Source organism: Arachis stenosperma, chromosome 2 (genome assembly GCF_014773155.1).
Source record: "Arachis stenosperma cultivar V10309 chromosome 2, arast.V10309.gnm1.PFL2, whole genome shotgun sequence".
Taxonomy (NCBI): domain Eukaryota; kingdom Viridiplantae; phylum Streptophyta; class Magnoliopsida; order Fabales; family Fabaceae; genus Arachis; species Arachis stenosperma.
The window spans coordinates 7,172,286-7,230,380 of record NC_080378.1 but is presented as its reverse complement, the minus strand read 5'-3'; the positions used below and the strand labels follow the sequence as shown (position 1 = coordinate 7,230,380).

Sequence of the window (58,095 nt, the reverse complement as noted above, 5' to 3'; positions counted from 1 at the left end):
AAAAACAAATCTTTTTCAGAATATAAAGGATTTAGGAATAATTTTCTATTAACTACTACAAAAATTATTTTTAGCGGTTATTTATTTTATTTTTAGCCACAATAAAAATATACTACAAAAAAACATTGAATATTATCGAATTTAGTATCAGACGTTAGCGTCAGGTTTACCAACAAATTTATCGCAAATTTAGCTTTCTAACGCTAAATCCGACGGTAATAATTGGAGAAAAAAAAATTGGCGCGATCATTACTGGCAGATTTATTCGCTGATAAAGCTCAGTTAATGGAACGCTGCATTTTAGTCACGCACAATACATTACCATCGAATTTATATGCCGGTAAATCCGATGGTAATTTTGTTCTAAATTAGAATCGCACCCTCTCTCTCCTCATTTTGAAAGATCCTCTCTCTCTTTCTCTCTCTCTCTGCATCTCTCTCTTGCAAACCACGCCTCCGGCAGTCCCCTGATCTCTGCCAGTGCTGGTACCACCAATAGCCTCCAAAGAATTTCCTCTTCAGTCCCACTCATCGTAACGCTGAAACACCACCACTCCCACTTTTGCAACGCCGAATCTCCTCTCACTTTCTTAGTCTCTAACAACGACGAAGCTCCTCCCTCTTTTCTGTTGTCTACGTCGCCTCACAATATCTTGACTCGCATTCTGCGGTGGCATGACCTTTTAGTTTCCTCTCCCTCCCCCATCTTCGAAGCGCTTCTCTCTCCGTCCTCCTCCACGGCGCCACGCACCAGTAGCTGCCATCATCTTCCACACACCAACAGCCATCATTGTCCTCCACGCACAACAGTAGCACGTACCAGACGGTATCCAATTCAGAGTTTTTTAATTTTGTTTTGATTTAGGAGTTTTTAATTTTATTTCGATTTATGATTTTTTTAATTTAAATTTTTTTATGATTTTATTTTTTGTTATTGGATTGTTTGATTTAAGAGTTGTTATATTTTGAAACTTTTACTATTTAGGCTTTCTTTATTCTTCTGCGATGGCTGTATTGGTTTTTGGAAAAAATGTGCTTGCAGGCACTCAAGTGAAGAGTGATTTTAGAGAATTCTATCTAATTTGTATAAGCAAATATTATAGAAATAATTGAATTGTGTGAGGTTCTCGTCAAAATATGTGTAATAGTCCAGACCACCCGCTAGCACGATATTGTCCGCTTTGGCACACAAGGTCTCACGGTTTTGCCTTTGACGATAGGGATGCTAGCCGAAACTCCCCACACTCACTCGTCAAAACGCGTCACGCTAGGGAGAGGTATCCACACCCTTATAAGGCATGCTCTGTTCCCCTCTCCAACTGATGTGGGACCTTACAATCCACCTCCCTAAGGGAGCCCAGCGCCCTCGCTGGCACATCGATCCGGGTTCTGACTCTGATACAATCTGTAACAGCCTAGACCACCCGCTAGCATGATATTGTCCGCTTTGACACACAAGGCCTCACGGTTTTGCCTTTGACGATAGGGATGCTAGCCGAAACTCCAACACTCACTCGTCAAAACGCATTATGCTAGGGAGAGGTATCCACACCCTTATAAGGTATGCTTCGTTCCCCTCTCCAACCGATGTGGGACCTTACAAGATGCGTGCTACGACCTCCTGTTTTACATGTTTTTTTAATTATTTTTAAAGAAAAGCAATTGCAAGTGAAATTAGATTTTTGCTTTGGAAAAATTGTTCTATCTTTTCTATACTTAAAATTTTAGTATAGATTTCATTTAGTGATCAAATTACATTCTTATTTGATTATACATGAAATCTTTATGTATAAAGTATTTTGTATAATCAATTACCTTTTGCGACTGATTCAATTACCTTTATATGATCGTTTTATTGTATAGATCCATCAAAAGTAAGAAGTTTATTGTGAACATGATAAAGATTCTAGTGTTTCACAAGGATAAAACACTTATGAAAGATCGAACTGATTAAGTTTTGCATAAATATCGAATTACCGACTTTAAAATAAGGACCTTACTGATAAGAATGTTCATTAAATAATTACTAATTTTTCATTTATGAAAATTAAGTGTATTTTTATTTTGTTGAGACTAAAGAAATATATACTAAAATATATATACTGCTAATTATTGTTATTTATTATTAATCCGCCCATAGAGTGTAATGGATTTACATAGATTTTGTTGAACGTAAACCGATATAAAGTATAACAATTTATGTGTAATCTATTATAGGATGTAACGGTTTATATAAATATAAATTTGCACATGTATGTAAAATATTTTCAATTGTTGTAAGTAGATAAATTTAACCTCTATTTATTTTATTATGTAAATTGTCCTAAAAATTATTAAAAAAAGTTATAATAACTAGTTATAGAGAGACAACTTTATATGTCCTGGCTATTTTAATATCAAGTGATGAAGTATATTAAAGGTAGTTATGGGTCATTAATTATATCAATAAAAATTAAAGAAGCCTCACTGGCTAAACCAACCTGAATTTAATCATCTTCCTATGTTATTCTCTTGTACAATTTCCCCCATCCCCACTTCAGTACTTTCTCATAAATTAACCATTTACTTAGGTGCATCATCAATTTTGTTAGGTTGACAATTTAATTTGGGTAAAATTTAAACCTATTCTCAACAGATCCTTTATTCTCTCTATCAATAACTATATACTTTTCAAGTCTTCTATTTATAGGTCTTATGTATCTAGCTTTGCAAGTCATATAAAAGGTCTAGTTTTATGTTGTGTTTCCTTTATATATCACATATAAAAGTTTCTTTCTTCATTTGTCTTCATATTAAGGTGGGAAGGGGTTAGTAGTATTTCTAATTCACATTTATGGTTCCTTCTTTTATATATATATAAAAGTCAAAGTAAGTTAACCTTATTTTCATGAAGAAAAATATTTTAATATATTTCATCCTATCAAAAAACATTACATAACCAACAAAATTTATTATTTTAGACCAATATTTAGCCATTAAATATATTTGTATATGTAATATCTAAAAAAATACAATGTTAATTAAATTTTAAATTTTAAGTCTTAAATTTTAATAATATGAAATAAGATACTGATCCAAAGTGTTAGTTAATATTAATAAAAAGTGCAAATTTTTTAATATTTCTCAAAAACAAAAAGAAAAATTATAGTTACTTTATCAAAAATAGAAAAGCTACCGATTCAATAAACATAAACACTAATTAAATAACTATGGTATTCCTAATAATCTCATATATATCAAAACAATAAGTGCGATCCATAATAAAACGTGTACTTTTTTACATATATATAACACTTTAACACTTCCTAATGCTAATGCTAGGTCTAGGGTAACTAATTTGTGAGGGAAAATGCGTACTAAGATATCATAATTAATGAGTAGGATACATTTGCATGGAAAGTGTTATAATAGCCTACAAAGAACCTAATTAACAAAACTTAAATTTTAGCTCCCTAGCACTAATTATTCAACTCCACCCACATGGCGGTCCAACATCCTTTTTAGGTGTGTTTACACATCTCTCTCTCTCTCTCTCTCTCTCTCTCTCTCTCTCTCTCTCTCTCTCTCTCTCTCTCTCTCTCTCTCTCTCTCTCTCTCTCTCTCTCTCTCTCTCTCTCTCTCATTTTATTTTTCCTTTCTTTTTCAGGTACTGAAATTAGTCCAATAAAAACTAATAAATTTATTAATAAACCTACATGAGGTAATAGCTATAATAATTAATAGCACCCCTTCTTAAACACAAATTTATGACAAGTCGGTGACATATATATGGAAAATATTTTAGTATGATTATATTACGATAATTACGGTAATTATTATAGTATTTTAAAAATATTGTTAAAATTAAAGTAATATTTTTATTGTTAAATAATATTTTAAATAAATGTTAATTAAAAAAAATGTTACCAAAATATATAAAAAGTATAATTTTAATTTTAACGCTATTTATATAATTATCACAGTTACCGTAATATAGTCATATTAAAATTCATATATATATATATATAGATGTAATATTAAAATTTTATTAAAAAATTTAAAATTGAATTTTTATTGAAATATAAAAAGAATTTTAGTATAAATAAATAATAAAACATTTATAAAAAATTCACAGAGGGGTGTATAAAATATATTTAACATATTATTATAATAATAAACCTACACAAATGAAAAGTACTGTTCAACTAAGGTTTGTATCTAGAAAATGACAAAATCTTTCAATATATTCATATTTAATTAATAACACTTCATATTAACACAATTATAATTAAACTGATAGCTACGAAAGAATAAGTATGTCTTACATAGAGTTACTGAAACATGAGTCTTATTATTATGAATTTGCTAAGTAGTATAAAATATTGTTGCATTTGCATCAATTATTCATGACGACTCAGTCACTTTAAATTCTCAATCAAATAGAAAAAATTGACTTCAGGTAAGATACTATTATTTCATTATATATATATATATATATATATATATATATATATATATATATATATATATATATATATATATATACCTTCAATATAGGGGATGATATATATAATGAGTTAGGTATAAGTAAGTAGAAAAATTATTTGTTTTGCTATTTAAATTCTTCTTCTGAACAACTTTTTTAATTATTATTAAATGAAGAAATAATATGTTATTTTTAAGTATTATATATATATATATATATATATATATATATATATATATATATATATATCTTTTACTTAATCTAATATTTAAAAAAAAAATTAAAGTCACAAATTTTGTAACAATTCAACTCACTCCCTTGAATATTGTCTATTTAAACACTCTTGGCCTTATGATCTTATTATAAAATAGAGAGACAAGTAAGATGTCTCTTCATTATTTTAAGTGTTAGAATTATAAAATTATTGGTCAACTTATTTGCAAAAATTCATACTCCAGATAATCATTTTTATACGTGAAGGAGGTATATTACAAGTTTTATATTGCTCAAAGATTATATCTATAAAATGTTTATAACTATGAAGTATTTTCACTCTCTCAAATCGGTCAAAGTAACTGCTGGCAGATTTTATTTAGCAGCAGTTTCTAAAAACGGCCCTAAATATCCGTCACTATTTACCAATTTTTTTATAATGCTAATCTCAATTCTAATAACAAGACATATTTCTTTTTTCTCTCTAATTAATATCACATTTTACAAATTCAAATATAATAATAAATATTATTAAATTAAATTTTAAATAATCAAAATATATAAAATCCTACCGTATAAATTAAAACAAATTTCTTATACTGAGATCATTAACTAATTAAAAACAAAGTAAATATCACATACTTAAATATGTAAAAAAGATTATATAAATAAAAGAGTATTAAATGTGACAATATTTTGGGACAGAAGCAAATAAGTACAAGGCTACCAAAATATCCCAATAAATGAACATTAGCATAGACACATATATATAGGACAAAATGATCCCATGGGAGAGGAGTTAGTTTTTGATCAGAAGACAAAACCTCATCAATCTATCACATACTTTGCTGATCCAAAAAATCTCTGCTACCACTCAAGGGATAAAGGGGGAGACCACATCAACACTCTGTGGGACCATATGTAAGGAATGGGGACACATTACATAAATCAAACCAATTTTTTGGAAAAGGAAACTCTCTTCGGTGGTCACCAGCTTCTCCAACAATTCCATTTCAGGATTATTGTATAAATATATAATTATATTATCCATCAAATCACTTATTTTAAATAATTTACTTGATAAAACTAAAATTTATAAATAATTATATATATAAATATATATTAATCTTTTTTTAAAAAAAGCCTCTTATTTTAGATTTGAGTGAATTTTAAGTAGATATATATCTTTTTTTTTTATTTGTTTAATTTTAATTATGCTGAAATTATTTAATTTTTAAATTAACAAGAATTACATTCTAAATATTTTAATTATAATAAAAATTTTGATATTATATATATTATATAATTATTTAATCTCAAAATTAAATTAATAGTAAAAAATATGTTTAATTATTCTGTTGGTCCCTATAGTTTTGCAAAATTTTCAATTAAGTTCTTATACTTTTTTTTCTTTTAATTGGGTCCCTGCACCCTTTTTTTTCCAATTGAGTCCCTACACTTTTTTTTCCTTTTATTTGAGTTTCCGCACCAAATTTTTTTTTTAGTTAGATCCCTATACAATTAACCCAATTACTACTAAGAGAGACCAAATTGAAAAAAAAAATTGGTGCAGGGACCCAATTAAAAGAAAAAAAAGTATAGGGACCTAATTAAAAATTTTGCGTAACTATAGGGACCAACAGAGTAATTAAACCAAAAAAATACATGAAAAATTTTGGTTGTCCACATTATTTTCTAATTCGACAAGTCAAAAACTAATCCGTTATAGATCTGAGTTCTAATTAAATATCTATTGTTGGCTAATGGATTGATACGAATCTCAACACTTATTTAAACGAACGAGTGAACTGAACACTCGACCAACTTAATTAAAAAAACATAAATTATAAATATGCCAATAAGTAGCTGGAGCCTGCACCTATGTAGCTAGGGTAGCTGTGGAAGCATATGTTATTAACAGTTACTATATATGTATTTTTCAGCCTTCACAGCAAAGGCACAATTCCTTCCTTTAGCTCTTTTATCCTTCCAAAATTTATTATATCTAACATGCTTATTAGATTGAACCATTTGCTATTTACTATTCTTTTTGCTACTTATTTACTATTTACTATTAGGTCAGATCATCATAGTGAATAACAAAAATGTAAACTTTCTTTTCTCAAACCTTATTATTTTCAAAACCATATTTTATATTAATGCGTTTGTATTTTTATCGACAATGTTCTCAACTATAATAACTTGGTCAAAAGTTATATTGAACGATGGTTAAATGGTAAAGTACACGTCTTTCGTAATACGTTTTACTTCTTTATTTGTAAAACTATATATATAGTTCGTTCTCCATAAAATTTAGGGTTTATGATACAAAAAATATATATATATATTTTATAATAAAAAATGTTAGAGAATTATTAAAATTTATTATTTTGATTATTATTTAGTAAGTAATAATTTATATTTATAGGTATTTTATACATAAAAATTAATATAAATTATATTTATATTTATTATAATTTGTACACATAAATGAATACAATTTGTATTTATATTTTGTAGAAATATTTTGCACTCATATTTATAAATTTTATACACAAAAAATATATAATTTATACTTATATTTATCAAAATTTGTATGCATAAATTAATACAATTTATACTTATATTTTTTAAAATTTATACATACAAATAATAATTTAATATTTATACTGACCAAAATTATAAAAAACGAATGGCCACATGGAATTTTTCTTTTATAATATCACTCAATTTTAAGGAACGTATTATTAATTATTTAACCAAAAAATTAAGCCATTATATAAAGACAAACAAATAATAATAATAATAATAATAATAATAATAATAATAATAATAATAATAACAACTTCTTTTAGAACTTGAAAGATTAATTTTTATATATAAGCAGCCTAAAGACTAATTTATTGTATATCGAATTTTATTTAAGAATTTGTTATTAAAAAATAAATGACTATATATATAAAGTAAAATTTAAACCATCAATATTTATTTAAAAAGATAAATAAATTAATTATTTAAACAACTAATTGAATTAAAAATTAGTAAATTAGATATATACAGATACTAAAATAACATAGGGTTTTATTATAAAGCGTCATATATAAACAAGAGGAATATAATTTATTTGCTTGAAAATATCGTCTACTTTATACGTATCTTTATAGTATTCGAAAAATTAGTTATTAAGCTTTCTACTCAATAAATACCTTTATGTTTAACCAATATATATACCAAGATCAATTAATTTTTATTAGAATTATTTAACATATTTAAATATTTATTATACGATATTATATTTTTATTATTTCAATTTTTTAGTATCTATAAATATCTTTTATATTATATTATTCTATACAATTCGAATAAATATAAATCTTTTTTCTATTACTCACTCTTATCATTCTAACAATATATGAAAAAAAATTGTAATCGAAAATATGTGTATATGGTAAATAAAAAGTATTACTAGAGCGGGGTCTGAGAAAACCGTTGGGCTATGTTTCTGTTAGGTCGCTTTCTAAGGCTTGAATTACATAGCCCTCTACTAAAGGGTTAAGTAGGACACTAGCTAGCTAGATGCTATACAACTTCAATTCAATTCCCTCTTTCATTTATATGTTTATGTGATTTTAATACATAACCATAACCCATATGCATGTATGTGTTGCTTTTTTGTTTCTCTCTTTTGTTGCTTTCCATCTCACTGCAAATAATATATTTTGTAAGACTCCAATTATGATCCACTCATCTGCCAAGCTGTATTTCCCTCACTATATATCATATGCCACTATCTCCCCCTTTAATTAATTCATTCTCATTTCTTTCCCTTACAATTTCTACCTTTTCATTTAATTATTACTTTACATCATCAATCCCCTTTACTCTTTAGAAATATTGCTGTAGTTGTTGATTTTAATTATATTATAAATTTTATGAAATTATTGAAATATTGGTATTTTAGAATATTTAAATATTTCCTAATGTTATCTATACTTATTAATTAATTTGAAAGAGAAGATAGTAATATAATTGAAAGTATAAAAAGGGTGCTAGCTAGGGGGCTCAACTACAATTTTTTAAAACTTTCTAGGATTATTAATAGAACTTAAGTTGAGGTTTAGTAAAAATAAAATGTCTATTTATTTTTATTTATGTAAAATATTTTTATATCTGTATGATGTATATAGCCGTATGGGACCATTTTATTCTGTGAAGCTAGCTAGCTAATAAAAGATGTCGTTTATATGTACACTAGTAGTATGACCCGACACCTGTACTGGGCTTGATTTGGGCTTCGGCCCAATATAAAGGTTACACACCAAAATCAAGATCATATTCTATTAAAATAAACCAATTTGGGTTGGTCGAGTAGTCACTTCACTCGTTTGTTTAAGTAAGTATCAAGAGTTTGAATTTCGTCTTATGGCTATAAAAGACTATAAACACTAGGGTTTCTACTTCTGTTTTTGCTTTTATTTTTTGCTTCAGATTCTAATGCCTAAGACAGCGATAATAATAACAACGATGAGAATCATGAAGGAGACTATGAGTATGATGAGATATTTGTGTTTTGATTCTGTTTCTACGTTTGTTTCTGCTTCTGTTTTCTAGAATAGGAAGAGATATAATTGGTTTTTTAATTTTCATGGTTTTGCTTTTGTTTTCTCTTTATCATTTTGCATTTGGTTTATTGCTTCTGATGAAGAAGAAGAGAAGGATATTTTGTTTCGAACACGATTTTAAAATTATGTTAAATCTTAGGGACGATTTTGTAAGCAAAAAAAGTTGAAGACGGAAAAAAATTTTAACTCCTACCTTAGAGACTAAAATCATATTTAATCCTTTGTTAAATTAATTAAATTATATATATTTTTATTTTTTATTTTTATACAAAATAAAAATTTTCATTTATGATAAATAATTAGATAAATGACATTTAAATATGATGATAAGAAAAGAAATATATTTATAGTTAAATTGAAATTGAGTGGATCTAATTCAATTTTAAAAATTTAAATTAATAAAAAATATAAATAATTATATATATATATAACACACACTAAATAGCTAAGAAGGTCTTAATTAGCTATACTCCTATGTATAAAAAGGTATCTAGCTAGTGACAACTCATGTAATTATAAATATACACATGTAAACTTTTGAAGTACTTGAAAGTTATCTATCAAACATCATATATATGTGCCTAGCTATCTAACTTGACCGCTCCTTTAGTTTATGGTTTTGCTAAAGAAGATAACATTCAGAGATATAATGATCAAAAACTATTATGTCAGATAATGGTGGTCCAACAAAATGTGTATAATAATGTCATACACAGAATGTGACCCTAGAAATAAATTATTGCACTGTGGCATTTTATTTTTATTTTATTTTTTCAATTTTTATTTTCGGCCCAAAACGTGTGTCCTTCATTCAAGTTCATAAATAAATCGGTCATATGCGCAATTTGAAACATAACTATCTACAGCTGAGTTATATATAATTCAATTGGTTAAACTATATACTTCTTAATATATTGCAGTATTTGAGTTTAAATCTTACTGTGTGTATCAAGTGTTAAATATAAATTTTAAGTGTTGTATGGGTGTATTGTAATACCTAAAATTAGAGGTTAGTGTGTGCATTAAATGTTAAATATAAACTTTAAGTATTGTGTGGATGTGTTATAATACCTAAAATTAGAAATTATCTAATCCACTTGACAAAAAAAAAAAAAAAAAACTATCTCAAAGGAAGCATAAAATATTTAATAATTAGCTTGAATCCAAAAATATAAAAGTAAAAGCAAAAGCGTTTACACTAGCTGGCGGTTCATATATTTTTGGAGATATATGTAGATATTGATAGGCTAATCAAATTAAAAATTCAGAGTTAAAATATATTATACCTGAATTGTTCAAAATTCAGACTTTATTAGTAATGAATATTATTTACTTTTAAGTTTATTAATTTAGTAGAGGTGATGATTTAATAATTTTTTGAGTTAAATCTCAAAATATCTCTAAAATTGTAATTGAGTCTTAAATTTGTTTCTGAACTTAAAATTGTCCTAAAATTATCTTTGAATTTAACAACGATTGTCTTTAAGATATTTTCCGACGAATATTATTCGCAAAGCGAATAATGCCATGTAGAGAGAAAGTCACGGTAGAATTGAATTGAGATTATTAGTTTGATATTAATGCGTAAAATATATTTTTGTGATTTCGTAAATCTTATGAATTGAATTGAGTTGTTTTGGATGAATGAGATTATTAGTTCGATTGATTGATTGATCGATTGAGAAAGTTAGATATTCTGATTAGTTGACTGATGTTGTTAAAGTTTTTTTGAATTATTGCAAGGAATTTATTATTGGCATTTAGTTTAATTTTGGAAACGGTTTGCTTTTAGAAAAGATTTAATATTAAAATTTGATTTGATATTGAACCCGATTGATATCGGAATTTGATTTTAAAACAAATTTTGATTCATATCGAAATTTGATTTTAAAACAAATTTTGAAAGGACTTGATATTTGAAAACGGATGTTTATTGAGAATGATTTGCTATTTTGAAAATGGTTCGAAAATGGTTTGAGGAATGGTTTGGTTTGAAACTGTTTGAGAAGATTGAGAATTCTTAATTATTGATTGATGCTGTTGAATGGAGTTGGTATAAATTGCGATTTATAGAATTGGTTGATTGAATTCTGGATTTTATAATTTCCTTGGGTTGAGTGTTGTTGTTATAATAATGGTTATTGGATGTGATTTGAATGATTAACAGGCGTTTGGTTTGGTTTGGTTGGGACCTGAAAAGGGTGGCAGAATCCGAGTTTTAGAGGAGATGTTGCCGAAATTTTATAAAATTAGAAGTTTCATTTGAAGTAATTATTTAAAAAGATTTAGTTTTAAACATTATATGTTCTAAGATTGATTTATTTATCAAAGAAAGAATTATGTTTTGAATTGGGGTTGTTGATGAACGGAATGGAAAGAAGGATGATAAGGATTTTCTTTGAAATATGATTTTTGAATGAATTTGGAAATGAGATATAGATTGATGGATGATGATGATGTTGAGAATGACTCAGACATTGATAAATGTTGAGTGAATTCATATGGCTTATGAAATTGAATTATCCGAGACACGAGTTTCTCTGGGTAGATGTAAAGGCTTGCCACCACTTGCTTCAGATTGAAATTTGATACTCTATTGACCCTACAACGTAAGGGTGACCGGGCACTTATAAATTTTCGAAAATGGTACCCCCATTAAGTGAAAAAGCTATGCATAGACTCATGGAATGCGCGTCGGGAGACAGTCCAATGGTTTAGCAAATCGGACTTGTCGGGTTGGCTGTATAACCGACAGATAAGCTCATTAGCCATAGGACAGACATGCATCATACGCATTTGTATGCTTTGCTTGGATTTGAACTTGTTTTGGTTTGCCTAATTGTTAAACTGTTCTTAACTGCTACTTGAACTATTTGCTGTAACTGCTACCTAAACCTGTGTTTTTCTTGTCTGTTTTGTCTGTGTTTATTCTGGTGTGCTACTTTTGAGAATGAGATTTGATGCTGAATTGATGATTGTGTTGATTGATTGCGTAGTTGGTTTCTGATTAAGATTTTCTTATAAGAAAAGAAATGTTTTGGATTTCTAAAAGATTAAATATTATTTCTTTGAAAAGGTTTTGAATGATGAGCTATTGGTTTTTAAAAGATTCATAAGGCAATGATAATCATTGAGTTTGAAAACAGTTTTCTTATTAAATATTTTCTTATGACAATTCTGAAACTCCATAGTGAGACCGTGTGGTTAGGTTCTCATTCCCCTATAACTTTACCTTTTTAGGAATCGGATGAAGAAGCATTATGAAGAGTTTTGGTTTATATGATGTTGTATTAATTAGATTATTTTTCTTCCCTCGTCCTTGTTATTACAATTTTGTAAGAGGGATAAGAGTTGTGTGTTTTATATGTATATTATATTATAAGCTATTATGTAAGAAATCTTGTATATGATTCTATGCCTGTTTGTTTTTTTTAAAGATATAGTGTTTATTTTCAGTTTTCAAAGAAATCAACGGTACGGTGTCGAGTCACAAGCTCCTATTTTAATATTAAGTATATAAAATAGTCGCAATACTTCTTGCTATCAGAGTGGCACAGCCGGAAGCGTGACATTCTGGTAGTGAGGGTGTTACAGAAAGAGAAAGTTCATTAAATTGAGTAAGAGAGTTTTGAGGTTAGAGATAGAGATTGTTGAGAATGAGAATCTCATATCTTTGGATGACGGTGATGGTGATGGTGGTGGTGGTGGTAGTGATAATGATGATCACGGTGATGAAAACAACACCAAAGAGAATAAAAATGTTTAAATTGATAAAAGACAAGATTGAGTTAGAAAATACATGTTCAGTGTGATCTCCGTTTAATCACGTCATCAATTTGTCGCTGAAAAATATTTCAGAGACGACCGTTATTAAGTTCAGGAACAATTTTCAAATAATTTTAAATTGAAAAATAAGTTCGAGACTCGATTGTAAATTTAGAAACCACTTTAAAATTTAACTCTAATTTTTTTCGATATTTTTTATGTTTTAGCAATATGTTATTAAGGGGCGTGGGATCTCTAAGATTTCTAAGGTTCATGTGTGGTTAATGATAACATCTTGTGGAGCAAACGAGCAAGTATACATTCTTATAATAGGTATCACAAATGAAACAAGAATCTTTGCCCAATAATAACACTTACTCTCGTTAAATATATTTTCTATCATCAAGCTTTCTAAAACATTTATATACGAGAGAAAAACTAAAGTAGAACAAATAAACTCAGGAGTTTTTTTATAACGACAATGCTAGCGAACTAACATTATAGTCAATATTTTTTTGTCAATAATTATTGGGATATCCAAAAAGATCCAATAAAAAAATGTTTTGAAATTATCCATTTATCTTTTCTTATTTCTTTTTTTTTAATATATACTATAATTTTATCTATTCACCATAGTTAGCCACCGTCGTTGATCGCCGGTCACTCTCTGTCACCTTAAATAATTCTAAATTCCAAATGCTAAATCTTATATCTTAAATTTTGAATTATAAATCCTAAATTTTAAATACTAAATTATAAATTATAAATTATAAATTTATATCCTAAACTAAGTTTACTTTGTTTAACTTTCAAAATTTTTTTACTTAAATTTTAAATATTTTTATTGTTTTTAATTTTAGATATTTTTTAATGTTTAATTTTAAGTGAGAAATATACTATCACTATTAGAATTGAAAAATCACTTTTTATGTCTATTTATTTTATTTTTAGAGATAATAAAAATAACTGTTAATATATTTATTAATAATTAGATATTAATTATTTTATATTTTATTATTAAAAGATTTTAACAACAGGTCTACGAAAACTTTTTTAATAGCTAAAGAAAATATATAATTGATATTATAATATATAATAATATATAACAATAAATATATAAATATCATAAAAATATATATAAATTAAATAAGACATATAATAACGATTAAATTATAACTAAAATTTTGTCATTAAAAATAATTTTTATTATAGTGAATGCTTGTTAAGAGGCGTTAGCTCTCAAAATTTTCTCTTTCTAGAATAATGCATGAGATCAAAATTGTGGACTATATGTGATGGTTGATGAATCTTTCATCAAGTAAATTTAAATATAAAAAGGGGTAAAAGAGAAATTTCGCAAATTATTTTGCTTATCTTTTCAAGGATCATACTGATAAGTTCGACAGAACCACAGAGTGTATATCAAAAGGGCATCTAATTTCGTAAAAGGTGTAAGGTGAGATTAGAATGGATTATCGGTTAAAGACCATAGTGCGGCTTTTTGCATAATTTTATGTATATCGAATCCACTCATGGATATCGGGTATTCGAGTATTATCTGAACTCGAATCAAATCAATTAAATTAATTTTAAAATTTATGAGTTATTAGGTATAATTTAAATTGAGCTGATGATATTTTTTATTAATGAATTCGGGTAATAATTTTAGGAGTGTAAAATTTAAACTAATTCATAAATCTAAATTTTTTATTAATTAAATTAAAAAAGATATAAATTTATATATATATATATATATATATATATATATATATATATATATAACTTTTACAGATTATTAACGTAATTCTAAATTTATTGTAATTTTTTCAATTTCTATCTACACCCATTGTATTTTTCTGTAAAAAAAAAACCTAGCAAAACTTCCTCATTGCTATTCACCCTAACAAATTGGTGGTAGTTTTTTTTCTGTCAGCGTTGTTTTTGTCAGTGTTGTTTTTATCAGCAGTATCTCTATTTTCGTCAACATCATATTCTCCAACAGTGTCGTTGTCTCCGTCAGCGTCGTCTTTATCGCCGACTCTTTTTATGCTTTAATGTTTCAAAAATCTTCTTCTATTTTAGTGCTTCAACAATCTTTCTCATTTTCGATTTATTTTCTTTCATTTTTTGTGAATCAGATTGTTAAATTTTGTCAGTCTGTTGGTTTAAGGTTAACGTTCTATTCTATTATTAGTGAATTTGTTGGTTAATTTCTGTAAATTTATTGGTTTAAGATTGATATTCTGTGAATCTGGAAAAAGAATATGAGTATGAATATGATTTATTTTGATATTGTCAAAATTGGTCTGATCTGTTTTTAAATTTTGCTGTTGGAAATTTTTTTCTTTTCTTCCAATTTTTAAATTTTTTTTTCAAATTTAAGATTTAATCGGATACCGACCACCTAAACCAATCTAATTCGAAATTAATCAATTTGGATTGGTTCAGGTCTGTTCTTAAAAAATGCCTTACCTAATTAATTTAAATCAATTTGATGACAATTTAATTGGTTCAGTTCTAATTTATCTTTAAATTTAATCTAATCTGATACTTTGAACACCTTACCACTTATTAACCTCCACATAACTTTTCAATAGGGTTGTTTTGACTAAAGTCTAAAGTGATTTATAAGATTTGTTCTTTGGCATTAAAATGATTTTTGAAATTTTAATTATATAAAACATGTCTCTCAAATTAGTTAATGTGATTTACGTTAGTTTTTGAGTCACTTTTATTAATGGCTTGTTAATGTATTTTGATAACATGAATAGTTAATGATATATGAAATACTAATGTAGATGTTAATACTATGTATCATAATATTATTTATCTATCTATTAGTTTGACAGAACATGCTATAACATAGCTCGTCTATATAGTATCTAACATATTGTCACTATAAGTGTACCAAATTAATATATGACTTTGCACTAAATAATTCATTTTAATACCCGTGATATGAACTAAATTAGTCTGTGTCATTCACATGGCACCAAACTGACACTGTATCAATAGTCTGCGTCATTCACATAATACTACTATTTATATTAACATATTTCGTGCCACTAATTAATTCGTTATTATATTATTATATGTAATCAACTTATGATGTGATATGCGTCACTAAAAATTTACGTCATCAAACCATATCAGCAAGTCATTAATGATAAAGCGAGCAAGAAACTAGTATGGGTCACATTGGTCAATCTAAAAATGTATTTGGTGCAATAGAAATATATAGGACGATTTTTATTCATAAAATTAATTTTAGAGATCACTTTAGTACTTTACTTGAGTTATTTTGGATCAAAATAAAGTAGAATCAATACTCAAAATGGTCCCTAAAATTTGACCTCGATGCAATTTAGCCCTTAAACTTTTAATTGACTCAAATTATACCCTGAAATTTTGACTCGTGCCTCAATTTAGTCTTTCCGACGTTTTTCATCACCGGAAAGCTGACATGGCAATTTTAAATGACACGTGGTACTGTAACGGTTAGATGATGTGGCCAAAATTTTCAAGGCATCAATTTAACCCCACACAATTTGAATATAAAACCTAGCGCAACCTCAATTCTCCCAAATCGTAGTAGACTTTTTAAGAGTTGGAGAGCAGCAGCTAAGACTTAGGTAGTTCTAGCAGAGCTCGTTTGCATGGTGGTTGGGTGAAGAAAAAAATTTGTATAGAGAATTATATTCATTGATTTTGCTCTGTGTATATGCGTGTTGATGAATTATATTCATTATGGTACTTATTGTTTCAGATAATGGGAAGAAAAGCTAATTCTGTTGCTACTTTTTTTGATATTGAGAAATCGTATTATAAGAAGGGGAAACACATTGAGGTGGAGGAAGTTCCATTTGAAGGTTCTAAGGAAAGGAAGGCATCATTGGATGGTTTGGGTTTGGTGCGGCCTATTTTGGCTAAAGGAGCAACCTTCCAATCCAGTGATAACAAAGTTCCATTGGAGATTAAGAAACCGAGCCAACAGCAAAGTAATGCAGAGAATGTCAATTAAAGTATTTTGAAAAAGCCAACAAAGGTAAAGTGGACTTGTCTGTGCAAGTTGCACTACAGAAAAAGCTGTAAAGGTATGTGAAATTACCATTATAATTGTATATTTTTGACAATCTTATTTCGTTGTCTTATTAAAGCAATGAAAAGCGGAAGTACCTTATTTAACCTTTTTTTTGTGTGTGTGTACATGCGTGTAGCTTGAAGGGGAGTCAGCACTAATTCATCAATCAGAATTATCATGGGATGCCACTTTGAACCCAGCATCATACTTCAAGATTGGTGAGACTACTACGATTTAGGGGAATTGAGACTGTGCTAAATTTTTTGTTCAAATTGTGAGGAGTTAAATTAATGCCTTGAAAAATTTGACCATGTCATCTAACCATTACAGTATCACGTGTCATTTAAAATTACCAAGTCAGTTTTTTTGTGACTGAAAAACGTTAGAAGGGCCAAATTGAGGCACGAGTTAAGATTTCATGGTACAATTTGAGTCAATTGAAAGTTTAAGGGCTAAATTACGTCGGAGTCAAATTTTAAAGATCATTTTGAGTATTAACTCTTAAAAGTATCCTCAAATCTTCATGATATGACCAGTAAACATTGGTTACGAGTTATGAGCTCGGCAACGTATGATCCTCGGCAACCGACCTTTTTCTTAAAGGACAGCATTAATCATCGTTTGTAACGTCAGATACACAATCAATTCTCAGACGTTACAACCACATCTGTTCGGATACCCAATCAATTCTCAGACGTTATAACCTCGTCCTCATGGATATAAAGGAAGGAGGAAACAACTAAAGGTAAGCTAATCTTTTCATGAAAGCATTCGTATCACATATTACACTACTAACTTAAGCATCGGAGTGCCTTTGCAGGTACCCGACCCCCCGCTCCAGCCGACCGACGTATATTATATTCACTAAGGAGGAGCCGCCGACCTTCGTCAAAGAACCGAGTTATACCTCCACTTCATTCAGGCAAGAACAGATTGGCGCTAGAAGGAGGGCCTTTCGTGTGAAATTTCCTTCCACGAAAGCCTTGAAACCCTGACGTTTGACGATGGCCGATGTCCCTCCCCCCACCCCGGCCGAACTGCTCCGGATGGTAACTGAGCTCCAGCAGGCGAATCAACGCATGGCTGAAGCAAACCAGCGCATGACGGAAGAGAATCAAAGAATGCAACAACAGATTCAACAATTAGCTAACGCCCGACTGGAACATAACAATGATCGCCGCGAGCACCAGGAAAATGATGACCGACGCTCCGAACCGACTCATGTCTCGGAAACACCTCAAGACGACGACGCTGACAATCGGGACGAGGATGCAATACCCGAGGATGATGATGACCAGCCCGACAATTCGGCGGGGCCTTTTACGGCCGATATCATGAATTTCCAACTACCACGACAATTCACGTTACCGACAACACTGACCCCATACGATGGGCTAGGGGATCCTAAGCAGCACATCAAAAAATTTAGATCTATTATGATTGTCAATGGGGCATCCGACCCCATTTTATGTCGTTGTTTTCCTTCCTTTTTAGACGGACCCGCGCTTGACTGGTTTTGCTCTTTACCTGCAGATTCCATTTCACGCTTTCAGGAGCTAGCAAAGCAATTCGAACAACATTTTGCGGCATCGGCAATTTACTTGCATGATTCCGACTACCTGACTACAATCAAACAGGGTCCACAGGAAAGTCTGAAGGATTATATTACCCGTTTCACGAAAGTCGCCATGCAAATTCCTGATCTACACCCAGAGGTCCACTTGCATGCAATTAAAAGCGGCCTCCGACCTGGCAAATTCCAAGAAACAATTGCAGTAGCCAAGCCAAAGACCTTGGCCGAGTTTAGAGAGAAAGCTAAGGGGCAAATAGACATCGAAGAGCTTCGACAGGCCCGACGAGCAGAAAAGTCTCCCTTCCTGAAAGATGAGGATAAACCTCGGGAGAGCAAGAAGAACTTTAAGCCTGTGCCGCGATACGAGTCCTACACTCAGTTCAACGCCAAAAGGGACGACATTATCAAAGAAATTTTAAACTCCAAGCTCATCAAGCCACCCCGTAAAGCCGGCAACTACCCCGAGCCAAAGAATGTAGACAAATCGAAGTATTGCAGCTTTCACCAAAAGCATGGTCACACTACAGATGAATGTGTGATCGCCAAGGATCTATTAGAACGCTTGGCGCGGCAAGGACACCTTGATAAATTCATTGCAGGACATATGCAGAAACGTACAAGCTCCGACCAACCCGTGACAATTTCATCATCCAAAGAAAAGGACAAAGCACCGGCTCAGCCCAGAGGAATCATTAACTGTATTTCAGGAGGATATGCCGGCGGAGGAGAAACAAACTCGGCAAGAAAACGGACATACCGGGCCATGTTGGCGGTCGAACACTCTTCTGTCCAATCTCAACCAACCTCGGACATCCCTGAGATGACTTTTGGTTGTTCTGATTTTAAGTCAAACCATACGAACTATGATGATCCCGTGGTGATCTCAATTCAGTTGGGAGACCTTATTGTTCGGAAAGTGCTGCTTGATCCTGGGAGCAGCGCCGATGTACTATTCTTCACTACATTCCAGAAAATGAAGCTAAGCACCCATATCATGCAAAATTACTCAGGAGATCTAGTCGGATTTTCAGGTGAACGAGTACCTGTACTCGGATCTGTGTGGTTACAGACCACACTCGGTGAGCAACCCCTAACTAAGACACAGGATATACAGTATCTCGTGGTTAATTGCTTCAGTCCTTATAATCTCATATTAGGAAGACCCTTTTTAAACAGATTTGCTGCTATTGTTTCCACTTTTCATCTTTGTATCAAGTTTCCTGTGCAGGATAATATAATCGCCACTGTACATGGCGACCTTCACGAAGCACGGCAATGCTACAATTCCAGCCTCAAGCCAGTCAAAAGAAGCGCCCAGGCACGTGTTCACTCTATACAACCTGGGAGACCACTGCTAAACGAGCTTGATCCTAGGGCCGACTTTGAAGATCGCCCAACCCCAAACGAAGAGCTAGAAAAGGTTATCCTCAAAGAGGATCCTACAAAATTCACATTCATCGGAACATCTAGCACCGGAGAGGAAAAGCAAAACCTGATAAAATGCTTATGCCAAAATGCCGACCTATTTGCTTGGACTTCAGGAGATATGCCGGGGATAGACCCAGAAGTAATCACGCACAAACTACAAATCAACCCTACAGCTCGGCCGGTCTGCCAGAAGAAAAGAAACCTCGGAGCCGAGAAGCGATCAGCGTCCGTCGAAGAAGTCAAGAAACTCATTGATGCCGAGTTCATCAGAGAGCTCCGTTTCACGACATGGTTAGCCAACATCGTCATGGTAAAAAAGAAAAACGGTAAATGGCGCATGTGCGTCGACTTTACTGATTTAAATAAGGCCTGCCCTAAAGATGCTTATCCTCTGCCGAACATTGACACCTTGGTTGACAGTTCATGCGGTTATGGTACCTTGAGCTTCATGGATGCATACTCTGGTTATAACCAGATCCTTATGCACCCGTCAGACCAGGAAAAAACAGCATTTATAACTGAATACGGCAACTATTGTTATAATGTTATGCCTTTTGGATTAAAGAATGCAGGTGCAACTTATCAGCGGCTCATGAACAAAGTCTTTGAGGAACAAATCGGCCGGAACATTGAAGTATACGTAGATGACATGGTCGTCAAAACAAAGGACGGCTCCTCTCACATACAAGACCTCGAGGAGATATTTGCACAAGTCAGAAAGTATAACATGAGGCTGAACCCCGAGAAGTGTGCTTTCGGCGTCCGAGGAGGCAAATTCCTCGGCTTTATCCTAACAAATCGAGGCATTGAGGCAAACCCTGAAAAGTGTCAAGCAATACTTAACATGCAAAGTCCCAGGAGCATAAAAGAAGTGCAGCGTCTAACAGGCCGATTAGCAGCCCTGTCAAGATTCCTCCCAGGCTTGGCATCTAAATCACACAGCTTTTTTCAATGTCTAAAAAAAGATAACAGATTTTTTAGTTGGAACGAAGATTGTGAAAAAGCATTTGCCGATTTAAAACAAATCCTTTCAAAACCACCAATTTTGCAAAAACCCAAACTCGGCAAACCACTATATTTGTATTTATCTATTACTGACGTGGCAATTAGTTCTGTTCTCATTACAGAGGAAGATAACCAACAGAGACCGGTTTACTTTATTAGCAAGTCATTACAGGGTGCAGAACTCCGCTACCCAAGGCTCGAAAAACTCGCCCTAGCCCTGATCTTCTCCGCAAGACGACTCCGACCTTATTTTCAAAGCCACACAATCATCATCAGAACAGACTACCCGCTTCGTCAAATACTCAGCAAGCCCGAGCTAGCCGGCCGGTTAATCAAGTGGTCTATCGAACTTTCCGAGTTTGACATCTCATACCAACCACGCGGCGCCATCAAACCACAATGGTTAGCCGACTTTGTCGTAGAATTAACAAGCTCACACCCAGAACAGGTAGATCAGAAATGGACCTTGTTTGTTGATGGTGCCTCAAACACTCAGGGATCGGGAGCAGGCATACTACTGGAAAGTTCAGACGGCATAGTCCTAGAGCACTCCCTCCGCTTTTCCTTCAAAGCCAGCAACAACCAAGCGGAATACGAAGCTCTCATTGCAGGGCTAAGGTTAGCAGCCGATCTAAACATTAAAAACTTAACAACCTCTGTGACTCTTTATTAGTTGTTCAACAAGTCAACCGAACTTTCCAGGTAAAGGATCAGATTTTGCAAAAATATTTAGATGTTGTTCAACAACTCTTAGCAAACTTTCTGAACGCTACAATACATCATATACCTAGAGAACAAAATCATAGAGCAGATGTTTTGTCAAAGTTAGCAACAACACAAGCACACACTGCCAAACTATTGCAATCAACTTTAGAAAAACCAAGCATCGATGCAGTGAGCATTTTAACCACTTTAAACAAAGATAGCTGGCAAAATGCTTATCTCCATTACCTCAGACATGGATCTGTTCCCGATGAAATCCAAGACAAGAAAAAGTTTAAGAGACAAGCATCTTTTTTCACGTTACTAAATAACACTTTATATAGGCGGGGTTACTCCCGACCGCTCTTAAAATGTTTAGACAGGGATGAAGCCGACCTTATTTTATCTGAAGCCCACGAAGGCATATGCGGAATGCATACCGGAGCTCGCAGCTTAGCACATAAAATTCTCAGAGCAGGTTTCTACTGGCCCACACTATGGGAAGACAGCAGCAAAAAGGTCAAGACCTGCGAAAAATGCCAGAAGCATGCTCCGATCATTAACCTACCTGCCGAAGAACTTCATCATTCCATGGTAAGCTGGCCCTTCAATCGATGGGGCATGGACATCCTCGGTCCTTTCCCCACAGCCTCGGGACAGGTAAAATATCTGGTAGTTGCCATCGATTACTTTTCTAAGTGGATCGAGGCACAACCTTTAGCAAAGATAACATCATCACAAATGGTAAATTTCGTTTGGAAGCATATTATCTGTAGATTCGGCATACCACAACACATTGTTACTGACAATGGTCGGCAATTTACCGACCACAATTTCAAAGAATTTTTGCAGAATCTGAAAATCAAGCAACATTTCTCATCTGTCGAGCACCCGCAATCAAACGGGTTGGCAGAGGCAGCGAACAAGGTCCTCTTACAAGCCCTAAAGAAAAAGCTCGACAACGCCAAAGGAATGTGGGCCGAGCTAATTCCAGAAGTAATTTGGGCATACAATACTACAACACACTCAACAACTAAAGAAACTCCATTCCGCCTAGTATATGGCTCGGAGGCGATGATACCGATTGAAGTTTCGCAAAGCTCGCTAAGAACGCAAGCAACAAATCATGACCAAGCTCGGTTAGCCGAACTCGACCTTGTCGAAGAAATCAGAGATATAGCAGCCATTCGACACCGTGCATTGCAACAGCAACTTGCTCGACGACATTCAAAGAAGGTATTTCCCAGAAACTTCCAGACCGGCGACTTAGTGCTAAGAAAAACAGAACAGGCTCGACGACCTGGCACACACGGAAAGCTCGCAGCAACATGGGACGGCCCATATCGAATTTGTGAAGTTCTAGGAAAAGGTGCCTACAGGTTAGAACATTTAGATGGAGACAAAATCTCCAGCACATGGAATGTACAATCCTTAAAGCAATACTACAGTTAAGGACAACAGCATGCTAGTACTCTTTTTTCTAACTTGAGATTTTTCCCAGAAGAGGTTTTGCTCAAGAAGGTTTTAACGAGGCTAGCTTACCTGACATATAACATGTCAAGGTACTGTTCATAATAAAAGTAATTATTTAGCATATATTTTGCATCTTATCAGTAACACAATTCTTTTCAAATCATCAGATTCAAACGACCTTTCCAAAAAAGGTCATCAAACAAAGTCGCATTATCAAATTACGGATGCGCAATATTCAAGCAACAAACAAACGCTTATAACAGTCAAAATATCCTCATACGGATAAATCAGAAACTCAATATCCAGTCAGCTAACATAAACAGAAAATCCCAAATAGATACAAAAGTAACAGATAATATTCCAAAAAGCAAGGAACTAAAGTTCTACAAAATACAGACCAGAAAGCTAATAGAAACCCTAATCTGCTAAGTTATCACCGCCTTCCTCGGCACCTTCCTCATCATCAACAAGCTCGCCATCACGAACAATTTTTCCAGGCTCCATGGCAGAGAAGTCTGCCTCAGGTACAAGAAACTTGGCTTGAGTAACAGCTCGCTCAAACCCCTCCGCAAATGCATCCAAAATATCACCCTGCTTAGCACCTTCCATTTCTTTCATCTTGGAAGTCAGTTCAATAACTTGATTGCTTAGACTAATCAGATCCTCTTCCTTTTTCGCCAATAATTTTTGTGTCTTCTCCCGACCTTCTTTCTCATTCTTCAATTCACTTTCAATCTCAGCAAATTTTTCTTTCAGATCAGACAGGGACTTATCCTTCAGCAGAAGCCAGTAAACATCGGTTACGAGTTATGAGCTCGGCAACGTATGATCCTCGGCAACCGACCTTTTTCTTAAAGGACAGCATTAATCATCGTTTGTAACGTCAGATACACAATCAATTCTCAGACGTTACAACCACATCTGTTCGGATACCCAATCAATTCTCAGACGTTATAACCTCGTCCTCATGGATATAAAGGAAGGAGGAAACAACTAAAGGTAAGCTAATCTTTTCATGAAAGCATTCGTATCACATATTACACTACTAACTTAAGCATCGGAGTGCCTTTGCAGGTACCCGACCCCCGCTCCAGCCGACCGACGTATATTATATTCACTAAGGAGGAGCCGCCGACCTTCGTCAAAGAACCGAGTTATACCTCCACTTCATTCAGGCAAGAACAGATTGGCGCTAGAAGAAGGGCCTTTCGTGTGAAATTTCCTTCCACGAAAGCCTTGAAACCCTGACGTTTGACGATGGCCGATGTCCCTCCCCCACCCCGGCCGAACTGCTCCGGATGGTAACTGAGCTCCAGCAGGCGAATCAACGCATGGCTGAAGCAAACCAGCGCATGACGGAAGAGAATCAAAGAATGCAACAACAGATTCAACAATTAGCTAACGCCCGACTGGAACATAACAATGATCGCCGCGAGCACCAGGAAAATGATGACCGACGCTCCGAACCGACTCATGTCTCGGAAACACCTCAAGACGACGACGCTGACAATCGGGACGAGGATGCAATACCCGAGGATGATGATGACCAGCCCGACAATTCGGCGGGGCCTTTTACGGCCGATATCATGAATTTCCAACTACCACGACAATTCACGTTACCGACAACACTGACCCCATACGATGGGCTAGGGGATCCTAAGCAGCACATCAAAAAATTTAGATCTATTATGATTGTCAATGGGGCATCCGACCCCATTTTATGTCGTTGTTTTCCTTCCTTTTTAGACGGACCCGCGCTTGACTGGTTTTGCTCTTTACCTGCAGATTCCATTTCACGCTTTCAGGAGCTAGCAAAGCAATTCGAACAACATTTTGCGGCATCGGCAATTTACTTGCATGATTCCGACTACCTGACTACAATCAAACAGGGTCCACAGGAAAGTCTGAAGGATTATATTACCCGTTTCACGAAAGTCGCCATGCAAATTCCTGATCTACACCCAGAGGTCCACTTGCATGCAATTAAAAGCGGCCTCCGACCTGGCAAATTCCAAGAAACAATTGCAGTAGCCAAGCCAAAGACCTTGGCCGAGTTTAGAGAGAAAGCTAAGGGGCAAATAGACATCGAAGAGCTTCGACAGGCCCGACGAGCAGAAAAGTCTCCCTTCCTGAAAGATGAGGATAAACCTCGGGAGAGCAAGAAGAACTTTAAGCCTGTGCCGCGATACGAGTCCTACACTCAGTTCAACGCCAAAAGGGACGACATTATCAAAGAAATTTTAAACTCCAAGCTCATCAAGCCACCCCGTAAAGCCGGCAACTACCCCGAGCCAAAGAATGTAGACAAATCGAAGTATTGCAGCTTTCACCAAAAGCATGGTCACACTACAGATGAATGTGTGATCGCCAAGGATCTATTAGAACGCTTGGCGCGGCAAGGACACCTTGATAAATTCATTGCAGGACATATGCAGAAACGTACAAGCTCCGACCAACCCGTGACAATTTCATCATCCAAAGAAAAGGACAAAGCACCGGCTCAGCCCAGAGGAATCATTAACTGTATTTCAGGAGGATATGCCGGCGGAGGAGAAACAAACTCGGCAAGAAAACGGACATACCGGGCCATGTTGGCGGTCGAACACTCTTCTGTCCAATCTCAACCAACCTCGGACATCCCTGAGATGACTTTTGGTTGTTCTGATTTTAAGTCAAACCATACGAACTATGATGATCCCGTGGTGATCTCAATTCAGTTGGGAGACCTTATTGTTCGGAAAGTGCTGCTTGATCCTGGGAGCAGCGCCGATGTACTATTCTTCACTACATTCCAGAAAATGAAGCTAAGCACCCATATCATGCAAAATTACTCAGGAGATCTAGTCGGATTTTCAGGTGAACGAGTACCTGTACTCGGATCTGTGTGGTTACAGACCACACTCGGTGAGCAACCCCTAACTAAGACACAGGATATACAGTATCTCGTGGTTAATTGCTTCAGTCCTTATAATCTCATATTAGGAAGACCCTTTTTAAACAGATTTGCTGCTATTGTTTCCACTTTTCATCTTTGTATCAAGTTTTCTGTGCAGGATAATATAATCGCCACTGTACATGGCGACCTTCACGAAGCACGGCAATGCTACAATTCCAGCCTCAAGCCAGTCAAAAGAAGCGCCCAGGCACGTGTTCACTCTATACAACCTGGGAGACCACTGCTAAACGAGCTTGATCCTAGGGCCGACTTTGAAGATCGCCCAACCCCAAACGAAGAGCTAGAAAAGGTTATCCTCAAAGAGGATCCTACAAAATTCACATTCATCGGAACATCTAGCACCGGAGAGGAAAAGCAAAACCTGATAAAATGCTTATGCCAAAATGCCGACCTATTTGCTTGGACTTCAGGAGATATGCCGGGGATAGACCCAGAAGTAATCACGCACAAACTACAAATCAACCCTACAGCTCGGCCGGTCTGCCAGAAGAAAAGAAACCTCGGAGCCGAGAAGCGATCAGCGTCCGTCGAAGAAGTCAAGAAACTCATTGATGCCGAGTTCATCAGAGAGCTCCGTTTCACGACATGGTTAGCCAACATCGTCATGGTAAAAAAGAAAAACGGTAAATGGCGCATGTGCGTCGACTTTACTGATTTAAATAAGGCCTGCCCTAAAGATGCTTATCCTCTGCCGAACATTGACACCTTGGTTGACAGTTCATGCGGTTATGGTACCTTGAGCTTCATGGATGCATACTCTGGTTATAACCAGATCCTTATGCACCCGTCAGACCAGGAAAAAACAGCATTTATAACTGAATACGGCAACTATTGTTATAATGTTATGCCTTTTGGATTAAAGAATGCAGGTGCAACTTATCAGCGGCTCATGAACAAAGTCTTTGAGGAACAAATCGGCCGGAACATTGAAGTATACGTAGATGACATGGTCGTCAAAACAAAGGACGGCTCCTCTCACATACAAGACCTCGAGGAGATATTTGCACAAGTCAGAAAGTATAACATGAGGCTGAACCCCGAGAAGTGTGCTTTCGGCGTCCGAGGAGGCAAATTCCTCGGCTTTATCCTAACAAATCGAGGCATTGAGGCAAACCCTGAAAAGTGTCAAGCAATACTTAACATGCAAAGTCCCAGGAGCATAAAAGAAGTGCAGCGTCTAACAGGCCGATTAGCAGCCCTGTCAAGATTCCTCCCAGGCTTGGCATCTAAATCACACAGCTTTTTTCAATGTCTAAAAAAAGATAACAGATTTTTTAGTTGGAACGAAGATTGTGAAAAAGCATTTGCCGATTTAAAACAAATCCTTTCAAAACCACCAATTTTGCAAAAACCCAAACTCGGCAAACCACTATATTTGTATTTATCTATTACTGACGTGGCAATTAGTTCTGTTCTCATTACAGAGGAAGATAACCAACAGAGACCGGTTTACTTTATTAGCAAGTCATTACAGGGTGCAGAACTCCGCTACCCAAGGCTCGAAAAACTCGCCCTAGCCCTGATCTTCTCCGCAAGACGACTCCGACCTTATTTTCAAAGCCACACAATCATCATCAGAACAGACTACCCGCTTCGTCAAATACTCAGCAAGCCCGAGCTAGCCGGCCGGTTAATCAAGTGGTCTATCGAACTTTCCGAGTTTGACATCTCATACCAACCACGCGGCGCCATCAAACCACAATGGTTAGCCGACTTTGTCGTAGAATTAACAAGCTCACACCCAGAACAGGTAGATCAGAAATGGACCTTGTTTGTTGATGGTGCCTCAAACACTCAGGGATCGGGAGCAGGCATACTACTGGAAAGTTCAGACGGCATAGTCCTAGAGCACTCCCTCCGCTTTTCCTTCAAAGCCAGCAACAACCAAGCGGAATACGAAGCTCTCATTGCAGGGCTAAGGTTAGCAGCCGATCTAAACATTAAAAACTTAACAACCTCTGTGACTCTTTATTAGTTGTTCAACAAGTCAACCGAACTTTCCAGGTAAAGGATCAGATTTTGCAAAAATATTTAGATGTTGTTCAACAACTCTTAGCAAACTTTCTGAACGCTACAATACATCATATACCTAGAGAACAAAATCATAGAGCAGATGTTTTGTCAAAGTTAGCAACAACACAAGCACACACTGCCAAACTATTGCAATCAACTTTAGAAAAACCAAGCATCGATGCAGTGAGCATTTTAACCACTTTAAACAAAGATAGCTGGCAAAATGCTTATCTCCATTACCTCAGACATGGATCTGTTCCCGATGAAATCCAAGACAAGAAAAAGTTTAAGAGACAAGCATCTTTTTTCACGTTACTAAATAACACTTTATATAGGCGGGGTTACTCCGACCGCTCTTAAAATGTTTAGACAGGGATGAAGCCGACCTTATTTTATCTGAAGCCCACGAAGGCATATGCGGAATGCATACCGGAGCTCGCAGCTTAGCACATAAAATTCTCAGAGCAGGTTTCTACTGGCCCACACTATGGGAAGACAGCAGCAAAAAGGTCAAGACCTGCGAAAAATGCCAGAAGCATGCTCCGATCATTAACCTACCTGCCGAAGAACTTCATCATTCCATGGTAAGCTGGCCCTTCAATCGATGGGGCATGGACATCCTCGGTCCTTTCCCCACAGCCTCGGGACAGGTAAAATATCTGGTAGTTGCCATCGATTACTTTTCTAAGTGGATCGAGGCACAACCTTTAGCAAAGATAACATCATCACAAATGGTAAATTTCGTTTGGAAGCATATTATCTGTAGATTCGGCATACCACAACACATTGTTACTGACAATGGTCGGCAATTTACCGACCACAATTTCAAAGAATTTTTGCAGAATCTGAAAATCAAGCAACATTTCTCATCTGTCGAGCACCCGCAATCAAACGGGTTGGCAGAGGCAGCGAACAAGGTCCTCTTACAAGCCCTAAAGAAAAAGCTCGACAACGCCAAAGGAATGTGGGCCGAGCTAATTCCAGAAGTAATTTGGGCATACAATACTACAACACACTCAACAACTAAAGAAACTCCATTCCGCCTAGTATATGGCTCGGAGGCGATGATACCGATTGAAGTTTCGCAAAGCTCGCTAAGAACGCAAGCAACAAATCATGACCAAGCTCGGTTAGCCGAACTCGACCTTGTCGAAGAAATCAGAGATATAGCAGCCATTCGACACCGTGCATTGCAACAGCAACTTGCTCGACGACATTCAAAGAAGGTATTTCCCAGAAACTTCCAGACCGGCGACTTAGTGCTAAGAAAAACAGAACAGGCTCGACGACCTGGCACACACGGAAAGCTCGCAGCAACATGGGACGGCCCATATCGAATTTGTGAAGTTCTAGGAAAAGGTGCCTACAGGTTAGAACATTTAGATGGAGACAAAATCTCCAGCACATGGAATGTACAATCCTTAAAGCAATACTACAGTTAAGGACAACAGCATGCTAGTACTCTTTTTTCTAACTTGAGATTTTTCCCAGAAGAGGTTTTGCTCAAGAAGGTTTTAACGAGGCTAGCTTACCTGACATATAACATGTCAAGGTACTGTTCATAATAAAAGTAATTATTTAGCATATATTTTGCATCTTATCAGTAACACAATTCTTTTCAAATCATCAGATTCAAACGACCTTTCCAAAAAAGGTCATCAAACAAAGTCGCATTATCAAATTACGGATGCGCAATATTCAAGCAACAAACAAACGCTTATAACAGTCAAAATATCCTCATACGGATAAATCAGAAACTCAATATCCAGTCAGCTAACATAAACAGAAAATCCCAAATAGATACAAAAGTAACAGATAATATTCCAAAAAGCAAGGAACTAAAGTTCTACAAAATACAGACCAGAAAGCTAATAGAAACCCTAATCTGCTAAGTTATCACCGCCTTCCTCGGCACCTTCCTCATCATCAACAAGCTCGCCATCACGAACAATTTTTCCAGGCTCCATGGCAGAGAAGTCTGCCTCAGGTACAAGAAACTTGGCTTGAGTAACAGCTCGCTCAAACCCCTCCGCAAATGCATCCAAAATATCACCCTGCTTAGCACCTTCCATTTCTTTCATCTTGGAAGTCAGTTCAATAACTTGATTGCTTAGACTAATCAGATCCTCTTCCTTTTTCGCCAATAATTTTTGTGTCTTCTCCCGACCTTCTTTCTCATTCTTCAATTCACTTTCAATCTCAGCAAATTTTTCTTTCAGATCAGACAGGGACTTATCCTTCAGCAGAAGCCAGTAAACATCGGTTACGAGTTATGAGCTCGGCAACGTATGATCCTCGGCAACCGACCTTTTTCTTAAAGGACAGCATTAATCATCGTTTGTAACGTCAGATACACAATCAATTCTCAGACGTTACAACCACATCTGTTCGGATACCCAATCAATTCTCAGACGTTATAACCTCGTCCTCATGGATATAAAGGAAGGAGGAAACAACTAAAGGTAAGCTAATCTTTTCATGAAAGCATTCGTATCACATATTACACTACTAACTTAAGCATCGGAGTGCCTTTGCAGGTACCCGACCCCCCGCTCCAGCCGACCGACGTATATTATATTCACTAAGGAGGAGCCGCCGACCTTCGTCAAAGAACCGAGTTATACCTCCACTTCATTCAGGCAAGAACAGATTGGCGCTAGAAGAAGGGCCTTTCGTGTGAAATTTCCTTCCACGAAAGCCTTGAAACCCTGACGTTTGACGATGGCCGATGTCCCTCCCCCCACCCCGGCCGAACTGCTCCGGATGGTAACTGAGCTCCAGCAGGCGAATCAACGCATGGCTGAAGCAAACCAGCGCATGACGGAAGAGAATCAAAGAATGCAACAACAGATTCAACAATTAGCTAACGCCCGACTGGAACATAACAATGATCGCCGCGAGCACCAGGAAAATGATGACCGACGCTCCGAACCGACTCATGTCTCGGAAACACCTCAAGACGACGACGCTGACAATCGGGACGAGGATGCAATACCCGAGGATGATGATGACCAGCCCGACAATTCGGCGGGGCCTTTTACGGCCGATATCATGAATTTCCAACTACCACGACAATTCACGTTACGACAACACTGACCCCATACGATGGGCTAGGGGATCCTAAGCAGCACATCAAAAAATTTAGATCTATTATGATTGTCAATGGGGCATCCGACCCCATTTTATGTCGTTGTTTTCCTTCCTTTTTAGACGGACCCGCGCTTGACTGGTTTTGCTCTTTACCTGCAGATTCCATTTCACGCTTTCAGGAGCTAGCAAAGCAATTCGAACAACATTTTGCGGCATCGGCAATTTACTTGCATGATTCCGACTACCTGACTACAATCAAACAGGGTCCACAGGAAAGTCTAAAGGATTATATTACCCGTTTCACGAAAGTCGCCATGCAAATTCCTGATCTACACCCAGAGGTCCACTTGCATGCAATTAAAAGCGGCCTCCGACCTGGCAAATTTCAAGAAACAATTGCAGTAGCCAAGCCAAAGACCTTGGCCGAGTTTAGAGAGAAAGCTAAGGGGCAAATAGACATCGAAGAGCTTCGACAGGCCCGACGAGCAGAAAAGTCTCCCTTCCTGAAAGATGAGGATAAACCTCGGGAGAGCAAGAAGAACTTTAAGCCTGTGCCGCGATACGAGTCCTACACTCAGTTCAACGCCAAAAGGGACGACATTATCAAAGAAATTTTAAACTCCAAGCTCATCAAGCCACCCCGTAAAGCCGGCAACTACCCCGAGCCAAAGAATGTAGACAAATCGAAGTATTGCAGCTTTCACCAAAAGCATGGTCACACTACAGATGAATGTGTGATCGCCAAGGATCTATTAGAACGCTTGGCGCGGCAAGGACACCTTGATAAATTCATTGCAGGACATATGCAGAAACGTACAAGCTCCGACCAACCCGTGACAATTTCATCATCCAAAGAAAAGGACAAAGCACCGGCTCAGCCCAGAGGAATCATTAACTGTATTTCAGGAGGATATGCCGGCGGAGGAGAAACAAACTCGGCAAGAAAACGGACATACCGGGCCATGTTGGCGGTCGAACACTCTTCTGTCCAATCTCAACCAACCTCGGACATCCCTGAGATGACTTTTGGTTGTTCTGATTTTAAGTCAAACCATACGAACTATGATGATCCCGTGGTGATCTCAATTCAGTTGGGAGACCTTATTGTTCGGAAAGTGCTGCTTGATCCTGGGAGCAGCGCCGATGTACTATTCTTCACTACATTCCAGAAAATGAAGCTAAGCACCCATATCATGCAAAATTACTCAGGAGATCTAGTCGGATTTTCAGGTGAACGAGTACCTGTACTCGGATCTGTGTGGTTACAGACCACACTCGGTGAGCAACCCCTAACTAAGACACAGGATATACAGTATCTCGTGGTTAATTGCTCCAGTCCTTATAATCTCATATTAGGAAGACCCTTTTTAAACAGATTTGCTGCTATTGTTTCCACTTTTCATCTTTGTATCAAGTTTCCTGTGCAGGATAATATAATCGCCACTGTACATGGCGACCTTCACGAAGCACGGCAATGCTACAATTCCAGCCTCAAGCCAGTCAAAAGAAGCGCCCAGGCACGTGTTCACTCTATACAACCTGGGAGACCACTGCTAAACGAGCTTGATCCTAGGGCCGACTTTGAAGATCGCCCAACCCCAAACGAAGAGCTAGAAAAGGTTATCCTCAAAGAGGATCCTACAAAATTCACATTCATCGGAACATCTAGCACCGGAGAGGAAAAGCAAAACCTGATAAAATGCTTATGCCAAAATGCCGACCTATTTGCTTGGACTTCAGGAGATATGCCGGGGATAGACCCAGAAGTAATCACGCACAAACTACAAATCAACCCTACAGCTCGGCCGGTCTGCCAGAAGAAAAGAAACCTCGGAGCCGAGAAGCGATCAGCGTCCGTCGAAGAAGTCAAGAAACTCATTGATGCCGAGTTCATCAGAGAGCTCCGTTTCACGACATGGTTAGCCAACATCGTCATGGTAAAAAAGAAAAACGGTAAATGGCGCATGTGCGTCGACTTTACTGATTTAAATAAGGCCTGCCCTAAAGATGCTTATCCTCTGCCGAACATTGACACCTTGGTTGACAGTTCATGCGGTTATGGTACCTTGAGCTTCATGGATGCATACTCTGGTTATAACCAGATCCTTATGCACCCGTCAGACCAGGAAAAAACAGCATTTATAACTGAATACGGCAACTATTGTTATAATGTTATGCCTTTTGGATTAAAGAATGCAGGTGCAACTTATCAGCGGCTCATGAACAAAGTCTTTGAGGAACAAATCGGCCGGAACATTGAAGTATACGTAGATGACATGGTCGTCAAAACAAAGGACGGCTCCTCTCACATACAAGACCTCGAGGAGATATTTGCACAAGTCAGAAAGTATAACATGAGGCTGAACCCCGAGAAGTGTGCTTTCGGCGTCCGAGGAGGCAAATTCCTCGGCTTTATCCTAACAAATCGAGGCATTGAGGCAAACCCTGAAAAGTGTCAAGCAATACTTAACATGCAAAGTCCCAGGAGCATAAAAGAAGTGCAGCGTCTAACAGGCCGATTAGCAGCCCTGTCAAGATTCCTCCCAGGCTTGGCATCTAAATCACACAGCTTTTTTCAATGTCTAAAAAAAGATAACAGATTTTTTAGTTGGAACGAAGATTGTGAAAAAGCATTTGCCGATTTAAAACAAATCCTTTCAAAACCACCAATTTTGCAAAAACCCAAACTCGGCAAACCACTATATTTGTATTTATCTATTACTGACGTGGCAATTAGTTCTGTTCTCATTACAGAGGAAGATAACCAACAGAGACCGGTTTACTTTATTAGCAAGTCATTACAGGGTGCAGAACTCCGCTACCCAAGGCTCGAAAAACTCGCCCTAGCCCTGATCTTCTCCGCAAGACGACTCCGACCTTATTTTCAAAGCCACACAATCATCATCAGAACAGACTACCCGCTTCGTCAAATACTCAGCAAGCCCGAGCTAGCCGGCCGGTTAATCAAGTGGTCTATCGAACTTTCCGAGTTTGACATCTCATACCAACCACGCGGCGCCATCAAACCACAATGGTTAGCCGACTTTGTCGCAGAATTAACAAGCTCACACCCAGAACAGGTAGATCAGAAATGGACCTTGTTTGTTGATGGTGCCTCAAACACTCAGGGATCGGGAGCAGGCATACTACTGGAAAGTTCAGACGGCATAGTCCTAGAGCACTCCCTCCGCTTTTCCTTCAAAGCCAGCAACAACCAAGCGGAATACGAAGCTCTCATTACAGGGCTAAGGTTAGCAGCCGATCTAAACATTAAAAACTTAACAATACTCTGTGACTCTTTATTAGTTGTTCAACAAGTCAACCGAACTTTCCAGGTAAAGGATCAGATTTTGCAAAAATATTTAGATGTTGTTCAACAACTCTTAGCAAACTTTCTGAACGCTACAATACATCATATACCTAGAGAACAAAATCATAGAGCAGATGTTTTGTCAAAGTTAGCAACAACACAAGCACACACTGCCAAACTATTGCAATCAACTTTAGAAAAACCAAGCATCGATGCAGTGAGCATTTTAACCACTTTAAACAAAGATAGCTGGCAAAATGCTTATCTCCATTACCTCAGACATGGATCTGTTCCCGATGAAATCCAAGACAAGAAAAAGTTTAAGAGACAAGCATCTTTTTTCACGTTACTAAATAACACTTTATATAGGCGGGGTTACTCCGACCGCTCTTAAAATGTTTAGACAGGGATGAAGCCGACCTTATTTTATCTGAAGCCCACGAAGGCATATGCGGAATGCATACCGGAGCTCGCAGCTTAGCACATAAAATTCTCAGAGCAGGTTTCTACTGGCCCACACTATGGGAAGACAGCAGCAAAAAGGTCAAGACCTGCGAAAAATGCCAGAAGCATGCTCCGATCATTAACCTACCTGCCGAAGAACTTCATCATTTCATGGTAAGCTGGCCCTTCAATCGATGGGGCATGGACATCCTCGGTCCTTTCCCCACAGCCTCGGGACAGGTAAAATATCTGGTAGTTGCCATCGATTACTTTTCTAAGTGGATCGAGGCACAACCTTTAGCAAAGATAACATCATCACAAATGGTAAATTTCGTTTGGAAGCATATTATCTGTAGATTCGGCATACCACAACACATTGTTACTGACAATGGTCGGCAATTTACCGACCACAATTTCAAAGAATTTTTGCAGAATCTGAAAATCAAGCAACATTTCTCATCTGTCGAGCACCCGCAATCAAACGGGTTGGCAGAGGCAGCGAACAAGGTCCTCTTACAAGCCCTAAAGAAAAAGCTCGACAACGCCAAAGGAATGTGGGCCGAGCTAATTCCAGAAGTAATTTGGGCATACAATACTACAACACACTCAACAATTAAAGAAACTCCATTCCGCCTAGTATATGGCTCGGAGGCGATGATACCGATTGAAGTTTCGCAAAGCTCGCTAAGAACGCAAGCAACAAATCATGACCAAGCTCGGTTAGCCGAACTCGACCTTGTCGAAGAAATCAGAGATATAGCAGCCATTCGACACCGTGCATTGCAACAGCAACTTGCTCGACGACATTCAAAGAAGGTATTTCCCAGAAACTTCCAGATCGGCGACTTAGTGCTAAGAAAAACAGAACAGGCTCGACGACCTGGCACACACGGAAAGCTCGCAGCAACATGGGACGGCCCATATCGAATTTGTGAAGTTCTAGGAAAAGGTGCCTACAGGTTAGAACATTTAGATGGAGACAAAATCTCCAGCACATGGAATGTACAATCCTTAAAGCAATACTACAGTTAAGGACAACAGCATGCTAGTACTCTTTTTCCTAACTTGAGATTTTTCCCAGAAGAGGTTTTGCTCAAGAAGGTTTTAACGAGGCTAGCTTACCTGACATATAACATGTCAAGGTACTGTTCATAATAAAAGTAATTATTTAGCATATATTTTGCATCTTATCAGTAACACAATTCTTTTCAAATCATCAGATTCAAACGACCTTTCCAAAAAAGGTCATCAAACAAAGTCGCATTATCAAATTACGGATGCGCAATATTCAAGCAACAAACAAACGCTTATAACAGTCAAAATATCCTCATACGGATAAATCAGAAACTCAATATCCAGTCAGCTAACATAAACAGAAAATCCCAAATAGATACAAAAGTAACAGATAATATTCCAAAAAGCAAGGAACTAAAGTTCTACAAAATACAGACCAGAAAGCTAATAGAAACCCTAATCTGCTAAGTTATCACGCCTTCCTCGGCACCTTCCTCATCATCAACAAGCTCGCCATCACGAACAATTTTTCCAGGCTCCATGGCAGAGAAGTCTGCCTCAGGTACAAGAAACTTGGCTTGAGTAACAGCTCGCTCAAACCCCTCCGCAAATGCATCCAAAATATCACCCTGCTTAGCACCTTCCATTTCTTTCATCTTGGAAGTCAGTTCAATAACTTGATTGCTTAGACTAATCAGATCCTCTTCCTTTTTCGCCAATAATTTTTGTGTCTTCTCCCGACCTTCTTTCTCATTCTTCAATTCACTTTCAATCTCAGCAAATTTTTCTTTCAGATCAGACAGGGACTTATCCTTCAGCAGAAGCTCCTCTTTCAAGGCAACAGTCGCAGAAGCATCACTCGACAATTTTTTGTGCTTCTTCTCCTGACTCCGACCAATACTAGCAAGACGAAAACCTAAAACCTAAACGGTCAAAAGCATCACAAGTTAGTATACTATTTTCTTTTTACCAAGAACAAAAATATATACACAAAAATACTAACCTGCAGAAACTGATCGACTCCTATGTCGCCGACATCTTCCACCAACGAAACATCGGAAGAGGACTGAACAACCTCATCAGCAACAACGTTAAAAGGAAACTTCGGACACCAGACAGAAGAACTCTCCCCTTCATTATAAAAAGCATGCAATTTCTCTTGCTTCAAGGTAAAATTCGACAAATCTTCCAGCGACAACATCTCTTGTTTACTTCCCGCACCATCCAACTCCACAGAATCTGTTTTTCTTTTCTTAAAAACAATTGCCTTTTTCTTCGGTGGCTGATTAACCTCGGCTCCACCATCACCCTTCTCCAGGTTTGACGAGGAACCCTCGAAGTTTTTAGCCTTAAACCGAGACCTTAAGCTAGAAGCCGATACTCCAGGGTATTTCCCGGCTACAAAAAAAAAAAAAAAAACAACAACAAAACATCACATAATATCATCAATAATATCAAAAGCAACTCACTAAACACAGGCCACAAAAACCTCACCTAGATAATCCAAAACAGCCGATTTGTCATCCTCCCAAGGCAGTAACTCGGAAACAGACATTAAACCTCCCTTACTCACCATTTCAACCAGAAAAGACAAAATGCACTCATTCCAACCACTAATAAGATCGGGCCCTAGTATATGATTTGGTTGACAACACCAATACATCGGGAATTTCTCTCCCAAATGCTCGTCCAAATAAAATGGAAATTCCTCATCTACAGTTTTCACCTTTAGAAACATTTCTTTAAAATCTTTAAAAGACGATTTGTAAAGCTTGAAAATAGCAAAACCAGGGGTGCTATTCAGATTTATCCATAATCCTTTCCAAACACCCTTGGCTTGAAACAGTGAAAAAAACAACTCCAAATCCGCTTCAACCTCAAGAAATTCCATCAAAATTTCAAAACATTTAATAAATGCCCAGCCATTAGGATGGATTTGGGAAGGAGCACAATTCATCTGTGTCATAACATCACACTCAAAGTTGGAAAAAGGAAGCCTAACACGCAACTCCTCCAACACAGGACTATACATATAGAAACTCTCAAAATCTGTACTCCTATGGTAAACCCGATCAGAACGGTTGCATGGCAACAGCTCCAGACGAAACCCCGGTTTCACTATCCTAGACAAAGCAACTCTGCGCACACTGTCTACATCAGAGAAAAGCGAAGCCCGTATCTGAACATCACTATCTACCCAGTCATAAGCATCACCATCTCCATCCTTGGGCAACACCTTTTTCTTTCCCTCACCCATTTTCAAAAACAAAATGAAACTATAAGAAATGCAAAAAATGAAGCTCACTAACCTCTAGTACTCATTTCCCCAAAGAGCTTCTGAAAACTTCTTGTACTGCAACAGAAGAAACACCAACTCCCTCAAATTCTCATTTAAGAAAACTTTTCAGATCCATAGAAGGATCTCAACCGTTCAACCTTACCCACTTCGAACGGCAGATACCACGCTTTGGAAATAGCAAAACCATTTATTAAAACCATAAATGAAGTGTGAGTTAAAACGCATTAACCCCCACTACCCTTACATTCCCCAAAAACTTCTCGAAAGAAAAACGGTCTCACTTAAATGAACCAACTTAAGCTGGGGGCCCCACTTGCCGAACTATAACTCGCTCACGACAAATTTAAAGCTTAACCTGTCTCTTTTAAGTCAGGACAAGCTTGGGGGCTGTGATATGACCAGTAAACATCGGTTACGAGTTATGAGCTCGGCAACGTATGATCCTCGGCAACCGACCTTTTTCTTAAAGGACAGCATTAATCATCGTTTGTAACGTCAGATACACAATCAATTCTCAGACGTTACAACCACATCTGTTCGGATACCCAATCAATTCTCAGACGTTATAACCTCGTCCTCTTGGATATAAAGGAAGGAGGAAACAACTAAAGGTAAGCTAATCTTTTCATGAAAGCATTCGTATCACATATTACACTACTAACTTAAGCATCGGAGTGCCTTTGCAGGTACCCGACCCCCCGCTCCAGCCGACCGACGTATATTATATTCACTAAGGAGGAGCCGCCGACCTTTGTCAAAGAACCGAGTTATACCTCCACTTCATTTAGGCAAGAACACTTCAAAAATTGTAAATTCTAAATTTTAAACTTTAAAAGTAAGAACTTTTGAATTCTGTTATAAAATGGTTAATTTTTTTAATCATTAAGATCTTAATTATGCCATTTATAAAATTATTTTTTTAAAAAATTTAATAAATTAATAAAAAAACATATGAATAGTTATATCTAATAAATTAATAATCTCCATTTATCAAACTAGGAATACCACAATAATATTTGAGACAATAAATTATAGAAAGCAAAATTTATTATTCTCAAAATTTTATCAATTCATTGTTATCTCCAGCATTGTCATCAATAACTAAATGGATTAATATCAATCCATTCTTTATAGCTCAAAAACGTCTTTCATTGTAAGATCTCAATACCTATTTCTTTATTGTTAAAGATTTTGTCATTGCGCTCCAACCAAATGTTCTAAATCACTGCAAAGAACCCAGTCAGCCACATCTTCTGCTCTTCCTTTCTATTAGGCATGCCAGACCAACTCTCAATCAATTCTTTAATAGTTCTCGGGACAACCCAAACTCTATCAAAACAACTCAACCAAGTGCACCACAGCTATCATGTAAACTCACAAAAAAGGAATAAATGATATGCAAATTCCAACTCCGATTTACATAGAACACACATAGTGTCACTCTGATGAACAATGCCTAATCTACTTAACCTCTCTTTAGTATTCACTCTACTAATTAGAACAAATAATCCAAAAAGCTCAATTTCTCTCCAAATTGAGCTTGTGAAAATATAACTCGTAATATCCTCCGAAAGAGTCTCCGTCTGCAACACCTGCATAAAAGAGTTAGTAGAAAAAATACCTTTATTATCAAATTTCCATACAATATTATCCTCTCTACCAGTTGATAACTTAATTGGCCTTAATCTTTCATGAAGTTGGTGAACAAGTTCCAACTCCCATTGGAATAATTCTCTCCTCCAATGAAAATTTCAAATCTACTTTAGCCCATCCCAAAACCCGCATTCCCCTATCACAAATCCTTGTTGGTTTAAAATAGAGAAGAATCTTGAAAAACTCGCTTTCAAAGGACCACCTTGAACCCAATTGTCTTCCCAAAAATGAGTTCTTCTTCCATTCCCGACTTCCATCACCAACCCACTAATATTTTTTCTTTCATTTATTGTTCTTTTATATTGAACTGACAGATGTCTTTTCACGAACCACCTTTTACAGGTAAAGTCTGATGTAATAACATTACATTAGGGTTCAAATTATTACAGGAGCATATAACTTTCTTCTATAACGGGCAATTCTCCTTTGAAAATTTCCACCACCACTTAAACAGAAGCGCTGTGTTCCTGAATACTGCATCTCCAACCCCCAACCCCCAGCCTTTTTCGGCGCTGAACCAACACTTCTCACTTAACTAGAGGTATACCATAGTTCCCATCGTCGTTATTCCACATAAACCTCCTCTTTAATGCAATCAAATTGTCTGCAATTGTCTTCATCATTTTGTACAGACTAAGATAATAGATCAGCAGACTATTCAGCACCGACTTAACGAGAACCAGCTTACTTGCTTTGTTTCCTAATATGAGCTTTTCTTTCCATAAAATATCACTTTTAAATTGAGAGATATTACACTCAGCAGTAAAAGATAATTTAAAACAAAATTTCATTTATTAATTTTGGAAGATATTATCCTTTCCAAATTATTGTGAAATGATTTTGAGACTTGAGCGCCTTGGACAAAGACATTAATTTTGACTCTTTCAAAAGTGAAGCAAGATATCAAATATGATCAGATATATACACCGGCCAAGAGTCCATGATACGAGTAGGAAAAAAAAGAAGAAAAGAAGGAAAAAAAAAAAAAAAGAAAAAGAAGGAGGCAAATAAAATTAAAAAGCTTTGCCGTGTGGAATAAATGGATAAAAATCACGTGGTACTCAAAAGAGTTTCAGATTTTTCAGATAATCCTTTTACGTCTTCACCGGAATTATTCACTTTATTTCAAATAACGAACTATCTACATCAAATATATATAAAATAATTTCATTTGAAAATAATCTCACACGTATCTTTCACCAGATATAGTTTCAACTACTTTGAATATTGTCAAAAAAAAATTGGAAAAAATAAAACTTTTGAAACTCATCAGGTAACTTATAACTTATATATATATATATATATATATATATATATATTTGCTAAGACATTGCACTGATCTCAGAAACAAACACAGATCACATCCACATCAAATGAATATTATATATATAATCAGTGCTGAGATATATAATTTTGCAGATTCAGTTGTTCTATATGAGACTGAACTAGCTAGATGAAAGAGAAGATGAGGAAACTTTGGAGGATTATTGATACACAGCACCACAAAAATATTTATCTAAATTTCATTATCACCAAAATGATTGTCTATTTAAAAAAAATAAAAAAAAATTTAAATAGTAGTGTGTGCTTGATATTTAAAAAATATTGATGGAAAGTTTTTAAATATAGTAGTACACCAGTATTTTAATAAATTTTAACCGTTGATTTTAATTATATATATTATATATTTTTAATTAAAATCAACAATTAAAAATAACTGAAATATTTATATATTAGTACAGTTTAAAGTTTTTTAATATTAATAATCATAAAAATATTTATTTTTGTTATTATTGTTATAAGAAGAAAGAATATAAAAAAAAAGCTAGTATTGTCGCATAGGTGTGCAGATAAATTAGATCAAGTTGTAGATGTACGATCCATTAGTCAAAATATTATGATATCACTTCTCTAAATTTTTTAATTAAAGTAATAAAAAATATATATGAATATTATAATTTGCATAGTTTTTCTTTCTTATTTTATTAGGTATATGTTAAATTTCTTTCTTTTGAGGTCAATAAAATCAAATTCTAAATTTTTAGATCATAAAAATTTTGATTATATCATAATATCATTTTTATCAAAAATTTAAGTCAATAAAATAAAAATAATACATAAATGATTATATCATTTTTAATATAAAATAGTAAGAGCTTGTTTATTTGGAAATTATTTAAAATGAAAAAAATTCTATTTTTTTTAAGAAAAGAATTCATTTCTATTTGATATTCAATTTTATGATTTAGAATGACTATAATATATTAATAGAATAGAATTCAAGTTTAAAGAGTATGTAAGTGAATTTAAAAATTAAATCTCTATTGGTCTGATTTACAAACGAAAGAAAAATAAAAATTAAGATTCTCAACAAAATTTAAATCATTCATTTTTAGTTATTCTAAAAAAAATTAATTCTTAAATGAATTCTAATTCTTATCATTTTAAACAAACTCTAAGTATATTGATATTTCAATTAGACATGTTGGCTTTAAACTTTGAAAATTAAGAAAATTCTTAGTTTAATAAGAGAAGATTCCTGTCCTTTTATAGAATCTCATTTCGATCAAATTGAATTAATTAAGTTTTTTATAAATAAATTTGTGTGGATGAGATGAAAAAGAAGAGATAGAGTTAGGTGAGAAAAAGTATGAGAATGAGATTAGTATTGAGTGTGGAACTGAGTACCGCCACCTGATATTATCCTAATAATCTCACTTTAATTTATTCCATTTTGTGTCATCAATCAATCCTCATTGCATCATTCATATTGAAACGGATCCTTTCAAATTTTTTTAGTTAGGTGAGGTTATAAAGTATAATCTTTTTATTATACACTTTTTTAAGTAGAAATACAATGTTAGTATTTTTGTGAAATTCTATTTTTGAGACAGGAATATTTCATATTGTAGTATTTGTATACATATATATTATTATTTATAATGGAAATAATTTATGTAATAATTGAAAAAGAAAAATCCAATGCTAGAGATATTGTGGCGATTTAAACTCTGAAAAAAACATTTAAAAATGAACAATTTTAATTTTAGAAAAATGATGACAATTTAAAATTATCACAAAAAAATAAAATATTGTCATAGAAAATAATAATTTAGTGATGGTTTTAAAAAACTGTTGCTAAACATAATAAAGAAAAAATACGTATTATAAATTAGTGACAGTTTTATATATTTAAAATCGTTACATAATTTAATGACAGTGTTATTAATAGTTGTCCAAAATTGTTATTAAATTCACTGACAACGCTCAAATTAGTGATGTTTTTTGAGCTATCATAAAAAAATTTAGCAACGATTTTAAATAATAAAAATAACCGTCATAAAAGTATTGTTTTGATACAATGAATATAGATATCAAACTATGTTAAATTTAGATGGATACACCTATTTCAAATAAAATTATCTTTCATTATATGATATATACATGTAATTTCAACAAATTAAAAAGAAAAATTGTATTCAAAATTAATTTTTCTTCATCTTTTTTAGCATTAGAATGATTTCTTTTTTATTCAAGCTTGTGTCCTTGTATAAGAAATGAAACTTGCTTATCAATTTAATTATCCTTATAATTCAAATAATATAGTAAAAAAACTATTTATCTCTAATAGTAAAAATTGATCGATTGAGATACTTTTTTTAGATAGTTCAAAAGAAGTTCGACCCAAAATCGGAGAGAAACCCAGCTTTAGTAGTATTACATTACTCTTTTTGACATTGTCATAAAAAATAGTCCAACACTACTTAATATAGTTCAACATCAAATCAGACTAGAAATTATATAACAAGAAAGGGGAAAAAAAATTCATACAAAACACCATGTTTATACTCTTAGCACAAGCACGTTCTTCTGTTGGTTGCATTCCATTCTTTTTAATTCCAGTGTACCCAATGCTGCCTCGTTTCCTTTGTCAAGCTTTCTCAAACCTTCATTTCTTTGAATGTGTTGCTATCCATAAATTTCATTCCCACATTTTGGATCACTTGTGTTAGCCACATGAGTTTTTTTTTTTTTTTTGTTCCCACAGTATCTCCAACCCAACAGGTCAAGGACTAATCCGTTGCGAATCTGAACTCCATTTAAGGCTTTGAAGTTGGTCAATGAATTGCTGCATGTACAAGGCGGAATTCGAACTCCCGACACTTGCTTAAGCGGACAAGTGAGTTGACCACTCGACCAACCCAAATTGGTTTAGCCTTTATTTCTCAATATTCTAAACTCTTAAAGTCCCAACTTGTACCTATTTTCATTCATCCAATCCACAAAATTTTTATTGTCAAGTATGATTACCAAAATAACTACATTTTGGTTGCTCACACAATTTTTTATAGAATATAATTCTATAATAGTTATAAAGATGAGTTGAACCTAATTAAATTATAAAACAATGTATTTTTTAACTACTAAATTATTATAGTTATTTTATATTTATCGTATTACATAAAATTTGAAAAAACAATTAATCTAATAGACACGTGTCTATTAAAACCCTAGTATTTAGAAAGCATGTCCGTTTTTCTTAGTAACTTTTTGGGCATTCTTTGACAATTGCATGATAGAGTTCATGTTCACATGTCAAAGAGAATATTATTGGGTGATTGATCTTTACTCATAGCCATCAAAATTCATGTTCATATATTCTTATTAGACGCATTTTTATTTTCTTTCCATGGTAGCTAAAATCCAAGAACCAAGGGACCCTCCATTGTAGCTATTAGCTAGCTGGTTAATTTTTTTTTTAGCACCATATATATATATAGAGTTTAATTTTTATGCACGGAGAATATAAAATGTTTTACACACTCGTGCAATCATAATCGTTTTCTTTGATGATACTATTGATAGTGCATCAAAATTAAATTTTATATACATATTGAACGGCAATGGCATCAGGTCAACAAAAAATACAAGGTCACCCAAAGGAAAAAAAAAAAAGGCAATGGCATCTTGAACTTAGTACTTGTTGATCTTTTAGGTCATTTCTAGAAAAAGATGACTTGTTTTCAGGTGAATTGATTCCAATTTTTCCATTCAACTTGTATATATAGATATATATTACATCATTATATATTTCAATAAATTTTGTACATATATACCAACAAATTAAATGTATATTTTGTCCGAATGTTTTGTTTAAATTTCAATTTTATTTCTAACATTTTTTCATTTTATTTTTGTCCTAAATATTTTTTAAACGTAATGTTTAGAATAACATTAATTAAGTAAGCTTAAGAGTCTTTAAAACAAAAATAGGGTGAAGAAAAGATTTTAAAGAAAATAGACAAAATATTATTTAGGACAAAAAGATTACTTAACTTTGGTCGATATGTATTTTATCTCTTTAAATGTTTTAAAAAGTGAAAATTGACACCCTAACGAGTTATCAAACAGTGGAAAACAGATCTTTGGCTGTTTTCTTTCAAAAATACATTTGTATTAAGGAGTAATTTTGAAACTAAAAACACATAATATAAATTTCATTTTTGAAAAAAAAAATATGCAACTTATTATTGCACCATTTGATGACGTTAAGGTGTTGAATTTCACATTTGAAAACATTAATTAAGTTAGAAATTACATATGAGATCAAATTCAATAAGTAAATTATATTCTATTTTACCCTTTTAAAAGAATTGATAATCTCTTAAGATTTCATGGTATAAAAAATGGAGACTACCACTTTGATAAAGACATTAAAAATGTTTTTTTTTTTTTAAAACGTTTACATGTATCATGATATTATTTGACATATTTATTAAACTGGTTAATAATTTAGTTTTTAATAAATTAGAACAAAATCAGTTTATTATAGCAATAATAATAAATCCAATTATCCGCACTATAATTATTAGACCCGATTTGATCCGATCGATTTACATAATCTAAACCGAATCATGTCTAATTTTTTTGATAAAAAGACAAATATATCCCTAATTTTTGTTTTAGAAAAACAAAAAAAATCATGATCCAGTTGGTTATGTAAATTGGTCGGTTCGACCGGATCGGATAACAATTAGATATTGTTATTGTTATAAAAAAATCAGTTTTATTCTAGTTTGTTAAGAAATTCAAAAATAACAAATTCATTAATACGTCTAATAATAATGTGACACATAAATGTCTTTACAAAAAGATGGTTTGACGTCTTTATGAAACATCTTCCATAAAAAATATCTACCCTTAATCCATTTAGTATGTTCATATATTTTTTATGGATACTACATTGGGCTAGCTAGCTTTATATGAGGCCCAATCTATTTTTGTCTGGCCCAATTTTTTCTTTAAAATAATTAATTAATAATATAATTTTTTAATTGTTTATTCTTATCAGTTATCAGAATGAGATAACACAAACTAAGGAGGAAGCATGGCGAAGATTGTGGCAGTGGCAGAAGAAAGAAGCTTCTTCTTCTTCTCCCCATTAGCTTCCACCCTTTCTGAATTTTCTGGAACTAAGCTTCACTACTCTCATATTCACTTCAAGAGAAAACAATGGCAGATGAAAGCAGCTTCTATCACTCAACAATTTCCCTGTGATTACTCTTCCAAGGTGTGTGTTAACTTTATCAAATAGAATTCTCATAAAAGAATTTGGTTGAACTCCATATAATGTTTTATATCAAATTTCACTGGTTGGTGTGGCCATTTAGTTGTGATAGTTTGTTACCATATCTATCAATTTCTTTTTCTGTTTTATGCTCTTCTTTGATTCTGTTTTTATATAATAAATTACCTTTCTCATCTATTATGTTATAATAGTTATGTTTTGCATAACCAATTTGGATTGGTCGAGTGATTAGCTCACTCGTCCACTTAAACAAGTGTCGGGTTTGAATCCTTGTTCATGCTCCAACTCATTGGCTGTCGACTCTTAAATGGAGCTTAGATTCCCAACGAATTAGTCTGTAGTCTGTCGGACTGGAGGATACTGTGAGACACCCAAATTGCATATTTTTTAGGCATGAAAAACCCAACAAATTATTGCAGTTTGGATAAAAATAAATTTTTAGAACGCGCATTAAATATACTCTAGGATTATGCAAGTATTTCTCTAGAGTTGGGTCGAGCACAGTGTGTTGCCCCTTGCAAGTTAAGTTTTATAATCCGATAATAATAGAAATGATACGATAAGTTAATTATCTAGAGTTAAATTCAAGTATGATAGTCTATATTCAAGTAAAATATGTAAGGGAATTTATAAGATAGTATATAAAAAATGATAATTTAGGCTCTAATTTTCAAAAGGTAATTGTGTTTTAGGCATATTTATGTGTCTGCTAATTAGTTATAATGTATAATGAATGAATCAGACTAAGGCTTTTGCAGTTTCAAGGAGGAAAGCCTTGTCCTTGCTCCTATCAACTTACATTGTCTTTGAAGCTGGCTCTGATGCATTGGCTCAGCAGTCGCTTCCGTTGCGCGAATACATAGATGCATTTGATGGCTACTCATTCAGGTATCCCAGCAACTGGATCCAAGTGCGAGGTGCTGGTGCTGACATATTCTTCAGAGACCCTTACATTCTCGACGAAAATGTATCTGTGGAGATTTCATCCCCTTCATCTTCCAGATACAAGAGTGTCCAGGACTTGGGTACACCTGAAGATGCCGGAAAGAAGGTCCTCAAGCAGTATCTCACTGAGTTCATGTCTACAAGGCTTGGTGTTCGACGCGAATCCAACATCCTTTCTACAACTTCAAGGGTTGCTGATGATGGCAAGTTGTACTACCAAGTTGAGGTTGGTTTGGTTTGGTTTACAGTTACAGTTACATTTTGAGAATGAGTTTCATTTCCATGCATTGAACTGAATCCGATCGAATCGAATATATAGGTAAACATAAAGTCATATGCAAATAACAATGAGCTTGCTGTTATGCCACAAGAGCGCGTGGTGCGCATGGAGTGGGATCGGAGGTATCTTTCGGCTCTAGGGGTTGAAAACAACCAACTCTATGAGCTGAGATTGCAGGTGCCGGAGAATGTCTTTGCAGAGGAACAAAATGATCTTCGCCAAGTCATGGATTCTTTTCGAGTCAACAAGATTGGTACTTAATCTGGCATAATCATAACCGTTCTTGATTCTAACTAATGAGCTTGTAACTACTGGCATTAACCCAATTAGAAGATTGAGGTGTTAAGATAACATTAACAGTTCAATTCTTCATTATCTTCAATGTATCAGATTTTGATAGTGTGTTTGTCATTGTTCTCATCTTTGATGCACTTGGTACTCAACAAAAGTTTAGATAAGTAATAGAAACCGTTCATTCATCTGAAAAACATACAATTCACTCACACTAATGCCAATTTAAAGACCAAAAGATAATACATTATATTCAAATTATAAGTGGCAATGCTGCTTCATGAAAACAAGATATTTCAGACAGCAGAACACACTATTAAGTATTCACTTTACAAATAAAACCAGCCATTATGTAGCAGAATTTCATATCTAGAATCTCATCATGTCTCAGAGGACTTCTTAATGGGATACACAAGGTTATGATCTGACTTCAAATTCGCCTGCACGGGTAACAGCACGAAAACCTTTGTAGAAACGGTAAGGTACAGTCTTCAAATCCAGTTTATCTATTTGCAGGCCAGAGAGAGCAACACCCATCATCTTAAAACCCACTCTAAATGTAGGGAAGACATGAAGGCGCTCCAATCCAGTCTCGAGCACCATTGTTCCAGACATTGAAGGTGCTTTATCTTTTGGAATCCGACCAATGTTCCAAGTGCATGTCTGATAAAATAGAATACAGAGACAGCTTCAAATTGCATGCTGAAGAATAGAGCAAAGTAGGTTGTATTCGAACATATATAATTGACCCAAAAATTAAGCAGAAACGTTGCTGATTGTTAGGTACCTTGTCAGCAAGGATGTTTACGGTTCCATGATTTGAGGTAAGATCCGCAGATAAAATATACGAAGGAAGCTGAAACTGAACTGTAACTGAATCAATAGTCTTTCCATGATCGTTTCTTGAGCCAACCATTACGTTAAGACGGCATGTCCCACCATCTGATGTCAACTGTGGCTTTACATATATTGGGGTGCTCTTCAATTTTCTAACCCTGAAACAAGAGTGAATCACAAAAATATTAAGAGAAAACTGGGAATGCATGGAACGAAATTCATTTCACAATTACTTTTCTCTATCCAAGATCAAGTTTCAAATTCTGATTCAGACTTAACATAAAGCTGGACAGCTTACCTGTAACTCATAAGTTTAAATTGTCCATCAGGAGGCACAAATGAAAGAATCTGATGTGATTCCCATGGGCGAAATCTAACACAGGGATGGAACCTCACTTGATCTAGGATCGAAGGATTTGTAAATGAAAGCGTCAGGTCAGGAAGACCAGTGATGTGGGAATTTACTTGAACTTCGCCATAGACCTCGCATTTCATCAGAGCTCCATCCCTAAATCAGCAGAACTGTTTAGCAGCAAGTATAAAAGAAGTGCTGCATAAGATTTAAACTACTAAGGACGAATCTTGAGATGATCTTAGATAAATGTCAGTCACATAATGTTACAGAGGTTCAAAATTACTAGAATCAGTAGTATCCCGTCACTAAGCTTGCAAAAAAGGTGTGGCAGGCTTAGGAGCGAAACTGGAAAAAGAGTAGTATAGTATAAAAAACAGAGAGAAGTTTCCAAGATCATCGTTTGTTGAATCCTTTCCTTGTGAGAAACGCAGTCGATGTTCATCAACAAAATGGAGTCTATTAAAAATATGCCAACATCAGTTGTCCATCACCCTTTGATTGCTACATTTCTTCAAGATGCTTAGCCATTTATATAAAAATGATTTGATCCTACTATAGTTGTACCTGAGATATTTTATTGGATATTTAGGATGTGTATATGTAAGATTTTATGCCTTGGGTGAGCTAAAAACTATTTCGATTCACGTTTGGTTTTAGATTCAAAGTTTGAAATATTTAGCATTCCTTATTTCACAAAAAAGAGACCATAAATGAAATAAACAAATAAACCACCCATAGAATGATCCATTATTATTAAAAAGTGAGAGATGAGAACGAGTATATAGACCTGTTTATTGTAGCATCCATTTCTTCCACAAGATCTACATAAACTTCATTCTGGGCATACTTTGCGTCCGCCGTTCTCCAGGGAACACAAGAAGATGTTGCACCAGGAAGAGTGTCGCTTACATTGGAACTGGTGCCAGTGACAACACTCAAGACTTTACTAACAATATTCGGTGGAGCTATCATCTCTTGCAGGATGTTAAGTTCTGTAGTTAGTGGGAAGCCATTATCTATCATCTCATCCAGCAGCTACAAAAACAACAACAACAAATATAAAGGGGCCAAATCCTAGCAATATTCTGGCAATGGTTGCAGAGTGAAAGGCGAATGGATGAATAGTGAAGGAGAAAAAAGAAAGCCTAACAACATTTCATTTCATATGGAACTCTACCAATGAAGTATTTCAGAAAAGTACCTCATAAACAATGATAAAGTTGTCCTTTATCAAATCTTCGTTCAAACCCCCAAGGTAATCATTGAGGACATCTGCTACCCTACAAAGGAACTGAAGAATCAGACAGTTAAAAACAAACAGAGTACAGTACCATTCATGAAACTATGAGCTGCAAAGGGAATGTATAAACAAATAAAATACCTCAATGGCCATCAATGGTGGCATCTCAACTTGGGTGCAAGCCAGAAAGGTGATTCCCTCACGGAAAACTTGGAAAAGATAATGTGTGGGAGAAGCAATAACTGGAAGTTGCTATTCAGAAAGAACAGAAGAATGCCCTAAATAAAAACAGTAGAGAACAAAAATTTGAAGATATAATGTGAGAAAAGTACCTTAAAGGAGTCACCTTGAGAAATGGACTGGTCCCAAAACCAGCCACATATGGAGCGATCTACACGGTGGCCAGTGAGTTGTTTCTCTAGCATCACCTCTCTGTGGCGAAACCAGAGATCAAGAACCATTGGTTCAATAATTCTAAAGAAGGTGACAAATTGATAATAGGAAACAGAGTAATACCCAGAATCGGAAAGAAGGAATATGCACTGCAACATGTTTGTAAATCTGAAAGAAGTTTCTGGATATACAAGATCCAGAGTCCAGAAATGCTAGGGATGATAATTCAGTTGAATACAGCAAGTTCCACCAATTCCCTTCCTTTCTCTTCCTCTGAAATAGTCACATAATTGTATTTCACAGTAAATAAAATAAGAGGTTTAATATCCACTTATCTACCTCACATTTAATCTTTTAACTCATCACTGTTTCAAATTTATTCTCTTTGCCGGAATAATCAGTTTAACCAGAATTCAACTAGAATAACCAAATTATAATAAAATAATATATAATATATTAAAAACCATAAATAGTCACAAAATAACACAACCATACTTTCTGTAGATGTGAAAATACATCAAATTTCAAAATTGAAAATCATCAACTAAAGTCTCATTTTCTCATGTAATAAGTAACAACTCTCAAGTCTCAAATACAACACCCAATCTAAACAGGTACTTCTTCTAAAATATTCCTATCCATATCCGAAAAAATTAATTAAGAACCTAATAAGATGTTGACCTGTATTATGTTAAGCAAAGCAGTTAGTCAAACATATCAAACTATTTAACAGGTCTCAGCTATCATCTTAACAAGTCACTAACTTGATATTCTATAGCATAACACATTTGCCACAGCAGAAAAGCACTCCCCCAAAACCCTAAATTCAATGCACCAAAAATAAAAAACTCATCTGACAATTGGATCCAGTACCATCCCTTAAACTATTATAAGTATAAATCTCTGTACAATGATTGTAACCATATCAATAATATCATACCATAACAAAAGCAGCACCAATAAATCAATAACAGATTAACACTTTTAACAAAAGAAAATATAGATTAACAGCAACAACAAAAAAAATGAATAAGAACGTAGGAAAACCTGAAAATATAAATAAACGGAAACAAAAAATTAAAAAATACGAACCAGAGGAGGTGGCAGAGTAGCAGTGGGCAGCAGAGCAGTTTAGCGGCGGAGAAAGTGGCGCGACGGGTAAAGGGAGGACGGATGAAGGGGAACTCAGAACGAAGAAGAGAAAGAAGGAAGAAGTGATGCAGACTACAGAGAAGAGAATTAAGGGGCCATTTGGGAATTTGGGTCTGTTTTGAGGTTTCTATCTTTTTTGGGGCTTTTATGTAAATTGTTATTCTTTTATGGTCTAGTTGTATAATATGTAGGTTTTTAGGGATCGTTGTACAAATATAGTAATTACATGGGCTAATTCGGCAAGAGTTCCCATAGTTGAGTTTCGATAAACTGATAAAAGTGAAGCCACACGTTTTTTTGAAGGCAATGGTTTTTCTTAATTTTTTGAGTAAAAGATATATCGGTCCCTGACCTTTTTAAAATTGGACATTTTTGTCCCTTAAGATTTGAAAATACTTTTAAACCCCTCACCTTGTAAAATCTGGGACAATTGAACCCCTCCGTTGATTTGGGTTGAAAAACGTCACCGGAGAAGGCTGATGTGGCTGGGGGGAGTGTGACCTGTCCGTTTAGGTTGCTGAGCTGGAGGGGATACTAAAAGTTGAAGGACAGATCGATCCCTCACCCACAAAACGACGTCGTCCCCTTTCCTGAGCCCTATTTGATCGAAAACCTTGGAGGAAGATATGGGTGTTGATGCTGCGATCGTCCATGATGAGTGAAGGGAGCTCTTCATGCACAAGACCTGGAGGGGGATCTTCATGTGCTGTGTCAGGAGGATGTGAGCAAGTTGTGATTGCGCCCAAGTGTTACTGTGGCGTCTACGCCATTATGTACAAGTCAAGAACGACTAGTAACTCTAATAGAGTGTTTCTTGGGTGCCCACTGTTCAAGGTAAGTGAGCGATTTTTACAGTAGTTGGCTTATAGTGTGCTGGGTGTTAATGGGTGATTCACTGAAATTTTGTTCCAGGCTAAAGACCCGTATTGCCGGTACTTTATGTGGCTGGATGAACATTTGAAAAAAATTAGGGCCGTCGAGTTTGAAGCCTTGGGTGCGGTGGATGAAGCTGATAGAGTAGCCATTGAAGAACAGCTGCTTCGAAATAAGGATATTGAGAAAAAAGTAGAAGAGTTGGAGAGGAAGCTGTTGTCTATTGAAAGCAAAAAAAAATTGACTTTGTGGCATATAATTGTGATTGGTGTAGTAGTTGTTGTTGTTGCTGTATGTATGTTTAGGGTGTAAACATGATTGATGTTCATGGAGTTGGTTGTAATGGTTGATGTAAAAATGGTTGATGTACATGGAATTGATGCAAAAATGATTGATGTACATGGAATTAGTTGTGGTTGCTGTATGTATGTTTTTTTTTTGGAATTCTTTGTTGCTGTGTGCATATAATTTAGAACATTAAGACATTATTCCAAGCATTAAACAAGATAGTAATTCTGGATAGATTTAAAGCAAAACGTTATAATGACATTGTATCTGATTTAATCCAAAACATAGCTAAACAGCATGAGTTAACTCCAAAATATGATAATTTCTGGTTGGCATGTAAACAAGTTTGCCAAGATTACTTTGCTAATAAGCATTGTCTAATGTCATGCTAATAACTAGCCAAAAAAAAACACACAGAAATCATGCTGCCTTGTTCACTTCTTCTGAGGCTTGAGAATTCTCTTTGTGGCACTGGTAGCTGCTTTCATGGTCTCCTTCGAGGGTCCCCTGCTGGTTGGAGTTTTTCGTGTGTGTGGTGTTGGATTTGGTGGTGGATTTGCACTTGTTGGTGGTCGAACAATTGGTTGCTTGGGTCTGAAAGTATGTGCAGCAGCATTGGAGTCTGGTTGGTCCATTCTTGGCAGCTGGGATGGAGGTCTGAATGGAGTCTGTGCTGGAGCTAAAGGTTGGGCCATAAATGGTGCAGGAACTGGTGCAGACCCAGCTGCCTCCCTAGCAATAGGTTCACCCAATGTTTGACCCTATGATTGATTTTGATCCTATGTAAGAAAGACACAGCAATGTAACCAAATGGGGTAATTAGTGCTTAAGCAGTATCAATTTTGTATTACTGACTAATAATAAGAAGCATAAAATGGAGGGGCTGATTAGTGCTTTACCAAATGAGGTCTAAAGCATTTTTGGGTGCCGGCTTACCTCTGGTTGAGGGGCTGATTGTGAAAGGGGAAGCAGCACCAGAGCTTGTGAGTTGTCAACTGTCTTCTTGGGTTTCTTCTTCTTTGGTTTCCAGTTCGGGTTGCTTGGAGCTCCTTTACAAGTTTTATAATTATGCCCTTTCTCGTTGCACTTGCTACATGTAACCTGGAAGCTCCTTTTCAGCTTTTCTCCTTGAATATGAGCTTCAGCAGGGTCCTTGTTGCGGTTGTGCACCTTTGGCCGCCCAATAGGCCGTTTGATAGGTGGTGGGGCAGGCCTCAGCTGCTCAGTTGTGGTCCAGAATTCTTCACTTGGAACGGGCTTGATGCAATGTGCATATGTCTTGTGAATGGACTCCATACACAACCATGGATGCACGTAATCCTCAACCTGGTCATGCCTCTTTCTGATAGCAGCAATAGCATGTATGCACGGCATGCCTGCATAAACAGCAAAAGTTACATGTAAAAAAGCATAATTTTACATACGACCAAAACATATTAGTTGGGCTTAAACTCTTTACCAGTCAATTGCCAGGTGTTGCATGAACAGGTGTGCTTGATTAGATCCACGTCCACTTTCGTCTTCTTTCTTGTGACCTCAAACCTTTTTCTTTCATTGTCCCCCACCCACTCAGCTATCCACCTACTGCTTGGTTTTATCTTCATCTGCAACCTTTTCTCTTGAACTGGTGCTAACTTACCCCTATGGTGTTCTAACAATCTAATGTGCTTGGTCATCTTTCTCATTAAGTAGCACCTAATCTCCTCACACATTGTCAAAACAGGTTTTACTCTGTATTTTACTACCTTTGCATTGAACACTTCACACATATTATTAGTCAGGTTATCCACCTTGGATCCATGACTAAAATAGGCTTTAACCCAGGTGGTAGGTTCAAATTTCATCAAATATTCCCATGCCGCATTGTTTACCCCCTTCAGCCTATCCATTTTCTCCTTAAATTCTGGTTCAGTTGTACACCTAGCACACTCCCACACAATGTCTCTAATGTGCATGTCTTTGAACCTATTAATAAAGTTCTTCCATATATGCATGACACAGTTTCTATGATGTGCCCTTGGCATGACCTCTTTTAAGGCTGGCAGCAGGCCCTACTCATTTCCACCAACAATTAAACAGCATTATAGGCTACCCTAACAAACTATAGAACTAAGCACATTATAAGCTAAGTCAATAAACACCAAAATATAAACAGCAAATAGGGTAACTCAATAAACACCAACATCTAGACATGTTATATGCTAAGATAGATGTACCAGCCATGGACAGTTTTCACCTCTGCATGCAACTCTTACCCTTTCCTTATCATTCTTTATCCACAACAATTCTCTCCCCTCAGCTATGAACATATCTTTCACAACCTCTTTGAAGCCATCTATGGTTGCAAACTTGGTACCCACCTCAAATCTCCCCTCTCCAAATCTATAGTCTTCATTAAACACTGGAAACTCATGCTTGTCTCCCTCATCCTCTGAGGACACTGGTGTGTGAAGGTCCTCAGATGCATACTCATAAACTGGGTCATCATCATCTGATTCCTCCTCATTCATATAGAGCCCTATTGGAGGCCTGTCATTAGGCTGCACAGATGGAACATCTTCTTCAGCATGCACAGCAGCACCAGTTTTTTGGGGCTTGTGATGAGGAACACTTCCTTTGGGCTTCGCTGTGGGCCTGGTTCTTTTGGGCCTCGCACTAGGCCCAGTTCCTTTGGGCTTGGCAGCACCTGCAGTCTTTCTCCCAGCACCTCTCTTGTTCCCACTTGACTCTGCCCCTGGCCCTTCCTTGACAGTGACCCTTCTTCTTGGCATCACTTTCTCCTTTCCTTTCACAGTGCTTCTTTTCTTCATCAGATCATTCTCCTCATCACAACTAGATGAGTCATCATCAGAACCAGTTTCAGTACCATTCGGAGGAGGTTCATACAAGTCGTCCTCCCCACTACCATTCCCATCCCTTGCTGTCGATGGTGATGACTGAAGCTCCCGCATGATACTGTCCACATCAACTGCATCATCAAATTCTTCCGGCCCCTGTTCTGCAGCAGCTTCTACTTCCACAATCTGTGGCTCATCAACAACGTGATTGAAGTAAATATAGAACTCGTTGATATTTGAGTTCCTCAACTTGTTCTCCCGCATTTCATTGATTCCAGCATTCCCTCTCAGTATGTGCAGTCCAGACTCAAGATCATTACTGGTTGGGTCATACCAATAGACTGCCCTGTATGTTGCATAGCCCAGACCCTTGAATAGTGTAACCAAATCCCCAAAATTTACAAAATCTAAATCCATCTCTGGAAATTTTTCAACCTTCCCACCAATATACTCAAGAGTGCCACCGGGTCCTCTACCAAAATGCCCTCCATGGTAAAAAACAGGTACAGCATATATATCAACCATCTGCATTACGCACAGATATAGCAATCACACATTAAACCCTAGATCAAGTGCCTGAGAATTTGAAATCAGTTAAATCCCTATAGAATTTTTTCCAGTCTTTTCCCCGAAACAGAGCAAGCGATCATCACTAACCCCAACCCCATGCATTATATTCTACCAAAGACTTAAACAAGAACGAACAGTGTGATTCGACTAATACCCTTACCTCTGTAGCAGAAGGCAGCTTCTTGCAAGACGAAGCCTGTCAAATCCTTCGCCACCCGCAACGTCCACTGAGCACACAACACCTTCTCAACAAGTTGAAGACGTTCTTTTTTTTTTTTGAGGGAGAAAGAAACTGTTTGTCTTCAGGTAGGGTTTTCAGTAATTACAGGCGTGGCTTCTGGGTGTTATGGGAATAACAATATGTGAAATCGGCTCAGGGAAGGGGACGACGTCGTTTTGTGGGTGAGGGATCGATCTGTCCTTCAACTTTTAGTATCCCCTCCAGCTCAGCAACCTAAACGGACAGGTCACACTCCCCCCAGCCACATCAGCCTTCTCCGGTGACGTTTTTCAACCCAAATCAACGGAGGGGTTCAATTGTCCCAGATTTTACAAGGTGAGGAGTTTAAAAGTATTTTCAAATCTTAAGGGACGAAAATGTCCAATTTTAAAAAGGTCAGGGACCGATATGTCTTTTACTCTAATTTTTTTTTTTACAATTGATAAAATAAACTGTGATCTTTTATTATTAATTTTATAAGTGAGATTAAAAATAAATAAAAAAAAATTAAAAAATACACTTTATATTTTTAATTTTTTTTTAACAATTAAGATGATCTATTCTTTTTTTTTGAGAGTTTTCATCTAACAATTTTTTACTTTCCATAAAAATTACCATACAAATTTAGATATATAATTATATATATTTTTTAAGATCAACAAAAAAATGAGAAAATACATTTCCGTGCTTGTGTGCTGGATTCAAATGAACAAATTTTGTACTTATACTTTTAAATCGATGTATAGGTTGCGTCTAAAAATGAGATTGAAATCGATAGACAGATATTAAAGATAAAGAAGATTGAAATTAAATTAAATCTCTATATTATATTTAGTATAAAATATATTGAATTAAATTATGTCTAAGTATCATATTTAATTTAAGATATATATAAAAATTAAAAAATTAAAAAAAAGTATTTTTTAAAAAAATTATTATTAAAATTTTAGTAAATTTTATTTTCAATTGCTTTCAGGATCTGAAAAAAAAATACTATCTAGATTTTTTATTCCTCGATAAAATTGAAATTTTGTATTACATATCAAAGTTAAGAAACTTAGGGTTGGAAAGATTTTCTCTCTGCCATTGTCTGGCCTATCTTTCCTTGTGTTTGGAATT

The 58,095-nt window shown here is 35.5% G+C and overlaps 3 protein-coding genes across 4 annotated transcripts; 2 read left to right on the top strand and 1 right to left on the bottom strand.

Moving 5' to 3' along the window:
• Window positions 1-31,448: 31,448 nt before the first annotated feature.
• LOC130962453 (uncharacterized) lies at window positions 31,449-35,090 on the top strand. The gene has a single exon (XM_057888664.1). The coding sequence runs from the start codon at window positions 31,449-31,451 to the stop codon at window positions 35,088-35,090; it is 3,642 nt and encodes a 1,213-aa protein (XP_057744647.1).
• Window positions 35,091-46,455: 11,365 nt separating this feature from the next.
• LOC130961658 (psbP domain-containing protein 1, chloroplastic-like) lies at window positions 46,456-48,382 on the top strand. 2 transcript variants are annotated; one of them, XM_057887638.1, is made up of 3 exons: window positions 46,456-46,677; window positions 47,444-47,866; window positions 47,960-48,382. In XM_057887638.1, the coding sequence occupies exons 1-3, from the start codon at window positions 46,495-46,497 to the stop codon at window positions 48,179-48,181; spliced, it is 828 nt and encodes a 275-aa protein (XP_057743621.1). In that variant the 5' UTR covers window positions 46,456-46,494; the 3' UTR covers window positions 48,182-48,382. The 2 variants fall into 2 exon arrangements, with proteins under 2 accessions (XP_057743621.1, XP_057743620.1); XM_057887637.1 differs by having other exon boundaries at window positions 46,458-46,677; window positions 47,438-47,866; window positions 47,960-48,377.
• A 13-nt stretch (window positions 48,383-48,395) lies between these two features.
• LOC130961657 (AP-3 complex subunit mu-like) lies at window positions 48,396-52,315 on the bottom strand. Its single transcript, XM_057887636.1, has 9 exons — window positions 52,129-52,315; window positions 51,160-51,309; window positions 50,976-51,075; window positions 50,785-50,895; window positions 50,605-50,694; window positions 50,191-50,438; window positions 49,347-49,556; window positions 48,999-49,206; window positions 48,396-48,874 (listed from the first exon to the last, which is right to left on the bottom strand). The coding sequence occupies exons 2-9, from the start codon at window positions 51,192-51,194 to the stop codon at window positions 48,629-48,631; spliced, it is 1,248 nt and encodes a 415-aa protein (XP_057743619.1). The 5' UTR covers window positions 51,195-51,309; window positions 52,129-52,315; the 3' UTR covers window positions 48,396-48,628.
• Between the last annotated feature and the right edge of the window lie 5,780 nt (window positions 52,316-58,095).

Coding starts and splice junctions, on each gene's coding strand:
- LOC130962453 (XM_057888664.1), top strand. CDS start 31,449: ATGATTGTCAATGGGGCATCCGACCCCATTTTATGTCGTTGTTTTCCT.
- LOC130961658 (XM_057887637.1), top strand. CDS start 46,495: ATGGCGAAGATTGTGGCAGTGGCAGAAGAAAGAAGCTTCTTCTTCTTC. Junction 46,678..47,437: donor CCTGTGATTACTCTTCCAAG/GTGTGTGTTAAC, acceptor TGAATGAATCAG/ACTAAGGCTTTTGCAGTTTC. Junction 47,867..47,959: donor AGTTGTACTACCAAGTTGAG/GTTGGTTTGGTT, acceptor TCGAATATATAG/GTAAACATAAAGTCATATGC.
- LOC130961657 (XM_057887636.1), bottom strand. CDS start 51,194: ATGTTGCAGTGCATATTCCTTCTTTCCGATTCTGG. Junction 49,207..49,346: donor TTTAAACTTATGAGTTACAG/GTAAGCTGTCCA, acceptor CTCTTGTTTCAG/GGTTAGAAAATTGAAGAGCA. Junction 48,875..48,998: donor TAAACATCCTTGCTGACAAG/GTACCTAACAAT, acceptor CTATTTTATCAG/ACATGCACTTGGAACATTGG.